General features: G+C 39.5%; 4 protein-coding genes across 10 annotated transcripts; 2 read left to right on the top strand and 2 right to left on the bottom strand.

Annotated features, from left to right (window-relative positions):
• Positions 1 to 15,208: 15,208 nt before the first annotated feature.
• On the top strand, positions 15,209 to 17,659 carry LOC121793583. 4 transcript variants are annotated; one of them, XR_006049125.1, is made up of 4 exons: positions 15,209 to 15,347; positions 15,464 to 15,541; positions 15,722 to 17,195; positions 17,383 to 17,659. XR_006049125.1 is itself a non-coding variant. In XM_042191615.1 (4 exons), the coding sequence occupies exons 1-3, from the start codon at positions 15,294 to 15,296 to the stop codon at positions 16,571 to 16,573; spliced, it is 984 nt and encodes a 327-aa protein (XP_042047549.1). In that variant the 5' UTR covers positions 15,209 to 15,293; the 3' UTR covers positions 16,574 to 16,580; positions 17,383 to 17,659. The 4 variants fall into 4 exon arrangements, 3 of the variants coding, with proteins under 3 accessions (XP_042047549.1, XP_042047548.1, XP_042047550.1); XM_042191615.1 differs by having other exon boundaries at positions 15,722 to 16,580; XM_042191614.1 differs by having other exon boundaries at positions 15,722 to 17,659.
• A 1,078-nt stretch (positions 17,660 to 18,737) lies between these two features.
• Positions 18,738 to 19,881, bottom strand: LOC121793563 (probable methyltransferase At1g27930). Its single transcript, XM_042191592.1, has 2 exons — positions 19,280 to 19,881; positions 18,738 to 19,200 (listed from the first exon to the last, which is right to left on the bottom strand). Exons 1-2 carry the CDS (start codon positions 19,861 to 19,863, stop codon positions 18,894 to 18,896), a joined length of 891 nt encoding a protein of 296 aa, XP_042047526.1. The 5' UTR covers positions 19,864 to 19,881; the 3' UTR covers positions 18,738 to 18,893.
• Positions 19,882 to 33,458: 13,577 nt separating this feature from the next.
• On the top strand, positions 33,459 to 35,314 carry LOC121793800 (non-specific lipid transfer protein GPI-anchored 1-like). The gene is made up of 2 exons (XM_042191833.1): positions 33,459 to 33,902; positions 34,943 to 35,314. Exons 1-2 carry the CDS (start codon positions 33,560 to 33,562, stop codon positions 35,146 to 35,148), a joined length of 549 nt encoding a protein of 182 aa, XP_042047767.1. The 5' UTR covers positions 33,459 to 33,559; the 3' UTR covers positions 35,149 to 35,314.
• A 7,249-nt stretch (positions 35,315 to 42,563) lies between these two features.
• LOC121794574 (squamosa promoter-binding-like protein 12) lies at positions 42,564 to 46,723 on the bottom strand. Of its 4 annotated transcripts, none has more exons than XM_042192793.1 (5): positions 46,600 to 46,723; positions 44,140 to 44,868; positions 43,909 to 44,039; positions 43,316 to 43,573; positions 42,564 to 43,116 (listed from the first exon to the last, which is right to left on the bottom strand). In XM_042192793.1, exons 2-5 carry the CDS (start codon positions 44,802 to 44,804, stop codon positions 42,797 to 42,799), a joined length of 1,374 nt encoding a protein of 457 aa, XP_042048727.1. In that variant the 5' UTR covers positions 44,805 to 44,868; positions 46,600 to 46,723; the 3' UTR covers positions 42,564 to 42,796. The 4 variants fall into 4 exon arrangements, with proteins under 4 accessions (XP_042048727.1, XP_042048728.1, XP_042048730.1 ...); XM_042192794.1 differs by lacking the exon at positions 46,600 to 46,723 and adding an exon at positions 45,027 to 46,570; XM_042192796.1 differs by lacking the exon at positions 46,600 to 46,723 and adding an exon at positions 45,312 to 46,570.
• Between the last annotated feature and the right edge of the window lie 25,366 nt (positions 46,724 to 72,089).

The following is a 72,089-nucleotide window of genomic DNA, read 5'->3' as shown; positions in this document are numbered from 1 at the left end:
CAAACCATATTTGCCATTACTTGGTGCATGGTCTATGAGATATTCTATTTATAGTAGTATAACATATTATAAAGATGAAAAATCTTTGATTCATTTTGTAGCTATGAAATACATGTAATATATATGATGCCAAACGTCTATTGCTCACTCTTCTATTCTTTCCTTTTATCCTTAGGCTTTCATGTTTCATTCCAGCATACTGTAACCTACAACTAAATAAATCTAGAATCTTACAAGTTAGTTTAAATTACCATGGAACTAGACCAACCTAAAAGCTATAGTTGCCTCATTATTCATATCCCAGCTAGACGTGCAAGAGATTATGGTCCTCTTGTTCAGTTAATTCAAACAAACAAAACATGAAAACTGGATTAAAATTCTGAAACTTTTAAGTACATTTTTTTATATGGAAAGCAAGAATCTAGAACTGTTCAATAAAAGAAATGGCCACGAGGGAGATATTCTGTATCTTCAATCTTGATTCATGTTTGATGCTTTTAAGATTAGTTTTCCTTGGTAAGATTAAAGCACCGTGAAGTTTATTAGTAACAAACACAGCTTTGTCTTATCTCCCTAAGAATGTTTGATCAATATGTTAAAATAAATCACTAAACTATTACAGATTAATATTGATGCACATTCTAGATTCTACTAGGTTGTTTTCACAACGTTATGTAGATATTGCAAAAGTTTCAATGTGCAAAATGAATGCAAGGGCTTGTGTACCTCTATCTCTACTTCACTAGGTTTCTCTAATTCACAGTTTTAGTATAGCATTGTGTTGGTTACCTAGTTTCCATTGGAGATGTCCCTATAAATTTGTTTCTTGCTATCTATTCTTAAAGACTATGCTTCAACTTTAGTGAAGTTTGGTTACTGAAGACAGTAGGACCTGAGTTCGAAAGGGAAATATCCTTAAGTAAAAAAGAAAAAAAAATGTTATGCTGGAAGGAAACATCCAAATTTGGCGTGGCACTCAAGCTTGCACGCCTTAAGAGTTCTTGCTTGATAGGGAAGGAGAATATTTTTTAAATGCTCATCTTGAATATGTTAGCGAAGTCAAATAGTACTACTTTGTTGATGATTATAAAGATTCACATAGTTACCTGTAATAAGATGCTTGAAGTTACATGACAGCTTCACACAGTTCTACGTAATAGGACAACTAAGCGAATATCAATTAAGTTCAATCATAAACATAAACATCAACTAGGTGAATGTCTCTCTCAAGTCTCAAAGCGAAGAGACAAAATAAGCTAATTGAAGTGACCAAGTAAACAACCCGGACAAGCCTCAGCCACGCACTTTTTAGTGCCTCTAATTGTAAATGGTAGCCATAAGATGCAAGTATTAATCTTTCTCTAGATCTTAGCTCTCGTGGTAAATTGTTTACCATCAATGATTAACCAGAAACTCAGATTATCTGATCCAAAAATATCTCTGATTCTGATACTTTCCAATACGAACCACCACTCTGAATTTTTAAAGGCTCAAGTTCACTGTACTCTACAGTTTTCATGAAGTCATGGTTCACGCCACACAGCTTAACAATTTGGGGGGCGAGCTGCGCATGATTCATTTTAGTAATAAATTATACACCATTTGTCAAATACAACAGAATTCCAGCATTATACCGTGAATTCAGTAATTACTTAAGAAGCTTTAGAAACCATCTAATCTCAGATAAATACAGGCATTTCAGAGCTCTCATCAACAAATTTATATCATGCATAGCCAATTAGTAATAAGTTACTAAGTTCTAATAATTCAGCAAAAAGATGAAAGAGGAAAAGTACCTAACAATAAAAGCTTCAACAACTCGAGAAAGATGAAATAAGATTAAAGATTTGAGGCAAGAAAAGATCCAGATAGCATTATGGCAAACAGAAAGTAAGCCAGAGAGTCCCAGCCATTAAAAAGCAACATATCGTGCATTTTTCCTAGCTTTTAGATCAAAGAAAACATATAAAAGAAAAAAAAATTAGACAAAGATGCACAACACCTCAACTTTCAATGGTTAAAAGCTTCAACAAGACACCAAATTAAACTACATAATACAACTGAGAGATGAATTCACCACGTATAGAAGTATCTAATGTCACACAAACTTCAACCAGAAGAGCTCACATCATATCCAGAAAAGCAGATATCTTGAAAAAGGCGAGCATTAACAGTAAACTATATGAATTTCATAAATTTTGTAATTTTAGTTACATCCTAAAGAGCAATTCCAGCAGTCATCTGTATGTGACTCTGTCTGTCTCCAAGAATTATGGATACATAAAGATTACATTTTACATAGAGCAACAAACCCGAATGGTGTTCAAGAAGGCGGGGGGCGAACCGTAATCTGAACCGGAAGAGGGCGGCCCGTACCGGTGCCACCGCAGCTATTGCAGGCCATCCGGCCCGAGCCGGCGCAAGTCCGGCAGCCGAAATCGCCGTCGTTCCAGCGGGTGCACATGCAGGTGACCCGGCCCGTTCCGTTGCAGCTGGGGCATCTGGGCGTCCGGCCCGAACCCATCATGGGGTTGTGATCCATCACCTGTTTGACGAGAACTGCCCCTGCCAATACGCTGAGGCCGGTGGCCAATTGGGTTAACACGATCGGCGCCATATATAATTGAGTAGAATCAGCGGAAATGTGGGAAGGGGAAAGGAAGGATTTTGGGAGTGGATTTGAATTTAGATTTGGATTTTGGAAGGGATTGTGTGTAGGTCGGAGTTAATGGGGGGAAGTGGTGGTGGAAGAAGAGTACACGTAAGTCGGATTGGAGTGGTTTGGGCTTTTCTTTCTATTTTGTTTACTCCATATTTCATTTGTCGTTTCTTTAGATTTTCGGTGTCGTGTATTCCTAAATTTACATAAACCTAAATTCTATTTATAATAGGCGATGTGTTACTACTAGTATTCAGATTCTCAATTATTTAAAGGATATAGTAAATCATAATAATATTAATTTCCATTGATTCAACCTGGTTTTGAGAATGAAATGCAGGATTCAACATTTACACTTTTTTATAGGAGTATTTCACTACTAAATTGGTTGTCATGGTCGTCAAGTCAATATATATGCATATGTTTCTAGGGATTTTGGGAATGGGGATTCTATCTCTATGAGATGATTTGTTTTTCTTAGTTTAATTCGTATTACAAGGCATTTATGAAGGGATTTGCTGAGGTTATATGTTTTGGAATTTTCAGAAGGAAGGGTGCTAATACAGGTAGATGAGAAGGTAGAATTAATTACATAGCTCCCCACCTGCATTAAGTAAGGCAAGAAATATAGGGCCAGCTCGTAAATGCATAATATTTGTCCTTGGTTGATGCAGTGATCCCTAAATATATACTCCACTATTAGCGGGTTCACAGCAATTGGAATTGGAGGTAACGAATTGGTGCAAGTCATGGTTATTGATGTTGAATCAGTTGTTCAGAAGCCAATCCCACAGGTAAGCATGGAGTTTGTAAATTGTATCTATTATGTTGGCATTTAAAGTTGATGTGTCTTATTCGGCACCATCATAATGTTTATATTCTTTTCTCGATATTATTAGCAGATAAAGTTCAAAATGCCATTTCTTCTTTTCAAGTTTAACTCATGAGCTATCTGATGGAGTACGTACTAAACAAGCCCAACAGCAGTAAAGCCCAAGAAAGAGTATCAGTTCGGCATGGCTAAAGAGTATCAGTCCGGCATGACTCAAGAGTTCAGTTCGGCACAACCACAGAGTTCGGCCCCAGCCTACAGCTCGGTAAAAGCCAACCAATCAAACTCTGCTCTGGTCGGCATCAAGCTCTACTCTCAGATCGGCAAAAGCTGCTCGGCAATAATTCAGCAGTCCGGTCTCAGTATTCGACCGAACTAGGAAATAGTGGACTCATGCAAGATTTCCACCTCCGCTACACCGACGATCTATTTAGTGGTGTCAAGCAGTCATTAACTCATGCAGGATAGTGGACCCATGCAAGGTCGCCACGACCTCCACGACATCCACTACCTAATAAATGCTGCATGCCACGATCTAGGTTCAATGTATAAATAGAACCTAGGTCAGATAGATACTTCTTCTGAAAAACTTCTGTTAAGCTCTCTAAAGAGAAAATAGCAAATAGCAAGTCTGTATTGTTAGCTGTAGAAAACAGATCAAGCAATACAACTCTGCCCTCTTTTCCTCCCGTGGATGTAGATTTACCTCAGTAAATCGAACCACGTAAATCTCTGTGTTGATCTTCATTTATTTTTACAAGCATTCATCACCATCAAAAATTCGCCGATTCATCACTGGCGCCGTCTGTGGGAAACAGAGAACCAAATTTGTGATAAAGCGAATTTTTGATCCTTTTTCCACCCCAAAAAAAAAAAAAAAATGCATACCAGATCACATAACACCCATAATACCGTTCGTGATAACCGTGAGGAAGCTAGTCCAGCTCGCAGGTCTGAAAAACGGCCTCGGGAGACATCTACCTCCGGTTCTCACGAAGGAGGAACAAGCCACTCCAGGAGTCATCGCGCTGAGTCTTTCCAGCAGCCCGATTTAAATGAAGCTGTCAAGCTGTTCTTGGCCGAGAAGCAGGAGGAGTTCTTAACCTTCCTGCAGAAGAGCCAACAGCCGGAGAAGACAACGACGGATTCTCCCTCCTCATCCAGACATGAAAGTCACTACCGCAGTAGTGACGTGTCTTCCAGGAGAAAGAATCCTCAACCCCGACATGTTCCTGTTCCTCCTCGGTACCGGAACCACAGGAGAACTCCATCTCCTCCGTACCGAAGAGATGTCGGGTTCGCCATGTACGGAGCATTAAAGACTCCGTTCTCGGACGACATCACCCGAACTCCTTTGCCGCGGAACTACCGGACACCGTCAATGACTTATGACGGGCTAGAGGATCCTCATGATTTCTTGGGACGCTATCAATATAATATGGCGAACCAGGGTCTCAATGAGGTCCACATGTGCAAGCTGTTTCCCGAGCTGCTCGTCGGGAACGCCAGAAGATGGTTCGACAGCCTTCCTCAAGGCAGCATTAGATCCTACCGAGATCTAATGGATGCTTTCCACAGGAGGTTCTTTCAGAAAGCGGAAGCCCGGATCACTTCGGCTCAGCTGCTTTCCATTCGTCAAGGTCGCGACGAAAAAATCAGCGACTTCATGACAAGATTCCACAAGGAATGCCTGCAAGTAGACGATCTCAACGATCTGCTTGTCATCTCGGCATTCCAAAATGGAATCCTGCCCGGAGCTCTCTACAGGAAGCTCGTTGAGTGCGGTCCGCAGACAGCTCAGGAAATGTGGGACATTGCGGACCAGTACTCCCGGGCCGATGAGGCAGACCGTCTCAAACGGTCGTTAGACAGCTCATCGTCCCGAGAAGACAGAAGGAAGCCCGATCATAGCGATCGGGGGCATCCTCGCCGGACTCCATTTGAAAGAATTCAAAGGGCTCCGGTGCAAGACAGATTGGGACCCCGTCTCAATCCCGAGAAGCCGCCCGCTCAGTTCGTACCACTGAACAAGTCAAGAGCGGAAATTTTCGAACTACATTCCGATATGTTCGAAAGACCAAAGCGGATGACGAAATCAGCCGCGCGGCGACCTCAGGATCAATATTGCTCCTTCCATCACACCCACGGTCACGATACCGAGGAGTGCCGAGATTTGGCTGCAGGTATTGATGTTCTTGTGAAAACAGGAACGTTAAAAAAATACCAAAGCAAGCAGCCGAAAAAGAACAAAAAGCAGAGAGGTGCGAACTGCAATCCTCAGGATCCGAAAAGGCATGAGGATCCCGAAGACGACGACGAGCCGCAATATGATGGAGTAATCCTGACTATTGATGCTCTCCCTGCCGGGAAGACCAAGTCGTCCCTAAAAGCAGAACGCAGAGGTTCCAATCAAGAGGAGCCAACACATAAAAGGCTGAAGAAAGACGAAATGATTACATTTTCAGACGCCGATCCCGTCCCAGCCATCTCTCCTCACCAAGACGCTATTGTCATTCAAGCCGGAGTGGCAAACAAACTGATCCACAGAGTATTTGTGGATACAGGAGCGTCAGTCAGCATTCTTTTTAAAGAATGTTTCGATAAAATGGAAGTGGATCCAGCTCGGCTCAATCCGGCTCCACTTCCTCTGAAAAGTTTCGCCCAGGAGGACACCCGCCCAGAAGGTATTATCAGCCTTCCGATCACGGTGGGAAAAGCGCCTACAAGCTCCAATACGATGATCGAGTTCTTTGTGGTGAAAGCTCGGTCCCCGTACAACATCATCCTGGGGAGAGACTGGCTCAACACAGTTCGGGCCGTTTGCTCTACTTATCACCTCACCATCAAGATCCCCACTAAAGGTGGGATAGCGGTCATCCGAGGTGATCAAAAGAGAGCAAAAGAATGTCTGCAGATTGCGCTTAAAAGTGCCGAGCAATCAGTTCGGCACCATCAAGCATAGCAATCACAGCAACCGGAGTCAGAGGCAAGCGAGATGACCGAAGTCACTTCAGAGCCGAACTCAATGACCGTTCAGTTATACGAAGATGATCCATCCAGAACGGTCAAGGTCGGCTTCGCAGGAACGCCTCTACTCTGGGAAAAGACCATTCAGCTCCTCAAGGAGTACAAAGATGTCTTTGCATGGTCTCCGTTGGACATGACCGGAGTGCCCCCCGAGGTAATCACTCATCGGTTAAATATTGATCCTTCAATCCGGCCAGTAAAACAGAAGCAAAGACTCTTTGCGGCAGAAAGAAGCCAAGTCATCCATGACGAAGTCCGCCAATTACTAAAAGCGGATGTACTATTCGAGGTGAAATATCCTTCTTGGGTGGCCAATCCTGTGATGATCAAGAAAAAAGGAGGAGGATGGCGGATGTGCATAGATTTTACCGATCTAAACAAGCACTGTCCAAAAGATTGCTATCCCCTTCCGAATATAGATAAAAAAGTAGAAGCTTTGATCGGCTTCGAAATTTTCTGTTTTCTTGATTTATACAAAGGATATCACCAAGTGTTGATGGATGAGAGTGACGCTCCGAAAACAGCTTTCATTACCGATTTCGGCATTTTCGCTTATAAAAAGATGCCATTCGGTTTAAAGAATGCCGGAGCCACTTATCAAAGGATGGTAGACAAGCTTTTTCGGCACCTGATTGGAAAGGAGGTCGAAGTGTATGTTGACGATATAGTCGTCAAAAGCAAAAGCACTTCGGAGTACGAGCACAACCTCAAGTCCACTCTCAACGTGCTCAAGAAAGCCAACCTCAAACTTAATCCCCAAAAGTGTACCTTTTTGGTAGATTCGGGAAAGTTTCTGGGTTGTTGGGTTTCGAAGGACGGACTCAAGGCAAACCCCTCAAAAGTTCAAGTCGTTCAGAACATGGCAATGCCGAAGTCCATACATGACGTGCAAAGGCTAACCGGATGTCTAGCCGCACTGAATCGATTCCTTTCCCAAGCAGCCGAAAAGCAACTGCCGTTCTTCAAGGTGTTGAAAAAGGCACCAAAGTTCGAGTGGGGAGCCGAGCAGAAAAAGGCCTTTGACGAGCTCAAAAGTTATCTAGCCGAGCTTCCTATTCTCTCTGTTCCAACCGAAGCCGAAGTAATATTCTTATACTTAGCGGCATCAGATCAAACCATCAGCGTGGTGCTTGTACGAGAAGAAGGCCTAAAGCAGTTTCCCATCTACTTTACAAGCCGAGCATTAAGAGGTCCAGAAACAAGGTATCAACCTCTGGAAAAAATTGCTCTGGCGTTAGTAAATGCAGCAAGGAGACTGCGGCCATACTTCTATGCTCACAAGGTATGTGTCTTAACCGATCTGCCTCTTCGGCAAGTTTTGACCAAGCCAGAAGCATCAGGCAGAATCGCCAAATGGGCCATAGAGCTGGGAGAACACTCAATCGAGTACCTACCTCGGAAAGCTATCAAGGGACAAGCCTTGGCAGATTTTCTTACAGAGGCCAAGTTCGATCAAGCAATCCCTGTTATTGCCGAACAAAAAAATTCTGCCCATGCCGAACTAGCACAGCCCTTGGAATCCGAAGTAGAGCCGCCAGACTGCTGGAGCGGATTCGTAGATGGAGCTTCAAACAAGATGGGAAGTGGAGCTGGTATTTTACTCGTCGCTCCCGATGGACACGAGGTAACCTACTCACTTCGGTTCCTATTCCCCACTACTAATAATGAAGCCGAGTACGAAGCCCTCCTTGCCGGACTCCAGTTAGCGCAAAGTCTGCTCGTCAAATCTCTCAAAGTCCATTGTGATTCACAAGTCATAGTAAATCACATGTTGGGTACAAATGAAGCTCGTGACGAGAGAATGAAGAAGTATTTGGACAAAGCGCAAAGCATCAGCCGAAGTTTCTCCTATTTTCGGATAATCCGCGTTCCCAGAGCGGAAAATAGCCGAGCAGATACCTTAAGTAAGTTGGCCTCAGATCCGAGCTCAAAGGCGGAAGAATTAATGCATCGAAGCATTGATGAAGCCGAGGTACATTCAATATCCAGCTCGCCGAACTGGATGACGCCGATCTTGCAGTATCTGGATCAGGGACAATTGCCCGAGGATAAGAGAGAAGCTCGGAAAATCACGTACCGAGCACTTCGGTATGAACTTCATGAAGGAGTCCTCTTTAGAAAGTCTTACCTCCAGCCGTTATTGCGGTGCGTAGGACCAGAAGAGACGGACTACATCCTCAGAGAAGTTCATGAAGGATCGTGCGGCAGCCACATCGGAGCTAGAGCTTTAGCTAAAAAAGTTCTAAGATGGGGATATTATTGGCCAACCTTGGTACAAGAAGCAGTGCAGCTCGTCAAGACATGCCCGAAGTGCCAAATCCATGCAAATATCCCAAGGATGCCGCAGACCGATCTATCCACTATGCAAAGCCCTTGGCCTTTCATGCAATGGGGCATAGACATAGTGGGACCACTTCCTCAAGCTCCTCGGCAAATGAAATTCCTAATCGTTGCCGTGGACTACTTTACGAAGTGGGTGGAAGCTGAACCATTAGCTACGATAACGAGCTCGAAGGCATTGGATTTCGTCTGGAAGAACATAGTGTGCCGATTTGGCATACCCCACATCCTCATCTCGGATAACGGGACTCAGTTCACCGACAAGACGTTCAAAAATTGGTGCCAAGAGCTGAATATTCAACAGCGGTTTACTTCGGTCTCTCATCCACAAGCAAACGGACAAACGGAGGTAACAAATCGTATCCTGGTGAAAGGGTTAAAAGCTCGGTTAGAACAAGCCAAAGGACAATGGGTAGAAAATCTCCCTCAAGTCCTATGGTCCTACCGAACTACACCCACAACCTCCAACGGTGAAACTCCGTACAGTCTGGTATACGGCACTGAAGCCGTGATTCCGGTGGAGATCGGCGTACCCAGTCCCCGAACTCTAAATTTCTCCTCAGAAATGAATGACGACGGACTGAGAGCCGAGCTAGATCTTGCCGAAGAAAGAAGAGAATTGGCATGCATAAAAGCAGCCAAGTACAAGGAACAAGTAGCCCGGTATTACAACCAAAGGGTGAAGAAGCTGCAATTCCAAGTGGGAGATCTCGTCCTGAGAAACAACGAAGTAAGCCGAGCAGAAAAGCTGGGCAAGCTCGAACCCACATGGGAAGGTCCGTATCGGGTGTCAGAAGTCCTCGGCAAAGGGTCTTACAAATTGGCTCACATGTCAGGAGAACAGGTACCCCGAACATGGCACATTTCCAACCTCAAAAAGTTCCATTTGTAAGAGACAGTCCGGTCAGTCAGTCTTGAGTCCTGTTTGCTCAATGTGCTTTATTTGGTTTGCTTAGTCTTTATTTGTCTCTGTGCGTTTTGTCTGTGTGTTTTGTCTGTCTCTGTACGTGTCGTCTCTTACAAATGTTACTGAGGTAGCTTGTTCTTCGAAGGCTGATCCCCTTCTTAGAACATATACAAGCACACGATTGTGAGTCAAAGCTTCTACAGAAGATACAAGACCACAATTCAGCTTAAACAAGCAGTTCGTCTGAAACGAGCTGCAACAAGCCAACGATTGTGACTCAAAGCTTCTACAGAAGATACAAGACCACAATTCAGCTTAAACAAGCAGTTCGTCTGAAACGAGCTGCAACAAGCCAACGATTGTGACTCAAAGCTTCTACAGAAGATACAAGACCACAATTCAGCTTAAGAATCAAGCACTTCGTCTGAAACGAACTGCAACAAAAGTCTGATTCTCGCGATAAAACTTGCCTGAATTACGACTAGGGAAAGTCCGATCCACGCGATAAAACTCGCCGAATTAGGACAAGGGAAAGTCCGATCCCCAAATTAGGACAACGGAAAGTTCGATCCGAGCGATAAAACTCGCCAAATTAGGACACAAACCAAGTCCGGTCAAAGAAGAGTTCACTTCATCAGACCGAAGACAAACATCAACTTACCCCGTACCTTTATCCAGAATGCCGAAGTGATTCACTTCACTCTTCGGGGGGGGGGTAGTGATGGAGTACGTACTAAACAAGCCCAACAGCAGTAAAGCCCAAGAAAGAGTATCAGTTCGGCATGGCTAAAGAGTATCAGTCCGGCATGACTCAAGAGTTCAGTTCGGCACAACCACAGAGTTCGGCCCCAGCCTACAGCTCGGTAAAAGCCAACCAATCAAACTCTGCTCTGGTCGGCATCAAGCTCTACTCTCAGATCGGCAAAAGCTGCTCGGCAATAATTCAGCAGTCCGGTCTCAGTATTCGACCGAACTAGGAAATAGTGGACTCATGCAAGATTTCCACCTCCGCTACACCGACGATCTATTTAGTGGTGTCAAGCAGTCATTAACTCATGCAGGATAGTGGACCCATGCAAGGTCGCCACGACCTCCACGACATCCACTACCTAATAAATGCTGCATGCCACGATCTAGGTTCAATGTATAAATAGAACCTAGGTCAGATAGATACTTCTTCTGAAAAACTTCTGTTAAGCTCTCTAAAGAGAAAATAGCAAATAGCAAGTCTGTATTGTTAGCTGTAGAAAACAGATCAAGCAATACAACTCTGCCCTCTTTTCCTCCCGTGGATGTAGATTTACCTCAGTAAATCGAACCACGTAAATCTCTGTGTTGATCTTCATTTATTTTTACAAGCATTCATCACCATCAAAAATTCGCCGATTCATCACTATCCAAAGATGCACATAGTATGCTACTCCATTATAATACTCTATTAATGTATAATCTTATGACACGGAATTTCGGTTGAAGTCATTTAGCCGGACAATGAAGCTGGTTGCAGGATTATATATATCTATATATATAATGGTTTCCAAAAGTGCAAGAAAGGATAGTTTTCTGGATTCTGTTTTAAGTATAATCTTTTCATTGATAAGGATATCTACCTCTAAACATTAGTCCATTCTCATACTTGGAAGTTCGATAGTATTAGTAAGGAAGTTAGGAATGTGGTTGCTACAAACAAACAAGGCAGATGTTTTCCCAAGCACATAGACCATAGTATTTCTGCTCTGACTGGATTTATATGTCTTGAATTATTAAGAATGAATAAATTGAGAACATATATATAGGTGATGCGATTGACTAACGTGTATCAGACTATCAGGGCAGGGCGTTCTTTCCTTCTCAAGTCTCTGACTGGAAATAAGCATGTGATAGGTGCTACAGATGGCAGTTGAAACCTAAATTTGTGTAGAAGATCTCACTTATATAAGTGCATCAGGCCCTACTTGATATGATGAAATGGAATGACATTCCTACTTTCATTCCATTTCTTTGCTTCATAAATTTTTCTTAGGAATCACCATTCCATTCCACATAGGAATAGTCATTCCATCCATTTAGCTGAGGAATGTCATTCCATTTCATATTCATTTCTTCTTATTTAAAATTTTAACAAAATTATATAAATATTATTTTATATTATATTTAAATTTAATATCATCATAATTTTATAATAAAATTAAAATTTTAAAATTTTTACTAATTGAAAAATCCACACACACTTCACACACTACACACATTTAACACACTTCATACATTTCACGCACTACGCACACTACACACACTACACGCACTTCACACACTTCACACACTGTACACACAAAATACACACATTGCACACAAAATAACCACACTACATACACTATACACAAAATATACACATTGTACACACATTACACACACTTACAAATTTTACACGAAATACACACACCACACACACTTCACACAAACTAAAATTTCAAATTTAGTTCAGTTTTTCAGTTTGATTTAGTTTAAACTTTTGAAAATTTTCAGTTTTTCAATTCGGTTCGGTTTGGATCGAAAAAAAATTCTAAAAGCTGAAAAAAATTCAAAAATAGGATGTTTGAAATGTGTGAAATGTGGGTAGTGTTTGTAGTGTGTGAAGTGTGTAGTGTGTGAAATGTGTATAGTGTGTGAAATGTGTGTAGTGTGTGAAGTGTGTATAGTGTGTGTTGTGGATATAATTATTCATATTCCAATTCCAAGCCCTCAATTCCATGGTACCGAACACAACTTTTAATATATTTTTTTCGTAGAATCAACATATTTTATTATTCATATTTCATTTCAATTTCATTTCTATATTAATTTGTAGTTATTAAACATAGGAATAGAATCAATCAAGGAATAACAATTTCATTCATTTTGCATTCCTTGTGCTTACCAAGCACAAGAATGGAATTTCCTCCTCATTCCATTTCCTCCTCATTCCATTCCATTCCATTGTACCAAGAAGCCCTAAGATGGTAATTTCACTTGAGACATTTAGTGGTATAGTGAGATAGATGCACTTGATTTGAGGATTTAAAAGATATACAAACACTTTGGAATATGTTTCTGTCTAGAGTTTATTGTTGTCTCATAGATTCTGAGAGAAAAAATGAAAAATCAACATTCTGAGTACATATGTTGAACAAGCTGTGTACCTTAGGGGATATCTTTGGAGGGTAAATGTCCCAATTAGTTCCAAGTTTAAGTAGCTGTTTCTGTCAATTGCTTTAACACAAAGGGAAGCCACTTATGTAGCAAATTTTCAAGCTAATGAAGAACCAACACGCCCATCCCTATGTATATGTATGAGTAAACATTGGACCCGTGCAAGTTGTTTCCAGTGAGCAGGTGCCTGCTATCTCTCTCTCTTGAGGGGAGGGGGAGGGGGAGCATGGTGCTGTTCTCTTAAGTTTATGCACATCAAACAAAAGATACTTGAATAAATAAACCAGAAAAATACTAGTAGTAATTGAGATACAAGATCCATTCTAGAAAATATGATCTGGTAATGTCTCAGTTCATTCACTATCATAATTCATACGACGAGTACAACTATAAGACTAGTTTATTATTGAAAAATGCTAGTGATATGAATATTATGTTATTCATGGGAACATATGGTAATGATGTATATTATGTGATGGAGTTGCATTCTTCCAGGCACAAGATGAAGTATAATTTGTAAAACTAGTTCCAGTTTGGTCACCAAACTTGCAGGGGTAACTCATATTTTCTTTGACTTTTCTACTACATATTCGTTTATCCCCACAAGCTGATTGATAGTTGTTACCTTGTATCTGGAAACAAAATGGATCCTCGTTAAAATATATGGAGTACTAGTTTGTCGATACTCTGTATATAATAATTTTGGTGCTGACTGATCCCGTGGAGCCTGCTGATAGAGGCGTAGAAGTAGAACGTCTCTGTTTTCACATTAATATAAGTTAATTCATTGGCATTTGAGAGCTCAGTCGACTGTGTTTTCTTATGCATTCAAACTGAACTAGCTAGTATTCGTCAAAGTTGTTGCATTTATGTAGACTTTTATGACTTTCACCACCATTTACTTTAAAAGCTTAAGCTGGATTGTTTTTTTCCTTTATAGTAACATAATGTTGTAAATATTTTCATACCCCAATTGTTTTTTATGTTTGGAAAAAGCTGATAAGGAACAAGTGAGTGCTGTGTGCTCATCCATGGTGATGGCAGTTGTTGGGAGATGCCCCCTCCAGCAAAATTCCAAGGATGTCTATGACCTAATTGTGTTGACTGTCTTTACTATCCAATTATATTTGGTGAAAGGCACTAAACATTAACTATTGACTTCCATCCACGACTCTTTTAATCCATGAGATCGGGAGTACATGCGAAATTACGTTATTGCTTGTAAAATTATTATTATTATTGTTTCAATAAAAATGCTCAACTTTTGCTATTAAGACAGGAGGTATGCTTCATAACTGCCATTCAAAACAATTAGAATATGATACCCCATAAAATAAGTAGGCTGTATAAGGAATCATCAATTTAAACGGGAGTGATCTTTAAATATTATACTCAAGAAAACATCAATTCGACCAATTGTTTTTTTGCACACTGCCTTTCAAAATAAAAGATGCTTTGGTATATACGTAATATTCCCATAGACCTTATTTTTAATAAAACAATAATTAGTTAGGTTAGGGACGGAATCAGTATTTATCCGGTACTAAATTATGGAGTAACATTAAAGATGATTTTTTCCTAAACCTATTCAACATATATACACCACACCGTATATCTGTGGGGCCGACCTCTAGTTGTGAAACGGTTCTCCCTTCCTCAAATTGTCACTTTCAAAATAAAGATCAACTTTTGAAATACTTAAAACTAGTACTAGTGTATTAGTTTTTTTTTAAAAGGAAAGTGAACATGACGCTATTAATTCTTCCCCATGGCCATACTTGTTTCAGTCAATGAACTAACAATACAGCAGGTTCAAGAATTTGGGAGACTTTTTTTTTGCTCTTCTTATAATTGAATTTGATACTATTCTAGTACTATTCTATTTGGTTATCTATCTCACCAGCTAAGGTTTCTAAGTCACACCCGAATTAAGAATATCTCATTTGTCTCAAAATTGAAAAGTAAATAGCATTCTGAACTCCATATATATAAAAGCAAGGAAAGAAACAACTGAAATTTTGTGATGCTGATTACATCAAATTGTGAATTATTAGCATTTTGTGATGTAAGCTAAAAAGGTTAGTGGTCAAGCACGCATGAATTTTATTTTTCTAGGGAGATTATCATAATTAATAAATCACAGGTTAATGATTCTATATTGTGGGCCATTTGACGACGTCGATGTCGGCGTTTCGCTATTTGTCTTACAATGTTTTCTAAATATCACCATTATTTATTATATAAGCATGTAGTAATTGTGCATCCACCAATAAATATTTATTTTATGCTGATCATCTATTCTTCTCCAATCTCATTTCTACTTCCTTCTAACCTAAGCTATCATGTTACCAGAAATAGGCATTCAGCAACAGGCTACTACAGATAGAAACTCCAAGGTACTACTCATATTTCATGATTTTGTCATCATTAAATTCTACTACTACTGTTTTTTATTTACACACATATACATATTTTAAACTTTTTGGTGTATGTTATTGATATTAATTATTAGAAGGAAGTGGATTGTGAAGAAGGAGAAGAATCATTGCAATCATCCTCACCAAGCAGGCCAACCAGCATGGTCTTTAAGGCAAATTCCTCCTCCTTATATTCATCCCTTCTTCTGTCATATCTATATATTTGCTTCAGTCAAGTTTGACAGGTCATGATCAGAACCCGACCCAAACAAATAAACGGGTTCTGGTCATGACCTATTAGGCAACCTCACATAAGTTTTTTTAATAATCTATTATATTTATAAAAAAAACAGAAGGAGAACAGAGTGATCCCCGCACACCTAGTGGCGGAGGCCATCTCGACACTGAAGGGGCTCGACCTGAGGTGGTCGGCCCCCATCACCCCGGCCGAAATGCAGTACGTGGAGCAGTACGTCCTGGCCAAGTACCCGGAGTACTGCAACGGCCTCTGCCTCCCTGACCGATCCGATCACGAATCTTCCACCTCTGACATGATCACTAGGATCCAGCTGTCGCCCTCCAGGCTGGTCGACACCCTCACCAAAAAGACCTCCTTTCAGGGCAACTTCATGTCCATCCCCGAGATCCAGGCCCGCAACCGCGCCCTCGACAGCTGCGGCCTCACTGCAGAGGACTACCTCGTCGTGTTCACCGCCACAGTCAGGGAGGCCCTGACCATGGTGGGGGACTCCTACCCCTTCTTCAGGGGGAACTACTACATGACCGTCCTACCTGAAGACGAGGACGTCATCAGGGAGGTGGCAGCGTCCAAGGACGCCAAGGTGGTGGGGGCGCCCGCGGCTTGGCTGGACCTCAGGATAAAGGGGTCCCAGCTGAGCCAGTATTTCAGGAGGAAGTGCAAGTGCAGCCCCAAGGGGCTGTTTGCGTACCCTGCTGCCTGCTCGAACGGAGAAGGGGGTTTTCTCCGTTCTAGCATGCACTGGATATCGGAGGCGCATAGGAACTCGTGGCACGTGCTGCTTGACGCTGCTGGGTTGGAGGCCGGGAAGGAGTGCCTATCGCTGGCGCTGCACCGCCCTGATTTTGTCACGTGCACGGTTGATGTGGCGCATGCGCACCCGTCTAAGGTTACCTGCCTGTTGGTGAGGAGGAAGTCGTTTGAGACGGACGCCCCTTCTGCTTAACATATATGTACGCCTTCTACATTTTGGCCTTTTTATGATGATTTATAGTACATAACATATTTGGTTTGAGCAAGGTCTTGATTTTGCAATAATGGTGTTGTGTTGGATAAATATAATAAGTACTAAGTACTAACCATGGTTCCTTGTTTCTTATTGGCCTCTTTTGTATGTAAGAATCTATAAAATTTTGCTCGTATAATCACTTAATCAGTCATTTGGTATGAGGGAAATATTACTGTATTTGCTGATTTGCTATTGAAATGGTTTTGTTCAAATGCAAGCTGATCTACCCTGTATCACTGTTTTCAAAATGCAGTTCCACAATTTATATATTTAAACCAGTAATGAATCAAATCGTTTTGAATCAAAAAACAGAACCGGTTCCAAGCAATTTTTAACATTTACAAAACTAGAAATCAGAATTGAGAAAATGGAGGATCTGGTGTGGATAATCCTATGAATAGAGAAAAAGCAAAAATTACGTCCTTTCAATAATAAATTACTACTACTACTACTATACTTTCTCACATACTCTCTCCACATATTTCTGCTGTTAATTCTATAATCAATAAGAATGGATAATGCTAGCTACCAAGCCGGACAAACCAAGGGTCAAGCTCAGGTACATTTTTACACATAAAATAACTTATACTACTATTCAAATTTCTAAATAAAAGGCTAGCCAGTTGATGGACAAAGCTGGCAATGCTGCACAATCAGTTCAAAATTTTATTATATAATTAATTTATTATCTCCTCTTTTAAATATCTAACTTAACTAAAATCAATATGAAATGTTGATTTGATCAGGTGTTTGTTCTTCCATGGATATAGGCTGGACAGCAGGCGCAGGCTACTGTCAAGAATGCCTGTAACTCAAACAAGTGAAAGCTAAGAGATTCTTCATCTCATCTCATCTCATCTCATGATGTCCAAGCATGCTTCTATCTAATCTTTTTCTTCTGTTGTTGAAATCATCAGTTTCAGATTTCAAGTTTTGGTGGTTCACATGTTTCCTTGTCATGTAGAGAGAGAAGCAAGAGTTTCTCATCAAATGAAGTAAATAAAATTTTATTTTAATAGTGTATGAAGGATTTGCGACATGGATTTTTACAGTTTACTATACAAACTATTCACATTTTCAACAGAATAGTATTCACACACTATTATCATATGGCCCTATTTTTAACAAGGGTTAGTATCCAATTAAATTAGTTTGGCAAGTTCTGGACTTAATAATTAAACATCAATGTGTAAGGAAGGAAATAATCACTTCAAGCTGTAATGACTTCAATTTAATTAGATGACATAATCAATGTATGATCCTCTAAACTCCCTCTTAAGTCGAGGATATCTGGATATGAAAATGTAATAGGAATACAGTTTAAGAAGTCTAAGACTAACCAAATTTATATAGTTGAAGATCAATAAGTGAAACAGGTCGTCACTAAATGAAACGTGGCACTTCAATTCGGTATTCCGTACCAATATTTATGTGTCGATTTGTGCTTTGCTGGTAGATTTATCTATTTTAGTACTACTAATATTTATCAAAACATTTATGAAGACTTTAGACTTTGGGGTTTTTTTGCTTGTATTAATAAAATGCCACTTTTTGCTCAATCATTACCTGCCTAATTCAAAAGTCCTCATTAGTAGTATATCAATCAATATATACCTGCCTAATTACTATATTGCCACTCTTCCAATTCTGCCCCTGCAGGCAATACTATAACGCCACTTGTTTTACTCAATGTTCACGATACCTATTTTCAATATGCTATCAAATTCGTCGGTTGATTAATTGACATTTTGTAAAGGGCCTACGTACTAAAATTGAAGTCCAACAAATTATGATCCTTGATTGAAGAAAGACTGCAGTAAACATGATTTTATTTTCCTGTTTGTGGTGTATGTATGAGTTGCGTGTTAATGAATAACAGCGAAATTCATTGAACAAAATCTATGATTTATCATTGTTAGTAGTAACATATTGATTTTTGGTACTAAAAGAAGATATTTATAACAATCTATCTTGTCAAGGTGGAGCCACCTAAATTTGACAACACCACACAAGTTTATTTAAAACTAGTTTCTATAATTGAAATAAAATTTCTATTAGTGAAAGAGGAAACATATCATAATATAAAGATTCTCCTATCATATAGTGACAAGCAACTTAAAGCTTTTTTCATATATTCTCTCTCCATTAAAAAAGTAATGTATTTATTTATACTACTAAGCTACCCATGATTAGACATCATAGTAAAAATAAAAGGAGACAATAGTAAAAATGAAATAAAAATGTGGGTTGGCGCAACCTAGCAAAAGTCGGAGTTGATGTTAGCGGCGGGCGGTATCTCGAAATGCCACAGCCTCCCCTCCGCCTTGACCCGATTCTTCTTACATAGGAACGCCTCCGCATACATCTTCTCCACCCTCCGATCCACGTCGTGTAGGAAGACGTGCGTCACTCCCGCTTTCTTCCGGTTCCTCGCCATCACCGCCGCGGAGTATATCGCCGCCATCCTCCCCGGCGCCTCAGGGAAGTAGCCCCGCGGCGCGTCGATCATTATTAGGTCCCACTCCGTGTCGTACACCTCGTTTGCGAGCATGTTCAGCGCTAATCTAAATCATAAATAAATTCACCGGAATTTAGAGAAAAGAAAATCAATTAGAGTATGAATAGCAATGGGGAGGGGAATACCTGCATTTATGGTTGCCACGTAAGAAAGATTTATTCGGGGAGCAATGAGGCTCGGAACGGAAATGGTGCATCAAGTCGTCGGCTTGGGAGAGTTGGTTGCGGTAACGGACGGTGTGGGCCCGGAGGGCAGGGGCGTCTTTTAGGACGGTTTGGACCCACTTGGGATCCTCCTCCAGGAATAGCGTCCTGCCACGTGGATTGAGGGAGGCCCACATGAGTGAATCGCGCCCTAGTCCGAAGACGAGGAAGTCGGCGGGCCCCGACGACCGGAGGACGTCGAATGTCACGGAAATCTCACCACGAGACTGCTGCGGCACCACCGTCGACGTCGCGTAGTGGAGGATCGCCTCTAACTGGAGGCTGGTGGCCGGACCAGAGAAGCGTGACCCCCACGCGCCGCACAGGAACGGGGCCGACGAGTTCTTACCTAGGAGAAGGAACACCAGCGATGCGCCACCGATCAGCCCCATCACCACCAGGCTCAGTGGCCATCGGCTCTCCGCCACCTGGCTTTGGTTGTTGTTTTTCTGCATTATTTTCTCTTGTTTTTGACTGGGAGCAAAGGAGATTTCGCCCTCTCCCATTTTAAACTACATTTAGTAGTAGTATTTATTTTATTATTAATTATTTTGTTTATTTATTTTTGGTTTAAGGGGTTAAGGCTTTGACTAATTGAGTTTCTATATTTGCCATTTTTACTATTCCCTCTTAATAATTTATCTCAATTAAAATATTCTATTTTTATATACAATTCACTTTTTATTAAAATATTTAATTACATTTTCTATATAGCTCCACTTCTATTTCTATATAGCTCCACTTCTACGTAAAATCTTTGTGTTATTCAAAAAAAATTTATACTCTTTTCGTTCTATAGTAGAAGAAGCATTTCTTTACAGTACACGATTTAAGAAAAATTATATTAAGTAAGTAAATAGTGTCCACTATGGTGTGGACATGGCCGGTGGACAAGCCACAAAAGGTTGTCCACAACCACAAAAACAGTTGTCCAGCCCTATAGTCGACTTGTCCACCGCCACAAATCACAATATTTTATCAATTGTTGGTATATTTTTTTCAATTCGAATAAAAATTATTGGACGATTATAATTAGAAAAAAAATATATAATTGAACATAAAAAAAATTCAAAGTTTGTAGATGTGTGTGGATGGGAATGAAATGAGAGTGAAATAAGGAGAACTCCCTTCGTCCCTCTGTAGTATAGACATTTCATTTTGAGCACTCATTTTTTTAAAATGATAATAAATAGTTAAAGTGGAGAGAAAAAATAAAGTAAGAGAGAATAATATAAAGAAGAGTCTTCTCCATATTATTCTCTCACTTATTTGACTTTTTCTCTACTTTAATTATTTATTATCATTTTTTTAAAACAAGTGCCGAAAATGAAACGTCTCTACTGCAGAGAGAAGGAGATAGTATTTATTAAAAAATTTGTAAAAAATGAAATATTTTTTTTTTAAAAAAAGTTGTCCACGACCGCTGCTCTTCGGGCCCTGCTATAGGGAGCCGCGGTCAGAGCCGCGTCCTCCACCCCATCGCCCCGTCCCTGCCAGGTAGCTGGCACGCCCGCGTCTTCCACCCCCCGCCTCGTCCGCCCTCGTCCTCCACTATAGAGAGGCGCGACCGACGTATCCTCTCATAGTGGACACTCTAAGTAAAGGAATAATAAAATAGGAAATGAAAAAGGTAGAGAGATGAAGAGAGGATGAAGTAAGAGGGAATACATTAAATGAGAAAAAATGTGTACTTTACTAAAAAGGGAAATAATTCCATTATTATGGAACGTACTAAAATGACAAAATAACTCCACTATTATGGAATTGAGGAAGTACTAAATGGGACGGGTGAAAATTTAACATTGTACAACTTTCATCATTGCAGTTACAACTTACAATATTTTTATTACTATAAAATATGCCTTTTAATCGATAAAATGTCACCATTTTAGGTTATACCTACCTCAGACAATGTGCATCTTTTGTTTGAAAACACTACATCGTTTCTACTAGCCAAATATTATTATTTTATTAGCACCGACTGGTAGATAATTCTACTAATAAGATAATGGTGGAGATTCATGATTTTCTGCTATCCTAAAAGGGACAAATATAGGGGAATTAGTTGGACTACTTTGTTTCTTTACAAGAACCAGAACAGAATTAAAAGGTGTGATCTCCTTATCAGTTGCAAACCACTGATGGTTCCGCGAATTATTGATGTTAGTAAATGCTGGTAGAGAATTATGACACAATGAATTTACGTGGTTCGATTTACTGAGGTAAATCTACGTCCACGGGGAGAAATGAGGGCAGGTTTGTATTGCTTGATCTGCGAAAATACAGCTTACAACACAGACTTGCTATATGCTATTTTATCTCTAGAGAGCTTAACCCTTTTCTATCTGATCTAAGTTCTATTTATACATTGAACTAAGGTCGTGGTTTGCAGCCCCACTAACAAGATCGTGGGTGAGCAATAACTGCTCAATAACTGCTTCATACCACTAAATAGATCGTGGGTATAGTGGAGGTCGTGGAGGCCTTTCATGAGTCCACTAACTCCTAGTTCGGTCGAATGCTGAGACCGAACTGCTGGACTTTACCGATCAACTCTTGCCGATCTGAGAGGAGAGCTTGACTGGTCGGCTTTTACCGAGCTGTAGGCTGAGTCCGAACTCTTTGGTCGTGCCGAACTCTTTGGTCGTGCCGAACAGATACTCTTTCTTGGGCTCTGGGCTGATGGGCCGTCACTGTTATTGGGCTTGCCATTAGGGTTTAGTTCGTACCCCATCACTACCCCCCCCGAAAAGCGAAGTGGATCACTTCGGCGAGGTGAGTCACTTCGGCATTCTGGATAACGGTAAGGGGGAGGCTGACGTCAGGGGACGTGCCTAGCGCATGCCTGCATTAAATGCGACAGTAAAATCCGGCCGTTGATTCCTGAAAAGGTGGGATTCGAAACGGCGCAACGATTTCGAAATCTTTCCCGTATCTGATAAATACGCTCTTTCTTCATCATTGAAGCACTTTTGCTGTTGCGTCTTCTATACTCTCTTTCTTGCGAAAATTCTCTCTCCGCTTTCAAGAATTTTTTCAGACTATCTTCACCTTCAAAAAGTAAGAAAAATGTCTTCTTCTTCTTCTTCGGAGTCGGGTAGCGTTAGGAAAGGGGGTAAGGGGTCTTCTAGCCGGAAAGAATCCGGGGAGAAGACCGTAGAGTATTTTCACAGTATCTTGAGTAAGGATACTGTGATATCCCTTTACGAAAAATACTCTTTTCCTGGGGGGAAGGCGGTGGTACCTGACGGTGATCACAGGGCTGACTCCCCGCCGGAGGGTTACGTCACCGTGTACGAGGCCTGCTTAGAATGCGGGCTTCGTTTCCCCCTCCCTTCTGCCTTTATAGATTTACTAGATTTTTTTCAGCTTCCTTTAGGCCAGGTGACTCCGAACTCTTGGAGGCACTTGTCGGCCTTCGCTGCCGAACTCCGTAGGTTAGGAAGGGATTTGTCTTTGAAGGCGATCCTTAAATTCTTTCAATTTAAGAGGAAGGGGTCTTGGTTTTACTTGATCCCTTTACAGCCCTTTAGGGCCTTTTGTAAAACGAAGTGGCCGAAGTGGCAAAATCGCTTCTTCTACTATGATAGGACCGCGGCTCCTAGTTTTCCCTGGAGAGGGCCGGAGTCCGTTATCCGTCACCCTCGGCCTGAACCGTTGGACGAGCTCGATGGCGAGCTCAACAAGATTCCCATAGTTAGGAAACAATACACGGAGTCTGAGCTCGTCAAGGGCGACGTCGTGTTCGACATCTCGTCTTCGGACGAAGAGGCCGAGGGTGAGGATTTCTCTTTATCTTTATGCTCTACTGCTTTAACGAAGAAAATCTGACTTTGCTTTCTTGCTTTTTGGCAGTGTTCATGTTGAATAAGGCTATCAGAAAGTCCTCCGAGCTTGTGGAGCCGGAGAGAGAGAAGGCTACCAGCTCGGCGCCTGATGCCGAGAAGAATCCGAAGAGGCAAAAGACCTCTTCGGGTCCAAAGAAGCCGGAGTCGACTTCGGCAAGTAGGAAGGGGAAGACCCAGAAGCCCCCGAGAGCGCCAGAGAAAGACATGGTCTTGGCGCCTCCTTCGGAGCATATCTGTGAGCCATTTCTATGGCCCACGGACTTCGCCGAGGTGAATTGTCTTCTTGATTCCTTGGCTTGGCTTCTGTCCTGTATTTTTGGTGCCCTCTGTTAACTTTTTTCCTTATCCATTTTCAGAGGAATGATATGCTCTCCAAGCTCGTCGCCGTCGAACTCTCCAAAGCGTCCAACGACTATGCCGAGATGCAGAGGAAATTGGCGGCTGCTTGTCACCGGGCCGAGCAGGCTGAGGCAAACTTTGAGAAAGCCAGGGCTGCTAGGATTTCGGCCCAGGATGAAGCTCAGTTTGCCAAAAACCAGCTCGTCATCCAGCGAGAGCAGACGAAGCGGAGCGATGCTGCTGCCGTGGTTGCCCAAGGGGAGGCTCTCCGTGTTTACACGGAGAAACTCTTTTTGAGCAGCCAGTTCTCGGCCTTTGTCGGTAGCCTGGTAAGGCTAATTGCCGATAAGGGCGAGCAGGGGGCCGACGTCGTGCTGCCTCTGTACAGCCGAGAGATAGCAGCTCGGCTTCAGAATCTGCCGCTCCTTGAGGAGCTCACTTCATCTTCGGTCCTGCTTTCTGCAGACCGAGTCCGGAGTTGCCGAGCTGATCGGGACGAGAACCTGGAGGCTATCTTTGCCTCCGTGGGACCCGTTTCACCCGCTTCGACTTACAACGGAGAGGGTGAGGCCGAGCCGCTGGAGCTGGAGGCCGAAGTCGAGCGGGCCGGGCATCCGGAGAAGGAGGCCGATCAGGAGGCGGAGGCGAGGCCGGCAGGAGACGAGGCCGGGGCTGAGGTAGTTCAGGAGAAAGAAGCTGAACCAGACCAAGGAGCCGGAGACGAAGCTGGCGAAGTATGATTTCGTCTCCCTTCTCTTAGTCTAGTTTCTTCCTTGTAAAATGGCCTTGAAGCCCTCCTAGTGTAAAAAATTTTCCTTGTGAATGAAAAATTCTCTACACTTGTCTTCGTATAGCTTTTCGTACTCGCCTTTATTCCTGTAGTATTTTACTATCTGCTCGGTACATCTGCCGAACTAATATAGCTGCTTTGTACTCAAGGAGATGGAGATACTTCACTGGAAACGGCTGTACTCTTCGGCTTTAGACGAAGCTGAGAAAAGAGCTATAGCCGATCAGACGAAGAATGACGAGCTTCTGGCTCGTTTAGTGAAGCTGGAGGCCGATAATAAGGACTTAGAGTCCGATAAGAAGGATCTGGAGGCCGAGCTGAACACGACCATTGCTGAGAGGACTGCGTACGAGGATTACATCCGTGTGCGCGGGGGCTTGACCATATCAGATGTTCAGAGTCGAGTTGACGAACTGTGGGAGGAATATCATGTACTCCGGAGGAACAATGCGCTGGAGAGCTCGGCTTGCCAACAAGTTGTGAAATCATTACGGCGCTGGGCTTCTCGGTACGACATTGTTCTTTCTCGGCGCCCCTCCATAGAAAGATTCCTTCGGCATGTCGTGCCAACAGATGCTCGCACTCCAGATCAAGCCTCTGGTTCCCTTGTTCAAAATCCTACTTCCAGTCATCAACGAACTCCGGAACAGCCGGAAACGTCAAGACGAGAACGGGCTCAGGAGCAACCGGAATCGTCAAGACAGGGACGGACTGACATTCGCCGAGGAGTTGTGACTATGAGCGAGCAAGATCAGCAGATGATTATTGCAGAGACTCTTCATCGCCGAGGTGTTAGGACTTCTCGGGCTCGGGGAAGAGGCGTTGGGTCGAGGATAGCATCTCGTCGACCTGCTTATTCTTCATCTGCTCGGAACAACCGAACTCGGCTTCCAGAGGATTTTGCAGATAGGTGGCTTAACTTCAGCAATCCTGGACAGTAGAATAGTCCTTTGTAATAGCGTAACGCCATTTTGTAGGGTAGCTGAGTTGTATGCCGAACAAGATTTGAAAAATGAAATTTTGTTTTCGCCTCTAACACTGTATTTACAGCTTAGCGAAAAAATTTCATCGTACTTGTCCTCGGTCTTATGAAGTAAACTTCTTTGACCGGACTCGTCTTTGGTCTGATGAAATAAACATCTTTGACCGGACTCGTCTTCGGTCTGATGAAATAAACATCTTTGACCGGACTCGTCTTTGGTCTGATGAAATAAACATCTTTGACCGGACTCGTCTTTGGTCTGATGAAATAAACATCTTTGACCGGACTCGTCTTTGGTCTGATGAAATAAACATCTTTGACCGGACTCGTCTTTGGTCTGATGAAATAAACATCTTTGACCAGACTTGGTTTGTGTTCTAATTTGGCGATTTTTGTCGCCGGGATCGAACTTTCCCTTGTCCTAATTCGGCGAGTTTTATCGCGTGGATCGGACTTTCCCAGTTAACCGAAGTGGTCTTATGCAGTGAACCTCTTTGACCAGACATGGTCGTCCCCGGTCTTAGGAGGTAAACTTCTTTGACCGAACTTGGTCGTCCTAATTCGGCGAGGTTTATCGCGTGGATCGGACTTTCCCTTATTGCAGTTCGTTTCAGACGAAGTGCTTATTAAGCTGAATTGCGGTCTTGTATCCTCCTTGGAAGCTTGGACACACAATCGTTGGCTTATTGCAGTTCGTTTCAGACGGACTGCTTGTTAAGCTGAATTGTGGTCTTATATCCTCCTTAGAAGCTTGGACTCACAATAGTCTTTAATAATCGATCTAAAAAGGGGATCAGTCTTTAAAGAACGATATACCTTGGTACCATTTGTAAGAGACGACAAGCACATAGAGACAAAACACAGAGAAAAAATGAAAAAGACGAAAGAAAAAACTTTAAACTTTTTATAAAACGACAAGTAAAAAGTACAAGTAAAAACAAACAAATAAAAACATGTACCCCTATGACCGAACTAGACACAAGACAGACTGACCGGACTTTGTCTCTTACAAGTGGAACTTCTTGAGGTTGGAGACGTGCCATGTTCGGGGTACTTGTTCTCCTGACATGTGAGTCAATTTATAAGACCCTTTGCCGAGGACTTCTGACACCCGATACGGACCCTCCCATGTGGGTTCGAGTTTGCCCAGCTTTTCTGCTCGGCTTACTTCGTTGTTTCTCAAGACGAGATCTCCCACTTGAAATTGAAGCTTTTTCACCCTTTGGTTATAATACCGGGCTACTTGCTCCTTATACTTGGCTGCTTTTATGCACGCCAATTCTCTTCTTTCTTCGGCGAGATCTAGTTCGGCTCTCAGTCCGTCGTCATTCATTTCTGAGGAGAAATTTAGAGTTCGGGGACTGGGTACGCCGATCTCCACCGGAATTACGGCTTCAGTGCCGTACACCAGACTATACGGGGTTTCACCGTTGGAGGTTTTGGGTGTAGTTCGGTAGGACCACAGGACTTGAGGGAGATTTTCTACCCATTGTCCTTTGGCTTGTTCTAACCGAGCTTTTAACCCTTTTACCAGAATCCGGTTCGTTACTTCCGTTTGTCCGTTTGCTTGGGGATGGGAGACCGAAGTGAACCGCTGTTGAATGTTCAGCTCTTGGCACCAATTCTTGAACGTCTTGTCGGTGAACTGAGTCCCATTATCCGAGATGAGGATGTGGGGTATGCCAAATCGGCACACTATGTTCTTCCAGACGAAGTCCAATGCCTTTGAGCTCGTTATCGTAGCTAATGGTTCCGCCTCCACCCACTTCGTGAAGTAGTCCACGGCAACGATAAGGAATTTCATTTGCCGAGGAGCTTGAGGAAGTGGTCCCACTATGTCTATGCCCCATTGCATGAAAGGCCAAGGGCTTTGCATAGTGTATAGATCGGTCTGCGGCATCCTTGGGACATTTGCATGAATTTGGCACTTCGTACACTTCTTGACGAGCTGCACTGCCTCTTGTACCATGGTTGGCCAATAATATCCCCATCTCAGAACTTTTTTAGCTAAAGCTCTGGCTCCGATGTGGCTACCGCACGATCCTTCATGAACTTCTCTGAGGATGTAGTCCGTCTCTTCTGGTCCTACGCACCGCAATAACGGCTGGAGGTAAGACTTTCTAAAGAGGACTCCTTCATGAAGTTCGTACCGAAGTGCTCGGCACGTAATCTTCCGAGCTTCTCTCTTATCCTCAGGCAATTGTCCTTGATCCAGATACTGCAAGATCGGCGTCATCCAGTTCGGCGAGCTGGATACTGAATGTACCTCGGCTTCATCAATGCTTCGATGCATTAATTCTTCCGCCTTTGAGCTCGGATCTGAGGCCAACTTACTTAAGATATCTGCTCGGCTATTTTCCGCTCTGGGAATACGGATTATCCGAAAATAGGAGAAACTTCGGCTGATGCTTTGCGCTTTGTCCAAATACTTCTTCATTCTCTCGTCACGGGCTTCACTTGTACCCAACATGTGATTTACTATGACTTGTGAATCACAATGGACTTTGAGAGATTTGACGAGCAGACTTTGCGCTAACTGGAGTCCGGCCAGGAGGGCTTCGTACTCGGCTTCATTATTAGTAGTGGGGATTAGGAACCGAAGTGAGTAGGTTACCTCGTGTCCGTCGGGAGCGACAAGTAAAATACCAGCTCCACTTCCCATCTTGTTTGAAGCTCCATCTACGAATCCGCTCCAGCAGTCCGGTGGCTCTATTTCGGATTCCAAGGGCTGTGCTAGTTCGGCATTGGCAGAATTCTTCTGTTCGGCAATAACAGGAATTGCTTGATCGAACTTTGCTTCTGCAAGAAAATCTGCCAAGGCTTGTCCCTTGATGGCTTTCCGAGGTAGGTATTCAATTGTGTGCTCTCCCAACTCTATAGCCCACTTGGCGATTCTGCCTGATGCTTCTGGTTTGGTCAACACTTGCCGAAGTGGCAGATCAGTTAAGACGCATACCTTGTGAGCATAGAAGTATGGCCGCAGTCTCCTTGCTGCATTTACTAATGCCAGAGCAATTTTTTCCAGGGGTTGATACCTTGTTTCTGGACCTCTTAATGCTCGGCTTGTAAAGTAGATGGGAAGCTGCTTTAGGCCTTCTTCTCGTACAAGCACCGCGCTGATGGTTTGATCCGATGCCGCTAAGTATAAGAATATTACTTCGGCTTCGGTTGGAGCAGAGAGAATAGGAAGCTCGGCTAGATAACTTTTGAGCTCGTCAAAGGCCTTTTTCTGCTCGGCTCCCCACTCGAATTTTGGTGCCTTTTTCAACACCTTGAAGAACGGCAGTTGCTTTTCGGCTGCTTGGGAAAGGAATCGATTCAGTGCGGCTAGACATCCGGTTAGCCTTTGCACGTCATGTATGGACTTCGGCATTGCCATGTTCTGAACGATTTGAACTTTTGAGGGGTTTGCCTTGAGTCCGTCCTTTGAAACCCAACAACCCAGAAACTTTCCCGAATCTACCAAAAAGGTACACTTTTGGGGATTAAGTTTGAGGTTGGCTTTCTTGAGCACGTTGAGAGTGGACTTGAGGTTGTGCTCGTACTCCGAAGTGCTTTTGCTTTTGACGACTATATCGTCAACATACACTTCGACCTCCTTTCCAATCAGGTGCCGAAAAAGCTTGTCTACCATCCTTTGATAAGTGGCTCCGGCATTCTTTAAACCGAATGGCATCTTTTTATAAGCGAAAATGCCGAAATCAGTAATGAAGGCCGTTTTTGAAGCGTCAATCTCATCCATTAAAACTTGATGGTATCCTTTGTACAGATCAAGAAAACAAAAAATTTCAAAGCCTATCAAAGCTTCTACTTTTTTATCTATGTTCGGAAGGGGATAGCAATCTTTGGGACAGTGCTTATTTAGATCGGTGAAATCTATGCACATCCGCCATCCTCCTTCCTTTTTCTTGATCATGACAGGATTGGCCACCCACGAAGGATACTTCACTTCGAATAACACATCCGCCTTCAATAATTGACGGACTTCGTCATGGATGACTTGACTTCGTTCTGCCGCAAAGAGTCTTTGCTTCTGTTTTATCGGCCGGACTGAAGGATCAATATTTAACCGATGAGTGATTACCTCGGGGGGCACTCCGGTCATGTCCAACGGAGACCATGCAAAGACGTCTTTATACTCCTTGAGGAGCTGGATGGTTTTTTCCCGAAGTAGGGGCGTTCCCGCGAAGCCGATTTTAACCGTTCTGGATGGATCGTCTTCGTACAGCTGAACTGTCATCGAGTTCGGCTCCGGTATGACTTCGGTCATCGCCTCTGACTCCGGCTGCTGTGATTGCTATGCTTGGTGGTGCCGATCTGACTGCTCGGCACTTCTAAGCGCAATTTGCAGACATTCCTTTGCTCTCTTTTGGTCACCTCGGATGACCGCTATCCCTCCTTTAGTAGGGATCTTGATGGTGAGGTGATAAGTGGAGCAAATGGCCCGAACTGTGTTGAGCCAGTCTCTTCCCAGGATGATGTTGTACGGGGACCGAGCTTTCACCACGAAAAACTCAATCAACGTACTGGAGCTAGTAGGCGCTTTCCCCACCGTGATCGGAAGGCTGATAATACCTTCAGGGCGGGTGTCCTCCTGGGCGAAGCTCTTCAGGGGAAGCGGAGCCGGACTGAGCCGAGCTGGGTCCACTTCTAGTTTGTCGAAGCACTCTTTAAAAAGAATGCTAACCGACGCTCCTGTATCCACAAACACCCTGTGGATCAGTTTGTTTGCCACTCCGGCTTGGATGACAATGGCGTCTTGGTGAGGAGAGATGGCTGGGACGGGATCAGCAGCCGAGAACGTAATCACTTCGTCCTGCTTCAGCCTTTTATGCGTTGGCTCCTCTCGATTGGAGCCTCTGCGTTCTGACTTTAGGGACGACTTGGTCTTCCCGGCAGGGAGCGCGTCAATAGTCTGGATTACTCCATCATATTGCGGCTCGTCATCGTCTTCGGGATCCGGCTGCCTTTTCGGATCCTGAGGAGCGCAGTTCGCACCACTCTGCTTTTTATTCTTCTTTGGCTGCTTGCTTCGGTATTTTTTCAATGTCCCTGCCTTCACAAGAACATCGATACCTGCAGCCAAGTTTCTGCACTCCTCGGTATCGTGACCGTGGTCTTGATGGTAGGAGCAGTAGTTATCCTGGGGTCGGCGCGCGGCTGATTTCGTCATCCGCTTTGGCTTTTCGAACAGGTCAGAGTGCAGTTCGAAAATTTCCGCTCTCGGCTTGTTCAGCGGTACGAACTGAGCGGGCGGCTTCTCGGGATTGAGACGGGGTCCCAATCTGTCTTGCACCGGAGCCCTTTGAATTCTTTCAAATGGAGTCCGGCGAGGATGCCCCTGATCGCTGTGATCGGGCTTCCTTCTGTCTCCTCGGGACGATGAGCTGTCTAACGACCGTTTGCGACGGTCTGCCTCATCGGCCCGGGAGTACTGGTCCGCAATGTCCCACATTTCCTGAGCTGTCTGCGGACCGCACTCAACGAGCTTCCTGTAGAGAGCTCCGGGCAAGATTCCATTTTGGAATGCCGAGATGACAAGCAGATCGTTGAGATCGTCTACTTGCAGGCATTCCTTGTGGAATCTTGTCATAAAGTCGCTGATTTTTTCGTCGCGACCTTGACGAATGGAAAGCAGCTGAGCCGAAGTGATTCGGGCTTCCGCTTTCTGAAAAAACCTCCTGTGGAAGGCATCCATTAGATCTCGGTAAGATCTGATGCTACCCTGGGGGAGGCTATCGAACCACCTTCTCGCGTTCCCGATGAGCAGCTCGGGAAACAGCTTGCACATGTGGACCTCGTTGAGACCCTGGTTCGCCATGTTATATTGATAGCGCCCCAAGAAATCGTGAGGATCCACGAGCCCGTCGTAAGTCATCGACGGAGTTCGGTAGTTCTGTGGTAGGGGAGTTCGGGTGATGTCGTCCGAGAACGGAGTCTTCAGTGCTCCGTACACGGCGAATCCGATATCTCGTCGGTATGGAGGAGATTGAGTTCTCCTGTGATTCCGGTACCGAGGAGGAGCAGGAATATGTCGGGGTTGAGGATTCTTTCTCCTGGGAGATGCGACACTACTGCGGTAGTGACTTTCTTGTGCGGAGGGAGAAGGAGAATCCGTCGTTTTCGTCTCCGGCTGCTTTTGGCTTTTTCGCAGGAAGGTTAAGAATTCCTCCTGCTTTTCAGCCAAAAACTGCTTGACAGCCTCATTCAAATCGGGCTGCTGGGAAGACTCAGTGGGACGATTTTTGGAGCGGCTTGTTCCTTCGCCATGAGAACTGGTGGTGGATTTATCCCTAGGCTGTTTTCCCGACCTATGAGATGGATTGGCTTCCTCCTGGTTCTCACGGGCAGGAATACGGGTATTCTGCGATCTGGTATGCATTTTTTGGGTGGAAAAAATGGATCAAAAATTCGCTTTATCACAAATTTTGTTCTCTGCTTCCCACAGACGGCGCCAGTGATGGTTCCGCGAATTATTGATGTTAGTAAATGCTGGTAGAGAATTATGACACAATGAATTTACGTGGTTCGATTTACTGAGGTAAATCTACGTCCACGGGGAGAAATGAGGGCAGGTTTGTATTGCTTGATCTGCGAAAATACAGCTTACAACACAGACTTGCTATATGCTATTTTATCTCTAGAGAGCTTAACCCTTTTCTATCTGATCTAAGTTCTATTTATACATTGAACTAAGGTCGTGGTTTGCAGCCCCACTAACAAGATCGTGGGTGAGCAATAACTGCTCAATAACTGCTTCATACCACTAAATAGATCGTGGGTATAGTGGAGGTCGTGGAGGCCTTTCATGAGTCCACTAACTCCTAGTTCGGTCGAATGCTGAGACCGAACTGCTGGACTTTACCGATCAACTCTTGCCGATCTGAGAGGAGAGCTTGACTGGTCGGCTTTTACCGAGCTGTAGGCTGAGTCCGAACTCTTTGGTCGTGCCGAACTCTTTGGTCGTGCCGAACAGATACTCTTTCTTGGGCTCTGGGCTGATGGGCCGTCACTGTTATTGGGCTTGCCATTAGGGTTTAGTTCGTACCCCATCAACCACATTTGTCGTGTGATTTTGTTTTTGACTTATTTTCGGGCAATGATAAAAATTTTGCGATAACAAATCGAAAGAACCTTCAATATAGCTTATTCCGAAAATATGGTGAGAGTAAACTTCTCTGTTCGTCTAAATATCACAAATAAAATATGTGCAATTTTTATAGAATAAAATACTAATACTACAGGTAAAACAAAAGAGGGAGAGGTGAGTGTGGTGAGTGGGAACGCATGTCCATTTCATTACCACTTCTCATAAATCAATACCCGCTACAATTACTACACCTCATCTTATTCGTCAATTAAAAAGCATCAATATTTAATTATCGTCGAATGTAGGCTTCTAGCTTTTATATTTCAACCAAACGCTACACGTACTCTTCTGGGCTAGAATATCCAAATATTTTTCTTTTTGTCTAGCCTTTTATTTCAATTCAAAATCTGTGATCCCAATCTTATTTCCAATTATCTAACACTCCAACACTAAATTTATAAAAGAAAAAATTGTATGTATGGAGAGTCAAAATCCCAAACACAAGAAATTACCTAAATTTTCAACCCAGAATTGTTTGCCTCAAGGAAAAGAGTGACAACTTGCACATGCGGAAAAGAGTACTTTTATTTAGTTATATTTATTCCATATATTTGACACGTCACTATTATACAGAATATTAAGAAATCGAAATTGATTTTCATGTAAGTTAGTATAAATTTAGTACTCCATGAGTACCAAATTTTAAAGTATTTTTAAATACATGAAATTAAAAAATACTCCATATAAATATTGAATAGAGGAGGACACAATTCACAAATATTATTAAGATCAGTGTGTAGCATAAAAATGATTTTACAATGATTATATTTGTTCATTTCATATAAATAGATACTGTAATTTTTATTGAAAACCAATCCAAAGCGATATAATGTTGGGTTTATTGGGCCTCCTCCATACTCAAAATCTGAACAGAAAAGTATTTATTGAGCTAGAAAGTAGAAATAATAATTGTACATTTAGAGTCCATACTTGAATGAAGGCATGACGCCGCGTGGTCAAGTAAACAATGAAGTGAAGCAAGAGTCCATACTCATTAATGCGTATGCCGGAGACATAACTTCACCATCTACCACTATTAATTCAATTTCCTCCATTCCTCTCTCTCACATCTAAACAAAATACTAGAAATTAAATGGCGATGAAAAGGAGCGCTAAGTTGGCCGCCGCCATCCTCTGCTTGGCAGTGGTGGCGGCCGGAGGAGCGGAAACGCTAGCTGAGAAGTGCGCAGCGGAGTTCCAGAAGGTGACGCAGTGCCTGCCGTTCGTGACGGCGAAGGCGAAGGCGCCGAGTAAGGACTGCTGCAACTCGGTGACGGAGCTGAAGGACACAGATCCGGCGTGCCTGTGCTACATCATAGAGCAGGTGCACAACGGATCCAACCCCGCCATCAAGAGCATGGGCGTGCAGGAGTCGCTCTTGCTGCAGCTCCCCTCCGCTTGTAAGCTCGCTAATGCCAGCATCACTGAATGCCCTAGTAAGCTGCCTTTTCTCTCTCTCACTTCTTCTAATTAATTAATCTTATTACCCAGCAGGGTTTACTCTTCAAATTAGTTTGACCTGCAGATACTTATATTTTCATTTCAAACTAGATTAACCTATCTATTTATATTTCCTCTAAAATCAAATACTACTACAACTACTAAAATCTTGAGCACAACTAAATAATTTTGAATTCCGTTATTGTGTAATAATATGCAAAAAAAAGTGTTCTTGATAAAATCTTGTACTACTCCCTATTAAGTATCCGCAAAAGACAGACTCGAATTTGATATTGACAAGTAGGTAGGTTGGATATTGATGCTGGGACCAAAAAATAGTACTACTACTAAATGAATTTCTTATCGAGTATCCGCAAAAGTGCTACATGAACCTTTAATGCATAAGATTTGAGAAAATTAGTAGGTAAATAAACAAAGGGTACAAAACATGCAACTATTTAGTATAGAGTAAAGAACAAAACTGGTCCCGAACGTATGTTCATTTTACGATTTTGGTCTTATACTTTATCTTTTGAATTTTTGCATCCTGGACATTTCAACTCAAATCACAATTGGTCCTACACTAACAATTCTGTCAATTTATAAACGGTTTTAACCCGATTTTGATGGTTTTAACAGTCTCATTCGGGTTAAAACTATTGAAAAATCAGTCAAAATCGGTTTAAAACTGTTTAAAAATTGACGAAATTGTTAGTGTAGGACCAATTGTGATCCGAGTTGAAATGTTTAGGATGTAAAAATTCAAAAGATAAAGTATATGATCAAAATCATAAAATGGACATATATTTAGGACCAATTTTAGCCTTTACTCTTTATTATATATATATATAGTGGACAAGGAGTACTTTGTTGATAAACATGTTACCACATGACATGATGTATTAATTTCCATTTGGTAGGAAATTAAGGAGAGAGATGTGACATGATCCATTCTCTCTATTGAAAAAGCTTAATTAGTTATATAAACAATATATGATGATAATTTTTAAATTTGACGCATTGTTGCAATGGACAGAGCTTCTAAACCTGCCTCCAAACTCCCCTGACGCCGCCATCTTCACCAACGCCTCCACGAGCGCGACTGCGACACCGGTGGCAACACCAGGAACGTCCTCGCCAACGACAACGACACCCAATAAGGGGGATTGGCAGAAACCTCAAGTGGCAGGATGCGTGACAGTGGCGACGGCGATGATCATCTTGTGGATGAGGCCATTTTAAGCGGAGATCGGTTTGAAAGTAGTTTATGTTTGAAGTTTAAGATGATTGAATTTTATTTAGCTTCCATGCTTGTTGTTGAGCAACGCCTAGCCTACTTTTAGCTTCGACTATTATCAACTTTTGCGTTCCATTTTAGCTAATTAACTGCGTATTATAGGATTTACTACTTCACTCGCGCAAAGATTTCGTAAACCTCATATTTATATGTTGTGCTATAGTCTATTGTTCAAGATTTAGTTTAAATTAAATTATACAACTATAAAACTCGTACTACTATTAGTATTTTTTTTCAGATAGATTGATCTATTGATATTTTTAATTTTTATAATTTTGAGTTTCGCTTGCATGATTTATAAAGATTTTAAAGTATACAACATATAGCTCACGAGTAACTACTCTCCTAAGTGATACAACGAATCTACTCCCTCGTCTCACATAGGAGTCACTCTTATTGTGGGTACGTGTTTTAAGAAATGTAAAAAATAGTGAGTTGAAAAAGTTAGAAGAATATGAAACCTACTTTTTATATCGGTTTTATAATAAAATATGATTGAAGTGAGTTAGTGGAATGTGGAACCTACTTACCATTTATGGTAAAAATGAAGTGTGACTATTATTGTGTTCGGACTAAAATTGCAAAGTGTAACTCTTATTGTGGGACGGGGGGAGTATCTAATAACGTGCAGTAAGATTCTCAAAATTTATAACTACTCAACTGAACACACAATATTCATGTCACGGGGTAAATGGCCAAAAAATCATGAAGTTCGGATAAATTCTGGTCTATCCGTCAACTTTAAAGAATGACCAATTATATATCATAATTTTGATATTTTTCATAATTGTCTCATAGTTTATGATCTGGGAGAAGTTATGTATATGCTTTTGTCATCAAAAGAACAAAACTTTCGACTATTTAAACGACGTCATTAATTTAGTCAATTATGTTTTTAATTTTTACACATGTAGAGTTACGTGGATAAATTCAGAAAAGAGCCAGGATGAAAATTTTTGCTATGGGACAATTGAGAAAATTGTCAAGCTATGATATAATTGGTTGCTTTTTAAAGTTGCGGGTTGATCAAAATTCGATCAAACTTCATGATTTTTTTGGCCATTTACCCTTTCTTATACAATGTCTCTATGTCATCACTGACATCACGATCACGCCTTATGTTTCCTATAGTTATGTTTTGACTAATACTCCCTCCGTGTCATTTTAAGTAGAGAGATAATAAAGTAAGAGATATAAAAAATAGAGATAAAGAGTGATGTTTCTATCTTAAAAAAACCGTGTCATTTAGAGTGCGATATCCCAAAAAGAAAAATGTGTCACTTAGAATAGGACGAAGTGAGTATACCTTAATTCTATTTCGGTAAAGATAGATCAAATTATAAAAATCAAATCAAAATTGAATATTTTTATCTAAAAAGATAAATATCTATCCAACGTTCACATATTCGTACACAAGGATGTAATCAAATTATTATCTAATGACTTTAAATAATGTTACGTGAAATTTAATGCAGAAGATATCGACTCCTTTGCTATTAAACTTAAATGCAAATGATTCGTATGTGTAAGTTGGTCAAGCGGTTGAGAGGTTAATGTCTGAGACTAAAGATCTCATATTCGAATCCTTCATGAGGCGAATCCTTCATGAGGCGACCTTTAAATTTAGATTCATTTACCCATAAAAAATGCAAATGCTTTTATCAATAGGTAAAGGCCAATCCTAACAAGTAGTAATTCGTTGTATTCAATTTGAATGCCAATATGACATTCATTCAATCGGCATTTTTCTGTAGGGATATTTCTTGCCTTCTGGTCATTACATGTGACATCCCTGTCCCGATACATGAATTATTTACGTATTTTATTGGCATTATAGATATATGTTAAATTACTATTATAAAAGCTAAAAATTAGTATTACGATTAACTCAATATAATAGAATATTATTTTAATTATTGAAAGTTTTGAAAATAAGTATAATATTAAGCAGTCCATCGAAGTGTGTGCATGTGTAATAATGCGTATGTGCATGGAATTATTTTGTGCATGATATATATATACACAATAGTAGGATCCTAAATTAAGATTATAAAAATAAAAGTATAGTTTTGAGTATAACATTGTTGCATGCACGTGTTCACTATTTGTAGAGTCACCAATCTCATGCGACAAGTGTCGATTAAACAAACTAAGTAGCATGCATATTTAAATAATTTTATAATATATAGTGTGCAATAGCTTTAACTCTAAAATGTATAACAGCCTCAAATTTATATATACTGAGTTGTGGCTCATATAAACCACTAAATTTTTTAGGAATAAGATAGCAGTAAAGTTTTGACTGACGTGGGTCATAGGAACTCCACGTGTTATTAGGTTCAGTGGCTGACGCATATTGACAACCTTCTCTTCCTCATCATTTTGCATGTAGATAAATGTATAGTATATAGAGTGATGAGAGAGTTCCACTACTTTGCAGGATGTTTTGAAATATGTATCGGATAAGTGTTGGTTTGAACTTATATAATATGTGTGTTCTATGAATTAGACACGTGTATTGATTGCTTATATGATAAGGGATTTATTTATTAAAAGAGTATACATCAGAGGGGTTGAGGTGTGACATTAAATGTTCAAGGCTATGATAAAAAAATGTTCCGAGTCTTTCCTGCTCTAGTATGATGTTAAATACTCCATTTGTTTTGTATTCTTATTCAACTCAATGAAATCAGTAAAGGATTGCATGTCTTTAATAGGTACTCCATGATTTACTTTGTACGAATTTGTGAAATTAAATCTCGGAAGGCTCCATCACTCCTCTTATCTCTTGGCACAAACCGTATAAGTTCTTGTGCTTAAAATTAAAATTGCCTTTTCATTCGCGCGTGACATATGTCTAATTTACTCAAAATCGGAAAAATTGGGTTCGAATCCCATTTTAATTTGAATTTAAATTTAAATATGGATACTTGTCTTACGGGAAACTATCACTATTTAGTAATGTCAGTGATCGATTTGATATGTGTGTTATATATACCAATTAGGAATGATATACTACATTACATATGAGCTCCTTATATTAGCACCACTCTCATTTGACGCATGTTTAGCGTTGTTCGTTTCCATTTATATATTTAGTTTGATTCTAATACATTAAAAAATGTTATTTAAATTTTTAATTCATAATTTTTATAAAAATCAAAGCTCGATTCACTCGTTTTCTCTATAATTTTAAATAAATTAATAAAATAACAAATCAAGCTTTGATTTTTATGAATTTTGTGAAATTAAACATTTCAATAACATTTTATTAATGTATTAGAAGCAAACTAAATATATAAATCAAAACGAACCATGCCCAACATTCATTAAACAATAATGATGCTCATATAAGGCATGTAGCATATATATCTAAAAATGTCTCATACGTATATAAGGCATGTAGCATATCATTCCTCATATATCAATATCATATATATTATGGTAGTGTGACCAGACACGAGACGATACATCTAAAAATGTCTCATACGTATATAACTTGATCCCAACTAAATCCAATTCAAATCCTTACCCATTACAACTACCACTAAGCAAAATATTACTATAAATGACATATTTGTAATGTGATGTTATCACCGACGTAAGGTTCGAGGATTTTACGCATCATCATATTCAAATTCTTCATAAATACATTTAATTAGAATTTGACAAAGACAACAATTAAGATTAGGAAATAAACGGAAAAAAAGTGTTAATTTACGAAACGTTTTGTATGTATCCAGAAACAAGTCACCATTTTAGTGGATCACACGAAATATTAATGCTATTGATTCTAAAAAATGGGGTATAAAAAGGTGTTTGCTAATCAATCTCCACTCCACAAATTAACGAAAAATATACGTAGTGTGAGTGTGAGATTTATTTGAAGGAGCATAAAATGAAGGAAGCCAGATTCTTCTTTCTCTTTCTAGTCTCATTTTTCGCTCTGTTATCCGGTAATATTATTATCCTCATATACTTAAAATTAGATGAAAAGCACTCCTATATTATGATTTGAGGTGGTGAATAAATTGGATGCAGGCGAAATAAGAGCATCCACAGTGGGACGGGAGGTCCGCCAGATGCATCGGGCGGACTATCATCCGCCACTGTAGCCATGCGGACAATGCATCGTCCACGCCCTATATATTTTTTTTGAAATTTTTATCTATTTAAACCCCTATTTCTCTTCCATTTCCCACACCAATAATTCTCTCTCATCTCTCACTTTCCCACACACCAATATTTCACTCTAAATCTTTCTCACTAAAAAAAATGAGACCCTAAGACGACCGGAGTACCTCGGAGGGCATTACACGGGCCTGAACTCGCGCATTATTCGATTGCGTTCATGAGGTTGCGGCGGAATGCTTGGCCGAAATGGAGCGCGAAGCGGTGGAGCAGGCCCAGGTGGCGGAGCAGGTCCAGGCGGTGCAGATCCGGCGTCCGATTCGACGTCGGACGTTTGTCCGCCGCGAGCACAACGTAGCTCACCAACGTCTATTCGCTGACTATTCTGACGAGCAACCACGGTGGGGCCCGACGGTTTTTCACCACCGTTTTAGAATGCGGCGAGATCTTTTTCTCAGCATTGTCCAACTGTTTGAGGCACGTGATGAATACTTCCAGTATCGGGAAGATGGCATCGACAGACCCAGACTTACGCCGTTGCAGAAGTGCACGGTTGCTCTCCGACAGTTAGCCTACGGCACCACGGCGGACATGTTCGACGAGTATCTTCACGTCAGCGAGACAACTGGCCGCGAGTGCCTAAAGAATTTTTGTAGGGGAGTTGTGGAGGCTTATAGCAACACATTCCGACTGCTGGGGATTGTCAAGCCCTAATGAAGATGCATGAGACGGCGCACGGCTTTTCTGGAATGCTAGAGAGCATCGATTGTATGCACTGGGAGTGGAAGAATTGTCCGACGGCGTGGAGAGGCCAATTTACCAGTGGATACAAGGGCAGCCACCCGACGATGATCCTTGAAGCCGTCGCTGACCATCGGCTCTAGATCTTGCATGCTTACTTCGGTGTAGCGGGGTCGAACAACGACATCAACGTCCTCAACTCATCCAACCTCTTCACCGAGCAATGCAATGGCAACGGCCCGGCCATCGACTTCACTGCCAACGGACGCCAATATCATATGGGGTACTACTTGGCCAATGGCATATACCCGAGGTGGCCTGTTTTTTTGAAGACGATCAGCTGCCCAATGGGTAGAAGAGAGTTTTGTTCGCGCAAAAGCAGGAGGCTGCGCAGAAGGATGTGGAGCGGGCATTTGGTGTGCTCCAAGCGCGGTGGGCAATAGTGAAGGGTCCGGCGCGGTTCTGGTACAAGGACGTCATCGCCGATGTCATGTATGCGTGCATCATTGATGTGTATTTTTCGAGTTTTTATATCAATGAACTAATAACACACAAGTAAATCAAATAGCTCTAAAATTACAACCTTTCTGCAAGAGTACAGATGTAGTTGTAGTAAAAGAGTGTCGAACCACAAGGAGGCGTATGATTATTTAACAAGGTTTGACAAGATTCATAAACAATTTAAAAACTAAAGTACGAAAATACAGATACTCAAGAGATAAAGAACAATTGCTCCTAACAACATTTGGATGAATCACTATTGTATTGATTCTATATTCAAGTTCATAAGGTATTGAGAACGAAGTATCAATTTTACACTCTAAAAGTACTGAATATACTTAAAGAATTATAGTACTAGTTCTAGCTGAACACATAGCCAAAAGTACGTACTCATTAGACTATTATTCCTGCGGAAGCGCAGTAAATACTAGACTAACTTCTCAAAGTCAACAAAAATTATGGTTAGCTGAACACTTAACACATAACATCTTCTCATCAAACTAAACTCCCACGGAAGCGTAGTAAGTATTAATTCAACTTTGAAGACTTTTTTACACCAATATTCACTTATGCATTTTCCTCTGAACAAGGTAAAATTCATAAGTTTTTCATCTATGTTATCATCCAATTTCCAAGTTAAAGAGACATTAGAAAGATGCGAAAAATATATTACATTAGATGCATCAAAACATAGCATATATAAAATCCGAACCATAGACGAAAACAAAGCGAATGATTAAATATAGAATCTCTACAATCAATTCATCCTACTAGTGTTAGGAGCAATGAAGAAAAACTAGCCACACATGCTAAAGAAGAAAAACCGTAGAATTAACAGCGTTCTCCAATGGCCGGCGATAGTCCCTCTCCGAGATGATGAAGATTGAATGTCGGATCCTCCTCCCTTCTCCTTCTTTCCTCAAACTCTCGCCGACTCTCTCACTAAAAAACCGTCACACTCTCTCCAAACTCACCCCCAACTGTTGTCCCGTTTTCATTCGTTCCCCTCTCTTTTCTTCTTCAAACAAAAACTGCTCCAGTAACTGCCAATTTGCAGTTAGATGCGAATTTCACCCGACCGGGCGTTTTGAAACATAAAATCGCCCGACCGGGCGAAGCTTCTGGACTCCGCATGCTTTACAAATTTCACCCGACCGGGTGTTGAATTGAGCGAAATCACCCGACCGGGTGTTAGTTCTGGAATCCTCACAGAGCATTGAGCATGCACTTCCGGCGAACTTCCAGCTTTTTACATCATAAACTTCGATGAAAACACGATTTGATGAGTCGTAATTTACATACAAATGTATAGGAAATATGCTTCGCATCAATCATCTTGCATAACATGATAGTCGAACACGAAGGTGGAAGAGTCACCGATTGGGGCGATGATGAAGGTGGATCTAGCTCCAGCACGACGGCCCCGCCCCACGTTCGAGGATTACCGATGGGCTTCAATGAGGTTCTATCGAGACAGGTCTCAATGCGCAACCAACAAGACCATGCTCAGCTCATGAACGGCATGATTGAAGAAGTTTGGGACCGTAACCGCCGTTGAGAATTTGTAGTTTTTTTATTTAGTACTGTAATGTTTGAATTTTTAATGAAATGAAGTTTTTTTTCCTATTTTTGTAATGCTTTAAATATTCAAATAAATAAAATGCTTAGGGCCTATAGGTGGGAGGATGAAATGCTGATGTGGCAGAGCATAGAGCGGACTATAGGGCGCCCCATTGTGGATGCCCTAAAGAAAGTGGGAGTAGAAGCTGAAGCACCACTGCCACTGCCATTGCCATGTTGCAGAGTCGACCGAGATTGCTTTCCGATATGTTCCAAGTGTGGCTTCTGTGCATGCTTCGGAAATATATGCGTTCGCGGCTGTCCGGCCCCTCCCGCCTTTCCCAACCCCAACCATATTCACCATTAGTTTTGTTATTCACTTTGCAATGATACCCACGTTATCAAAATAATTAAATAAGACTTTGAATTAATTCATATCTGTTACCTGTAATTTAATTTTTGATAAAGCAAAAAATGTTTCCAAACAAACAAGGTTGATTATCCAAAGAACACACAAATTTGCAACCTTAGCTCCACACTAACAGAATATGCTGTGGAAGGCAAGAACCTTATAAATTTATCAACTAACAAGAAGGACTCTTGTGCAGCTAGCGTTCAAAATACAAAATACTACTACAAGATTGTGCTTTTGAATGGTAGTCAGTTCATTATGTTGGAATATAAGTCTGTCTCCTCATATGGTGTTATGAATAGCTGGATTTCCGGGAAGTTAGTGTTGTCTGGCAATGGAGTATGAGCAGAAGGCGGCTGATGCAGCCACAATTCTGAAGAAGAGAGGGGCACCCCTTCTGGGATTCCGTGCATCGTAGGTAAAGGCTGACTTACGCAGGTTTCATTTTCTTGAATTTGATTCAAAGCCATGGATTCTGATCCACATGGAGCCCACGAATTACTTGACAGAAGAGAGAGAGCACGACCATACTCGGGTGCTGCATCTAAGTGGGGAGAATACTTCGAACCTACATATTTGCATAAACAAACATAATCAACTTCACTTTCAAGTCCAATGGCACGTCTCACATTTTTCAATTGTGTCAGCAACCATTGTCTTAATATATGCACGTCGAGTTGCCAATCTTTGTAACTAACAAAAACCTTCTAAGCAATAACCAATTTCTAGTAATGCTACTGCTGATGGGGATTTGAGTTGAAACACACCTGGATTTGAAACATCAGCCACAGAGCTCTTTGAAGTGGGAAATACTTTGGCTGCACAGCTTTGCATGTTGGTGAAATGTGTAAGTTTAGCTCCTGGTATATGCATCTGCTCGCTGCTAACTCCATCTCCACTAGACTTCAAAGGATGATACCCTTTGGTAAGGGTGAACTTGGTGCTATCCCATGCTGTATCACCCATAGCTCTAGAGTGTACAAGTGAAGAATTGCTCATCATAAAACTCATTTGCTGCCTTCCTCCTGCGCACGACAAACCAAATTAGGCTAATTACTACCAAAACTTGCACTATTTTTTAGCACACGAAGCCAACATTTCTTAACTCTCCCCTAGGAATTTAGTCCCCTCCCTTTTCAGCTTAGGGCTTATCGGAACATGCAAATTTTACTCATGATAAAAGTTGACACACTTATTTAAATACTAAAGACTTCTAACACAAATGAGCCAGATATGATCATATTAATGTCAGTGTCCATATGAACTTTACCAGCAATCTTTTACGATTTAGAAAGCACACATCTTGTATTTATGCTATTTCATACTGAAAACTGTAAAGGACTGAAATGGATAAATATACCATGGAATGGTGATGAGAGCCTTGAATTATACTGTATTTCCTGCTGTGGCTTCCTGCGTCGAGCATTATGATCAGAAAGTCTTCTTCTACAACTGCGTTTCTTTTCGTCAAATTCAGAAATGTTATGGAACCTTCAAACAGAGAGAGTGGCATTAAAACAATGAAAACTTATAGCCATTAAAAGAAAAAGTCATATAAAAAGTTATGAGACAATTTGTCTTCTGTGTCTACCTGCTACACTGCTGGCAAAACCGGCGTTCAAGGCCACCAACAACAACTTTTGGGGCTTTGGAATGGCTATCACAAACCCTATGCTTCCGGTGATACTCTTTACCTGTTGAAAGGTCAGAATTGCAGCCCTCAACTACACAGCGAGGCATCGGGAGATTATCACCCTGCAATTTAGTTTTCTTCAATGAAGAGGTGGATGCAGTAGGCCCAGTGGAAGATGCACCCTTAACATGACCTCCAGCACCACTATTCTCAAAGTATGTTCTCTTTCCAAGCTTGAGGCCAATCAGTGGTTCTACAGAGCCAATGGAAGCTTCCAGAGGTGGAGAAGTTCCAGAAATCTTAGTTCCTTCACGTTCTGTAATCTTAAAATTTCCAGAAAAATCTTCATATGCCATTAGCCTGACGTCTGGGGGGGTTTGCCCATTTTTTGTGGAAGAATCAGAAGCTGATATTGAGCTTTTTGCTGAAGAAACATGGCCACCATCAGAGCCAGAGGCTCCTGCTGAGAGATTGAAGGATCCAGCATCAATTTCCCTATCATCAATAATAGTCCAATCCACTAGTTGCAGCTTCTTAGGATTTTCTGTTGTTTTTGGACCAAATGCATCATAGCTTTCCCAATCCCACTTAGTATTCCAATCCATCTCCAAATAGTGGCTCATTAGGTAGAGTTTCTCAATCAATCTAGAACATATAATGCATCATAAACTAGGGCATAGGCTGAAACTGCAAGATATAAAACTAAACTCTTCAGATTCGAGGAAGAAACTCTCATAACAAGCAAAATAATAGGTGAAACTCCTTCAGAAGGATCAAACAACAAATAGGTTATCCACAACCAAAATTTTATCAGAATTACTATGAAGACATCACAAAGTAATCACCTCATGGAGAAGTTATAGCTTCATGTTTCATGGATAAGGAAATCACATATGTAAAATCAATACGCTTGACAACCAACAAGCATCACCAATATCACCACATGTACTCAGCCCCCAAATCCAAAATTCAGAGGGGAAAACACGAGCAAACACAAAAAAAAAAAACAATCAAACATACTGATATGATAAATAAGTTCAATAAGAAACCCAATCTTGAACCAGAAGGCCAAGCGTACACATCAAGAAACATTTTGGCAGCACAGAATCTCAGATAATTAGCAAAAATACCATCTTTTTCCAATTATCCCACCACGAAACAAAGCAGATTAGCTGCTCTCCTACAACAGATGAATAGAAGTCGGTAGCTAAAAGAAGAAGTGGTAGGTGATATACTTTGTTTTTTAGCCCATTCACTTGAGCAATCAAATGAGTGGAAAAAAGAGATTTTTACTGTTAACTGCCTGCAATCACCATCCTTTTTTATAGCAATAAAGACTCTGCTTTGTACCTTTCCCTTTTCACTTCTCTTTTATCCTCAACCTGGTGTTTAATTACCTTCTCAGTTCTTTTCTGGCAATACGCACTACCAAGATTGACTAAGATGCCTCTTAAACATAACCACTAAACGAAAAGATAATGGTCTCATCATTTTCTTCAAACAAAAAAAAGGACCAAGATATGTTTGCTTTTGGCCTCTTCACCACCAAACTAAACTCCAACATAAAGAATTATAAGTAAGAGTTAAAGTTGCACTAATCCAAGTAGATATAAAAATATGAATATAGTCAAGCCCTCCTCCCTCCCTTCCAAATTTTATGCAAAAAAGCTTATACTTACCTGCTGCAGATTTTTATACTCCTATAGTTTAATCAAGTTTTAAAAACTAGAGAAAATAGGGGTAGTTGATGGGTCGTTATGGTCCCCCATCCCCTATTCAGAACTTTTTTCAAGAATAAACGACCAAAAACTAGAAGAAACTCCCTCACAGCAAACGTTTTCCCTTTCTCCAACGTCGCTTGCCCATCCTCAATGACGTGGAAACACCTCAGATACCACAGCCCCAAAAATTAGTACTCCTCCAAAAGGGGCGGAAAAAAAGAGAGAAAAACAAAAACCATCAAGGAAGAGATAGAGATAGAGATAGAGATAGAGATAGAGATAGAGATAGAGATAGAGATAGAGATAAAGAGAGAGAGAGAGGTGGGGGCTTCTATAACTTCCAAACTTCTTTGCACATATTAGGAAAGTCTTGGCCTAATAATCCCCCCGCTGCAGACAATTCCCTCAATTGTTTCTCCAAAAACAGAAAGCACAACCAAAAAAATACAAAAAATGGAGCAGTTACGATTTCCTCATATCTCACTGATATACTCCATCCATCAATTACTCCTTCACTCCCCCCCAACGTTGAATCATTACAGCTCGGTCGCAAGCAATCATTCCAGCAGCAGAGGAGTTAGTTAATCAGCTCCCCGCAGCATAATTAAATAACATAACACACAGATACAACAAGAAGGACATGAAAGCAACATAATTTTCCTGATAAGAAAGGAATTGAGAGAAAACTGTAGCTTACCCAGTCGAGAGAGAGAGAGAGTTTGGGAAGTGGGAGGGAAAGGGGGTGGAATTTATCTTACCAAAAGGAGAAAGTGAGACTGAGAGAGTCGAAATTTTTTAGATATAAATAATTGAGAGAAAAAGAAAAAAGTAATTTGAGGTGTGGGGGCAAATCGGCAATAACAATGGTGTGAGTATTTTACACAGTGGGAGTGGGACCCATACTGTGATCCGCTGTGTGTCTATCTCAACGAATACCGGTGGGGGCGAGGAAGATCGGACGGTTGGGGGCTCTCCACCTTACATGGATTTACATTACCTTTGACCAATGGAAAATTCTGCCTGGAGTTGTATTTCTTTGTTAAATTGGTATACTTCTATGTATGTAATGTTTTTTTTTTGTTTTTTTTGCTTTTGCGGTTATGCCACTCTTTATGTATGATCTTGCCGCTTTATACTGTGATCTAAGCATTCACACGGTTCGAAAATCACCGGTTCCGAACTTATACTGTGATCTAAGCATGCACACGGTTCGAAAACCGCCGATTCCGAAAAACATGTTTTTTTTTGCTTTTGCGGTTATGCCACTCATTATGTATGATCTTGCCGCTTTATACTGTGATCTAAGCATGTACACGGTTCGAAAATCGTCGGTTCCGAACTTATACTGTGATCTAAGCATGCACACGGTTCGAAAACCGCCGGTTCCGATTCGGAACCGACGGTTCACGGTTCAAGATTTCCTTGAACCTGAACCTGCCCGCCAAGGTCCCTGGCAGTTCCGGTTCCGGTTCGGATTCAAAAAACTTGCAGTTCTGGCGGCAGTTCAAAACCGCCGGTTCCGGGCCGGTTCGGTGGTTCGTAATTTTTTTTCATTTTTTTTATTTATCTATGAAATGCGCGTAAATAAAAATAAAAAAATCACGATGAAAATTGCAATTTTATTGAGATTACAAGTTACAACAATTACAAATCACAAAAAACTTGAAGTCTTGAAGTCTTAAACAAAAAATTTAAATACAACGATACTACTAGTCTACAATGAAACTAATTACAAAAAAGACTTGAAGTTTTGAACAATAAATTTATAAGTATATATTCTTAGTCAGCGAAGGAGATGTTTCTACATAACTAAATTGAGGACACCTTTAGCAATTCAACCTTAAATGTTGAATTTAGTCTAACAATCAACAATTATAGTAGAATTGTCAAAAGTTTCCCGGAATTTAGCCTTATAGAGAAATTTATTTCACCGACTAGAGTATATACAAATACAATTCTTTAATTGTATTTGCATATTTTTAAAGTAGAAACAAATGGGAAAAAAGAAATAAAGAAAAAATGACTTGAGCTCAACTTAAATTTAAAATTTAAGTTGAGATGCCTACGTATCCCCAATGCTCATTTGCATTAGGGAATCAAAGCCCACGTAGTTCTCTTACCTTACTTATTTGGGTTGGCCGGCGGTTGACGGTTGGCCTACGATTCATCCCCGGTGAATTCTTCTTGTGATTCCTCCTGACGATCATCCCAATCATTTTCTTATTCTCTGACGTCAGCTTTGGCCCACTCATCAAGTAACATCACGACTTCCATATTTTTCGCGGAGAGCTTACTTCTTGATTCATCCAACACACGTGATCCAACACTGAAAGGGACTCGATAGCGACAGTGAAAGCCGGAACTGAAAAAATCTCCTTAGCCATTGACGCAAGTAAGGGAAAATCTTTCTCGTGTGTTTCCCACCAATCGAGGACATCGATTTGGGCAGGAGGAGTAGGACCTTCATCACCAAAGTAAAAGAGTGAATCGAAATATAAATCTAACTCACTTACCATACCTGAGGACGACCTTCCGCCGGTGCTGTAGCTGTATAGGTCGGCTAATTGGGATTGCGCGTCGGGGTCATCATAATCGGATTGAAATGCGAAGCCAAAGTTATGTTGTTGAGGAGGGGTAGGTCTTCTGACTTGGTGGGTACTGTTATACTTGGTTTCATATTCGGTGTAGATAGCACGCAAGTTAAACTCGAAGGTTTGTTGGATAATTGACCGGTCCGGGAGGTTTATTTGAAATGTTTCGGTTAGGTTTACTCCCCATTGGTCATTGGTATCCGCTTGCAATGCTTGAAGTAGAACAAAATCAATAGAACTCAAATTGTTATAATAAAAATCTAAAATCCAGGAGGTACCGGCTAATTTCCATTTTGGATCCAAGACCTTTGCAATCAAAAACACCGTTGGAATCTCACTGAAATACTTAAGCCATTTTTCAATCATATAATATAAAACACACATCAATTCAGGAGAAGAGGAAGCATTTTTCATCGCAATTTTAAAACCAAGTAATATATACATGCAATGCTCTAAAACACGAACAACAGTGCAATAATAAACACCAGATAATTCAACAGTCGCATTTTTGAAATATTTGAACAATTTAAATAAAGTCACGCTATGATCCCAACAACTATGCGACATATATAAATCAGAAAAGGGATAGGTTCCAAAAAAATCACACAAAGAATCTTTATGCATCAAAGTAGAATTCAGACAATCATATGTCGAATTCCATCTACGAGACACATCCATGGTAAAATTCGTATATCTTACCTTCTTTTGATGGAAAAACTTCTTCCAAGCGTTGCCAATAGGCGGCTTTTGATGGATTAATCTAACTGCAGTTCTAATAGGACTAACATGCTTTTGCCATAATTCAAACGCATCTTGTACACATAAATTCAAAATATGACATATGCATCTTTGATGAAAATACTTACCACCAATAACCGGAGCACAAACCGCAATCAAGTCATTAATACTTGCAGTGTTAGCAGTTGCATTATCAAAACCAACAGAAAATATCTTATTGCATAATTGAAATTCATTCAAAACTTGAATAATTAAAGAAGCAATTTCGGGTGCAGTGTGTGGTGTCTCAAATTCTCTAAAACCAATCAAACGTTTGTTCAAAGTCCAACTATTGTCCACAAAGTAAACCGTAATGCACATGTATGAATGTCTATTAAAACAATCAATCAATACATCTGAGCAAATGTTCACTTTGTGTCCCAAGTTGAGTAAATAACGAGATAATTAAACTTTTTTCTCCAAACATTGTCGAACGAAATATCGTTGAACGGTCATTCGACCTATTCTTTTGACAGCTACGTTCAAACCACTTTGCATAGTAACCTCAAATTTTTTGTCATCACAAACATTAAAAGGAAAATGCTTCATTGCAGCCCATCTAGTCATAACGTCAGCAAAATTTTTAGGATTAAAAAGAAGCGTACCTGACGAACCTGAGCCACCGGGTTGGAAGTTTAGTTGGGTTTGGGTAGAGGCAGGGCCACATTCTACCGAATGCTTTGTCACCAAATGACGATGGAGGGTGCCATATCTCCCACCTCTCACAAATTTGTAGACTTTATCACAATAGTTACAATATGCATGAAACGCTGATGTCTCTTCTTGAGAGAGCGGATCATTAGGACTTGGAATTACTACCGGGACCTTCTTGTAGTGTTTAACAAAAATATCATATTTCAATGCTTTTTTAGTGGGTGGAGGGGGAGGCATGTCCTTATTTCCGCTGGTACTAGACGGAATATGAGAATGGGATCTATCATCATTGTTGTCCGAGTCCGACGATATAGACACGTCGTACTCGTCATCTTGTTGTTGGGAACTACCACAGCCCCTCCACCCACCTTAATGCATTTCAGCGAGTAGCATGGTCATCCTACGATCTTCTTCTATCTATAAATATTATATAAGTTGAAGTTTTAATTAGGAACACAAAAAAAAATTAAAAAACTCAATCTTATGAAATTATGAATTGTAAAAATAATTTTATTTTTTAAAACTTACTTGCATGTGTTCAGCCGCCACTCGGGAAACCTCTTCCATAACTTCTCGACGACTAGGTCGCTTTGATCTTTGGGGACGACTACTTTGATCTTGGGCAATTCCTTTGCCCCGATCACCACGTCCTGGTCCACCACGAGAAGAAGACATAATGCAAAATGAAAGTAGTGTGGAATATGGAGTATTGAATAAATGGTAAATTATGAACACAACAACAAATATAGTAGTAAACAACTTGAGCAATTAGAGAGAATGAGGATAGAAAATACAGACATTGAGATTGAGAAGGAAATCCTTATTAACACAAGAATGTGGCGAGTAAAAATGATGGGGGAGTGGGGTATTTATAGGAGTAAAATTGGAAGAAATAAAGAAAATTTCAAATTTCAAATTTCGTTCGTTTTACCGCCTGAACCGGCGGTTCAGTCCACAGTTTCTGGCCGAAAACCGACGGTTTCTGACCGGTTTTCAGGCCTATACACTGCCACCTATACGTTTCCACCTGAAAAAGGTGCTGAACCGTCGGAAACCGGCGGTTTACGTCAGAAACCGGCGCGGTTTCTGACGTAAACCGCCGGTTTTTCTGCACACCTAGCCTGAAAACCTACGCTCTAGCCGGAATCCTACCGTTGGAACCGTTGAACCGCCGGTTCAAACCGGCGAACTGGCGGTTTTGAACCGCCGGTTACGGTTCACGCTTTTTTTTAACCTGAACTGGCCCGTTTGAACCGCCGGCGCCGGTTCCGGTTTGTGAACCGGCGGTCCGGTTCGGTTTGTGCATGTCTACCGTGATCTGATGTACTAGTATTTAAATACTACTAACTTGTCTTTTCATTGCTAAGGGTCACGGGCCGTGTGTCGCGCACGCTGTATGTGGCCATGGCATGCAATGGCGTGTTACCTTATTTTAGACCACGATATTTCAATATCAAATGAACATAACAAACTTAATTATTGTCTATAATTATCCTTCTGCTGCAAGATTACAACGTCAAAGTAATATTTTGGGATCCAAATTGTGCTCAGCATATTCTCGAATTCTAGAATCATATTCATAGCTAGTTGAACACTTAGCAAATACCTCTAATTAATGATCTTACGGAATGTACATTCACACTTCCCACTCTAAATAAGTATCCTAAATTCCTGAACTAAGTTCTGCTTCTAGCTAAGTATGCAGATAAATATGTTATCGAAGACAATAGCTTTAAAAAATGTGCATTAAAGACGGGAAGTGAAGACAAACACTTACTTACTACATTGTGTTCAAGGCAATTGAGAGAAATATCCAAACACTTCAGTACAAATTAATTAAATAAATAACGAAAATTGTATGAGTCATGTTTTAACAATTCTCGGGTGTTGTCCGTCTTCGAGATGATAAGAGTTCATATGGTTTATCTTCTTCTCCGACTAATTTTCTTTATCTCACTGCACAATGACGGACATCTCAATGACATCCTGACTGACATCCCACAATAATAAAAATTCACAAATTCACCAAATTAAACAATTTACGGAATTAAAATTTCAACACGAATGCGGAGAAAATGCAACTATTTTATTTAAAACAAAAAATATACATAATTATTAAAAAAAAATACATATTTAAAAAAAACAACCTTCAAGCTTCGACAAATGCGGCCCCCGCCTCACTCCTCGTCGTCCCCTCCGCCAGTCCCGTCAAAACAATTGGGCAGGGGTGGCATCCCCAAATCGCGCCGCATACTGTTGATGACATACTTCAGCATCAACTTGTATAAAGGGTCAGTAGCTGCAAGCCACTTCTCCATGGTGATTAAAAGTGAATCATGTTGTTGTATGCAAGCCACACCAAGGGGGGTACATATTGTAGTACCCGGCATCATCCCCACCATTTGGGGTTGGGGCATCATCGGCGCCATTCTGGGCATCATCCCGGACATCAATTCACTTCTGCCGGCATTTCCCCCAACTCTAACGGAAAATTCGGTGTTTGTGACTCGCTCGTGGCGGGGGAATCACTATCGAAGTGCTCCATTTATCTTCAAAAGAAATGAAAGTAGAGAGAGAAACTCGTTAAAACAAGTAGTGTGAATGAAATGAAGTTCAACGAGCCGTATATATAGAGTTTTTTTTTTTAAATGAAAAATCGGGACTGGAGTCGTATCACCGCAATGGCGGACGTCCCGATGAACGTCGCGACGGACGTCCCCGGAATGCCGCGGAATTCCGGTGTCCGCAATGCACGTCCGCCTCCCTGCTGCCTAATAGGCGTGCCGGACGTCGGCGCGGAACGGCCGCCATTGTGGATGCTCTAAAATGCATGAAATATAGTACAAGGAAAAAAGAATATTTGATTCACTTCATATGTGCTGAATTGAAATATGATATCAACATTTATAAATACTCTTCATTTCATCTTATTCGTCTGATTCTTCTTCATTTTCTCCAACTTCTCTTCATAATCAATTATCTTTTCTTTCAAATTCATCCCGTTTATATAAATCTACAAGTGCCAAAAAATTCTCCGCGAAGATAATTCGTCCAATGACATCATTTATGTTTGCATTATGGAGTATTGCACAGCATGATCAATAAGTGGGAAGGCATGTACATAGTTTGCACCTCAACTTCTTGCAAGCTCTCATTTATGGTGTGCTGTGCCTCCGACATTTAGGAAATACCAAAAGTGTTATTGTTTGTGAGTCCATACGTGATCGTCAAGCCAATGCCTTACGCATTTGGTACACTTTGATAATATTTATTGATGAACTGATTTTTTTTATCATTTATGTAATTTTATTTTAAGTATGTAACTGTTAAATTTTAATACAATTTTTAAATTTTAACTATAGTTATTTAATTAAGATATATAAATAAATATTTACAATTGTAAACTATATAAATTAAAAAATAAGATATGTACTCATAAAAATGTTAATGAAATAACATATAATGGCATATCAATATGAGTGGTAATGAATAAAAAAAATAAGTGCAAGGGGCATGAAAGTAAGGAAAGATACTCTAATAAGGAAGGAAACAATAAAGTTAATTATATATTTTTTTAAAATGGTAATTCCAGTGGGTCCACTGGAATTGGTATGGTGTGTGAGCGTCCACTAGTTAGCGATATGGTGAGGGAGAACTGACGAACGGGGTCCATCCTCTACACGTGGACGGTCAAGATGGGAATTTTTCTGGCAATTCGCACATGACACACGCATCCAAACCGAGTCGACTCGCTGTCGTTTTCCACTTAAAAGCGCTTTCTTCTTGTCCTTTCTGCCTTTTTTTATTTTGTTTTTTGCGATAACGTTTCATACTACAATACATAATACTCCTGGCCACAAAAGTTTGTCTCATTTTACCATTTTCATTGATCCCATAAAATTTATCTTACTTAGAATCTTATCAATAATAGACATTAAATACACCCTCAATCTCCTCATTGTAGAACCTTTTATTCCACGACACACCTCCATTTAATAAAAAGTCAAATAATTTTTAAAAATTCACACCAAATCAAATTGGGATAAACTTTGGGAGACGGAAGGAGTACTACATCTCATTTTTGTACAATTTTTTTATTGTAAAATAAGGTAGAGCTATGAAAAAAGTCGTGCTACTACGATAGTTTATCCAGTTTAATTATATGCAATTCTTAACTAATAGCTCAATAACAAGTTTTGTATTTTAAGTAGTAGCTCATCATGCAAATATAATCTGACAATCACTTTGTCAAATAACCTGCAACTGAATTAGTTTCAAGATATATACGTGTCTCAGCAGCGAATCCAAAATTTTTAGTTTAGAGATACGATAAATAATCATAGGATTTCAAGTTTCGAAATTCAAAGAATCTTTTACTCCCTCCGTCCCACTTTAGGAGTCTCATTTGAGTTCGGCACGGGTTTTAAGAAATGTAAAGAAAAGTTGGTGAAAAAATATAGTGGAACGTGGGTTATATTTTTATAGTATAATAGTTTTATAATAAAATGTGAGTGGAAAAATGTTAGTGGAATGTGGGGTCTATCACCATATATGGAATATTTCAACCGTATCTCCTAAAGTGGGACACCCAAAAATGATAAACCGAGACTCTTAAAGTGGGACGGGGGAGTATTTTCTTTCTAATGGATTTTTTTCAATCATAATCTATATATCATTTTTTGTTAAAAAATTTATTCTACATAAAAGTGAGTTACATGTTGGTATTAATATCTTCCACCGTTTAAAATAGATGTTCTTATATAAACTTATATGTATTAGGAAAGCACTTTCTATTTTTCTAAAAAATCTAAGGAGATTAAAATTTTAAAAGCTAGTAACTAAAAGATAACAAATTAAATGTATTAGACGATAATTAAAATAATTCACATAAGGAATTGAGAATCGAAAAAATTAATTGTATTAGAAGAAAATTAAAAAATGGTTTACAAGTAAAGAATGAAATATTAGACGTTGAAGAGTTAAAAATAGATGTACTCAAGAAATGGAAAAAGATTTAGAATACTAATTAGAATTGAGATAATTGATTTAGAAATGAAAAAATATTTAGAATCCATAAATTCTCTAAATCTAGAACAAAAAAATTAAGAAAGGTAAATGTTTAAATGATATTCTCTCCGTCCACAAAAAATAGTCTCATTTATGGATGATGTGAATTTTAATAAGAAATTGGTAAGTAAGAAAGAAGGAGAAAAAATAGATAAAGTAAGATAAATATGCTTTAAAAAGTAGGTAAACTATGAGAGAGGAGAAAAGGTGGATAAAATATGAGATATAAACTTTTTATTTTTAGAAATGAGACTTTTTTGTGGATATCTCAAAATGGCAATATGAGACTATTTTTCGTGAATGGAAGGAGTACAAAATTATTGACTAGGAAAGATTCGAACCCACGTCTATATCATCAATAGAGAGCTTCCTACCATTGCGCCACTTGCTAGAATTTGTTTTGGGGGTATGTATCCCTTTGTACTCACGTGGATCCGCCACTATGTCTCATTACCATAGACTAATTTATGCCACGCATATCCGAGTTGATCATAAAACACCATAACTTGGTTGTCACTTTCAATTTCAATAGTCCATATGTTGTTGTCTCAAGCAAGTTACAAACCATCATATATGACCCACAACTCAATCACAAGAACGACATCACGCCCCCATCCCATGTGGCCCGTCGTGGGCTGGACGTGACAGCCCACTCCCCACTCTCCCCCAGTGGGCGTCTTTGATATCTGTTTGTTTTTTTAATCAGAAAAAATTTATAAAAAATTGAACTTTTTTTAGGATTTTAATTTTGTAATTTTAAATTTTTAGGATTTAAATTGTGTAATTTTAATTTTTTTAGGAGTTCGTAATGTCATTTTCGGGTTATTTTATTGATGTTTTATTGTTAATGAAAGATTTTTATTAATTATAGTTTTTTAAATTGAATAATAGAATAAATGAGACCTATGAATAGTGATGGAAGGAATAAATTGTTGTAGGTGTTGTGTCTTAGTTAAGAGCATGAAATAAAATATGGATAAAAGTTGGGATGAGATCCATGAATAGTGCGAGCAAGTTCTTGGGGACGAGCATTATTGCTCATGCTCTAAATCTCATTTACCTTTTTTCATTCTAAATAAGCGGACTCTACCATTCAACTAAATCATTACACTTACATTCTATTATAAAATCAATGTATAAAAGTGAGGTTTATATTCCATTAACTCATTTCACTATTTTTCTTCACACCGTCAACAATTTCGTAACACCTATGCCAAGTCAAAATGGAACTACAAATGGGGGATGAAGGGAGTATAATATTAAAGACGCTAATTTATACTTCTAACTATACAACCAACACTTTAAAAAGTGTTCCACTCTTGGTGTTCCAACTAAAATTAGGGAACGCATATGAAACTGTCCTAAAAAAATAAAAGATCAAGATAATTTGTTTACGATTTAACAACGCTCTCTTTTTCATCCTAAATTGTGGTTAGTTTTCAAATTTTTCTAAACAAGTAACTGCGTCTCTATTTTTGTGTTCTTAAAAGATAATTTTTTGTGGTTATAAGACATAATGTGTCATGCGATAAAGATCGCGATTGTTTTTTACTATTCGGCCCAGATTTTTTGCTTACTTAATTAAATCAACGTCCCACATTAACAAAATTTAATTTGAAGCAAATATAACTCCCTCCATTTGGCATTAGGAGCCCCCGATCGAATTCGACACAAGTTTTAAGAAATAGAAAAAAAAAATGGGTGGAAAATAATGGAATGTGGACCCATTTTTATGTACGTTTTATAATAAAATTTGAGTGTATTGAATTAGTGAACATAAGGCGTGTTTACTATTTATAATAAGAGTGAATCAAAACTCCTAATCATGAACGGACTAAATTAAAATGGCAAACTGGAACTCTTAATAACGAAAAAGGAAATAGTTTTTAAGCTCAATTAGTTAAGTTTATAGTTTAATTAAGCGTTTTATGTGTGATATGGAGATAAAACAATTATATAACAGATACCAGATAAATTGTGAAATTGATTTGAGATAATTGGAAATCAATTAAATCCAAAAATTAAAATTTATGACGGTAACGATCTTTTTATAGAAAATAACACGTGTTTTATTTGTTTAATTGATGGATTATCATTATATCATCTAAAAATATTTGTTGCTATTTGAATTTTAATTCGCACGCCACACCACATTTCTTATACTATGAAATTTGTATGATCAACGATACGACAATAGTCCTGTACATTTATTTTAGTTCATTGCTAGAACCATCCCAACATTATTGATATTAAATTAATTAATCATTTAAAATTCATAAATTTGTCACTACACTACCTAATTCTACTTAAGTGGGACAGAGAGCAGTGAGATAAGGATTTAAGAGTTCATTATATAATATAACTTCCAAAATTGGACTCTTCTTCTGATAAGCCTCTATTGATTAAAATATCATATTATTAGAAGAATAAACAAAATAATTTGATGACGGGACTCACAAATCGAAATAATTCGTGAAGTTAAGTCTGGAAATGCAGAAGAAAAAGAGCAAAAGAAATTGAAAATGACCCAATCTACCAATTTTATTAAATTTATACTAGTATTTGACATAACATTTTCAATTTTGATTGTGATTTTATTCCAAAACAAAAATTCCAAGACCAGATGTGTGATGTGTTATCCTAAGCTCCAGTATGACTTTCCAACAAGAAGACTTTAACAACGTGGATTTTGTCGTTGAGTGGGGGTGTACGGGTATACTTTGTCGAAAATATCATATTGTATACTTTATCAAAAATATTGTTAAGAGTGAATATCATACATTTATTTTATTAATTTTTTCGATATATACACACTAATTTTTAATATTGTTACGGTCCTGATTTTTCGGCATGTTATATCAAAATCCAGTACATCATAAATTTATGAATTTTGACAGGTAAATAGGGTGTACATAAAATAAAATAAAAAAGAAAAAACAAATAGAGAAATATGAACCGACATAAATAAATCACATGTTTGTAAACAAAAAACATTCATATCATGTGTGTAAATAAAATATGTGTATCAACCTATCGATCACACGATTCATACGGCAATGTCGTATAATGCAAGTGTACAATAGTGGTATTGTCAAATTTAGTACAGTAAATAATAATGTAACAAAAAAATTCTATCGTTAATGAACCTATCTAACATAATGACGCCGGACGGTGTTAAATGAATTTAAAAAATACTAGTCATCATTAATTTGTAATAATTCAACTATTTCTATATACAGTTTAAAGTTTAAACTATTAACCTTTTACTTTATATTAAACATATTTCTTGTTTCCTTTATCTAACTATTGATATTTTTTTAGTTAACATTCATACACGCAACTCGAATCGTTTAGTTATTGAGGAAAAAAACGTCAAACTAATTATGCTTCTTACTATTGGCACTTACTAAGTTACAACATACACCATCCGTCTCAGAATAGGAGTCCTATTTAGTTATGACATGGATTTTAAGAAATGTAATGAATAAATTAGTGGAATATGAATCTCGTTTATATATAATATAATGTGCGTGGAATAAGTTGGTGAATGTGTGACCTACTTACTATTTATGGTAAAAGTGAAATATGACTCTTATTATGAGACAGACAGAAATGAGAAAACAAGACTTTTATTATGGGACGGAGGAGTAATGCGTAAAACACAAATTAATTTATTACTAACTACTAAAACAGATGTTATCACTTACTAAGTTACTATAGTATGTGCAAAACATTGATTAATTTTCTTCCTAAATACTAAAACAAACATATAGTAGCATCGAAGTTGGGTCATTAGCATGTTCTATTAATGCCATAGTGAGCAAAATTATTAGTAATAATAACGAATTCACTTTTATGTTCGAAGTTTTCATTTTGTTTTTTTTATCTATTTCGATCTGGTTGCAATTTTTTTTGGATTTTAAATAATTCAATTTGAATTCATTCTTTAAATACAAATTTAACCAACTTAAATTTAGCCAAAGTCCAGACATAAAAATGTCTCCATCTTAGACAACACTCATATGAATTGGCTAAATCTTCTTAGCTTTTAAATTATCTAGTTTAGAGACTAGTTTATGTTTGGGTAGGCGGTGTCCAATTCTTATAGTTCACTTTACTATATCTGGGTTGACGACACTCAAATTAGGACAATGATTTAATTTTTATTTTCCTTCACGAGTTCTCTTTTTCTTGTTACTTATGATCATCATATATACATGCTTGGAGAATCTGTAATGTTGGTTACATGGGTGTCACTTGGATTTGTAATGCTATTCAAGTTTGAAGGCTCTACGAGCCTTAAATTGTTCTGCGTATTTTATGTTTGTTGTTTGCTAGTTGTTTTTTTTTTGTCATTGTCAGCTTATTTATTATTCTTTTAAAATATTTTTAATATTGTAATTTTGCTTATTATTTATATAATTGTCTTTCCTAGAAATTTCTTTCCATGCATTAAAAAAGACTTTAGCCGAACTCCAAAAGCAAATCTAAATGGTGAAGGAAAAAGACAGCGACGCCTTACTTAGCCAACTAAATAAGTAAACATTAGGGACCACAATTCAAGGCGCTGAGCTTTAATCCAATTAATTAACGTTAAAATGCTAATTAAGAACCTTGCGATTTTCAACTCTTTCTTTATACAATGCTTCTTAAATAGCGTGGACAATTAATTACTACTACATTTACTTGTATAGCGGCGATGTTTGGTACACAATATAAGGTAAAGCGTAATATACTACTATTACTAATATATGTAAATTAATGGGTGAAAAATCATGTACTAACACAGTAACACATTAGATTTTATCTTATTTTATTTGATTGGTGGAGAACCCATAAATGGGTAGGTAAGACCACCAAAACATTAATCTAAAGTACCCAGCAATTTAAGTTTCTAATGTTAATTAGTTGGACCACTCGACTGTGTAATGTGAAATAAGATCCAACTGATGTTATTAAGATAATTAATGTTTCTTAACAAACTTTCCGACTGGGCAACTTGCAAGGAGGGAATATCTGATCCTCTCTAATAAACCAAATAAAATAAAGGAATAACATATAAGTAGTGTATAAATTAGTACTCCCTCCGTCCCATGCTACTCGCACTTTTCATTTTAGGCCGTAAATTTGGGATTGATTTTTTTGTGTAATTAAAAAAGAATTTTAGGTGTAATGAGACATCACTTAATAAAAGAGCTCTTAACTTAAACTAACATATTAATTAAATGCATTAATTCTAACTTAAATTATAAATAGTGTAAGGACTTTGTGACGAGCCGAAAAGCAAACGTGCGAGTAGCACGGGACGGAGGGAGTATTACGTTTACAAATTACACGCACGAGATCTATGAAAAAAAAATTATATTTATAGTAATCTTTAACCTACAAAATAAAAATTACTTATCTCTTTTCCAATTTTAATATTTTGGCATTGGATTAATGCCACAATTCGATTTTTTTATTATTATAAATTTATCCAATAAATATGACATTCACCCTTCACTTTTCACACCTTTCAGCTTTTTCTTTATGTATATTTTTTCACTTTTGTCGTGTTTTGTCAGCCAATTATGAATCTCAACTTTGGTGCCGACCATAGTAGTTCACACAACAAGGGAGATCTCTTTATTATTATAGGGGTATTAACGTCTAATATCACAAAAAAATTTAAAAATACTTTTTCTTTACAAAATTTTGAATTTGGCATATAATATCACAACTAAAATTTTATGACTTAACATTTTGTTTGGAAATCTTATATGGCTTATTGCGATTTTAATGGCTGCGTACTTATTTTTATTTATTTTTAAATAATACGCTCGTATACTAAGTTTGGAAATTACTCAAATATTTTATCAATAAATTAGAGGGAAGATCTAAAGAAACTAGCCATCCTCATGTTCATGTTTCATTTTTAATACTTTAAAAAGTAATGAAGCATTGTGAAATGTCTATAATTGTTAAAAACGTTAAACGTTTATATCCGGCCTTTATTTTATAACACAATCTGCAGTTAACAAAAGGCATGAGTGGTACTAATATTTATTGAGTTAAATGTAGTCGAACATTGTTAATCCGAAGGCAGACGATCACAGTCTCACATAGTTAATAAATGGGCACCACGTGAGCATATCTACGTCGTTGCACATGTTAATTCTTTCACTTTTCAATTCTCCATGAATAATTAAATATGATACAATATTAGTACTATTAAATTATAATGTCACCAAAAAAAAATTTACTCCCTCTCCATCCCTTAAATATTGTCACGGTTTGACCGGGCATAGATTTTAAGAAATGTAACGAGAAGTGAGTTGAAAAAGTTGGTAGAATATGAGTCCTACTTTTAAAGTACTCCCTCCGTCCCATTAAATATGCAACATTTGGTAATCAGCACGAGTTTTTATGTAGTGTTGTTAGTCTGACTTTCTTCTTCTATCTCTCTGTCGTGATGGATGATCCTTTAGCACGATTTGATTTTAGTTTTGTTCTGCCTTTGGTTAATTTGTTTAACTTGATGAGATAGGTTTATAGATGAGTGTCTTTAGTCTGGTTTGTTTTGCTTGTTTTTTAGACCTTGTAGTGCTTTATGCATCTCTATATTGCAAAGCTTGCCCTATTATAGCTGACAATTTTAATTTATGTAAAAAATTTACGAAAAGGTATTTTATCTTTAAACTTTAACCAGTGTTATGCCTTGTTACATAGACATTTATTGGGCTATATTTACTCAAATTTATAAAAAAAGTCATTAGGGCTGACCCGTTTATATAGCCCACTTTGTGGTCCATTGGGTTTACCTCTACCCAACTTAAGTGGGCCTAATTAAGTTGATAACAGAGAAGATAAATCTGGCTCGTTTTTTCTACTCCTACTACTTATTTAGAGGGTCATCAATTCAACAAGGGTTTATTACCGAATCTAATAAAAAATTTCACCTAATTTAATTATTACCTTATGAGTTTTAAAAGTGGCAATTACACCATAACCGATCAGCCTTTTATGACATTCTCATTTTTTTCCCAATTAGTAAAATTCATAGATCATTGTTTTATAACAATGTTTACTATTGCGCAATATGTTTCCTGTAAAAAAAACTATTATTGCACAACATGTGGGGGAAAATGAGGATTGCATACATTGGCTTCACAGCTGCTTTAGAAAATTGAGAATATCTATGCGTAGTGTAAATGCAATATATTGGCTTTTACCGACTGTGAATAATACAAAAGTCAAAAACATCATAGAAAAAAAATGATCAGTCGTTGGAAAACCATTTTTGCTTCCCTATATTTGAAAAACCAATTTAGTTGAAGTTTGTAATTATGAAAAGACTATCCACCTACTAGACAAGAAAAGCAAATCTATGGACTTCAAAAAACACATCAAGTCAAGACCAAAATATTGTAAAAAGTGGATAGTTGAATTCAATCAAAACAAACATTCAGATCAGCAAACTAATTGCACACGTAAAAGAATGATCACTACTTAATTAGCTTAAAAATCTAAGGAACAATATATTTATGTTGATGATTACCACAATAATTATGGGGTATATGATGCATTTTGATATAGGCCCCTATAAAGATGAGATAAAATTGTGGGAAATGATTACCCACCCACAATCTTTAGGATTTCTCTGCACACACAATCATTACATACACATATCACCGCTGGCCCCCCATCACATTTCGAAATACTATAAAGAACAAACTAGTAAAAACATTTTTGTAATTACTACTACATGCTATAATTAATGGACAATAATCTTTAATTGATTGTAATTTTGAAGTTCTATTTTCCCCTCACTACGTGGGGGGTGATTGATTTCTAAACAAACGCTGTTTAGAATCTGATTCAAAGTTAAATACTAGGTGTTTGTAGGATAAGTTTTAATGAGTTAAAATAATAGTGGAGTATTAAATTTTGAACTAAATTGTCTCCCTGAATTTGCTGGTGGCCAAGTAATTCAACCCCACGAAGGATATTTATCCGTGGAATAAGCTCATCCGAAGAGAGTGCTCGAGTAGGGGACGATCGGAAGCTGAAAATGGTACTCAAGGCCTCGTGGGAGGAGGGAACGGAAGCGACGCCCGTCAGGACATGTCTTTTGGAGTCATCCGCGCTTCAATGCGCGACGTTCGTATAATGGCCATAACTCTCTCATCCGGACTCCGATGGGGGCGTGCAAGATACTCACGCGAAGCCCTTTCGAAGACGAAGATAGTGATTTTGGAGGATTCCAGAGAAAACGCCTAACCGAGCGATTTGCAAGGGGAAAATGCCCAACCGGGCGTTCTGACAGTTTTTGGTAGGGATGTCAATCGGGCAGGCCCATCGGGCTTCGGGCTGGCCCTACTCGGGTTGCGGGCTAATCGGGTTGTGAATTCTTTCGGGTTGTAAAAGTTCAACCCTAACCCTAAAAGCTCGGGTTTCGGGTTAGCCCATCGGGTTAATCGGGTTGCTACCGATAAGATACACATGCGATCAATCCAATAAATAATGATGAAAATTAGTTATATTCATAAAATGTAAAATATTTAATTATGATAAATTTGAGATATATGGTCAAAATCAATCATAAACATGATCAAATACTAATATTTGAGATATTTCATGATATTTTAATGCATGTTTTAGAAATTTAAATATTTTTTTAAGTGAATTTGAATTTTTTAATTTATTTATCAATTATTATATTAATAAAAATTCAATATATAATTTATATATTTAATATAAAATTGAAAGTTTTTTTTAGTTATCTATATTATAAAATTAATCAATGAAGTGTCGAATTAGGAGTAAAAAATAGAATAGTAATTTTATCGGGTTTTCGGGCCTAGCCCTAACGGGTCGCGGGTTAATTGAGTGCGGGCTAATCGGGTTTTAATTTTATCGGGCTAGAAATTTCCAGCCCTAACCCTATAAATTTGGCGGGCTATTCGGGCCAGCCCACGGATTGCGGGCTACATTGATATCCCTAGTTTTTGGTCGCGAACTCCAGAGAGTTCACTCGACCGGGCTTTTTGCATAAGTAAAAATGCCCGACCGGGCTTTTTGTGCGACTTGCGTTTTTGGACTCTTTTTGTCTTTCTTTTTTAGCACTTTTTAGTCTCTTGTATAAATACCCATGTCTAGGGTTTTTGTGGGCAGACTTTTGAACATTATTGAAGAACAAATACTCCATTGTGAGCACCCATCTTCATCATTGAAGATTTATCCAAAATTCCTTATGGTTGCATTTAATCTATTGCCGGGTTTAGATTATTTGTTAAGGTATGCTTGCTAGTTCTTGTGTTGCTAGTTGGTGGAACCATTAGGTTTTTGTTTGTGAAATAGCCATTGGGTTTTCTTTCTTGAGCTTGAATCTAAATCATAACACTTATTATCATCTTCTTCTTTTCCATCTTTCTATTGTCATTTTTCTTGTTTGGGTTATTGGATATTATTGCAAGAACAAATCCGGGCAACATATGTCTCATTTTTTCTTTTTCGTCCGTCTCCTAATAAATGTCTCATTTCACTTTTATTATATTTAGTAAGTGGACCCTACATTCAACTAACTCATTTCACTCACATTTTATTATAAAATTAATACTCCCTCCGTAGCTGAGTCGTATTCCTTTTTGGGTCATCCCACTGTAGCTGAGTCATTTTCTTTTTTGACAAAAAGTACTTTACTCTATCTTACTTTACTCTCTCTTCATCTCTCTACCTTTTTCCTTTCTACTTTATTCTTCTTTTACTTAACTCATTTAAAATAATTTTTCTTAAATTTCATTCGAAAAGAAATACCTCCATTATAGAGAGATGGAAGAAGTATATAAAAATAGGTCTCACATCCCACTTACTAGTCTATCCACTTTACTACGTAAAAGTTAAATAATTTTTAAAATTCATGGATGGAGGTAGGCATGCACAACGGTTCGGAACCGCCGGTTCCGATTCATGAACCGTCGGTTCACGGTTCAAGATATGCATGAATCGGAACCGGCCCGCCAAGGGTCCCGGCTGTTCCGGTTCCGGTTCAAAAAACCGGCGGTTTACGCGGCGGTTCAAAACTGCCGGTTTTCGGCCTGAACCGCCGATTCTGGGCCGGTTCGTTCAATTTTTTTTTATTTGTTTATGTATGACATGTGCGTAACTAAAATTCAAAAAAATACGATGAAAGTTGCAATTTTATTGATATTACACGTTACAACAATTACAAATCGAAAAACCTTGAGGCCTTGAAGTCTTAAATAAAAATTTAAATACAAACGGGACTACTAGTCAACAACGAAGCTAATTACAAATGACAAAAACGGTGTAGAAGTTCTTATAAAAAAACTTATAAGTATATTATATATATACTCTTAATCGGCGAAGGAGATCTTTCTACATAACTAAATTAAGGACACCTTTAACAATTCAACTTTAAATGTTGAGTTTAGTCTAACAATCAACAATTATAGTAGAATTGTCAAAAGTTTCCCGGATTTAGTCATATAGAGAAATCTACTTCATCGACTAGAGTATATACAAATACAATTATGTAATTGTATTTACATATTTTTAAAGTAGGAACAAATGAGAAAAAAAAGAAATAAAGGAAAAAGGACTTGAGCTCAACTTAAATTTAAAATTTAAGTTGAGGTGCCTACGTATCCCCAATGCTCATTTGCAAAAGGGAATCAAAGCCCACGTAGTTCTCTTACCTTACTTACCTATTTGGCTTGACCGGCGGCGGTTGACGGTTGGCCTACGATTCATCCCCGGTGAATTCATCTTGTGATCCCTCCTGACGATCATCCCAATCATTTTCTTATTATTTGACGTCGGCTTTGGCCCAATCATCAAGTAACATCACGGCTTCCATATTTTTCGCCGAGAGCTTACTTCTTGATTCATCCAACACACGGGAGCAAACACTAAAAGCGGACTCGACGGCGACAGTGGAAGCCGGAACAGAAAAAATCTCCTTGGCCATTGACGCAAGGATGGGAAAATCTTTCTCGTGGGATCCCCACCAATCGAGGACGTCGATTTGGGCGGGAGGAGTAGGACCTTCATCACCAAAAGGAAAAGAGTGAATCGAAATATAAATCTAATTCACTTACCATACCTGAGGACCTTCCGCCGGTGCTGTAGCTATATAGGTCGGCTAGTTGGGATTGCGTGTCGAGGTCATCATAATCGGCTTGAAATGCAAAGCCATATTTATGTTGTTGAGGAGGGGGGGTCTTCTAACTTGGTGGGTATTGTTATACTTGGTTTCATATTCGGTGTAGAGAGCGCGCAAGTTAAACTCGAAGGTATGTTGGATAGTGGACCGGTTCGGGAAGGTTATTTGAAAGGATTCTGAGAGGTCTACTCCAAATTCGTCACTGGTATCGGATTGGATTGCTTGAAGGGGGCCAAGATCAATTGAACTAAAATTGTTATAATAAAAATCTAAAATCCTAGAGGTACCGGCTAATTTCCATTTTGGATCCAATACCTTTGCAATCAAAAACACTGTTGGAATCTCACTAGAATACTTAAGCCATTTTTCAATCATATAATATAAAACGCACATTAATTCAGGTGAAGAAGAAGCATTTTTCATTGCAGTTTTAAAACCAAGTGATATATACATGCAATGCTCTAAAATATGTACAGCGGTGCAATAATAAACACCCGATAATTCAACAGTAGCATTTTTGAAATATTTGAACAATTTAAATAAAGCGACGCTATGTTCCCAACAACTATGTGAAAGATATAAATCATGTACGGGATATGTTCTAAAAAAATCACATAAAGAATCTTTATGCGTCAAAGTGAAATTCAAACAATCATATGTTGAATCCATCTATGAGACACATCCATAGTAAAATTCGTATATCTAACATTCTTTTGATGACAATATTTCTTCCATGCTTTGCCAAAAGCTGGCTTTTGATGGATTAATCTAACTGCAGTTCTGATAGGACTAACATGCTTTTGCCATAATTCAAGCGCATCTTATACACATAAATTTAAAATATGACATATGCATCTTTGATGAAAATACTTACCTCCAATTACCGGAGAACAAGCCGCTAATACTTGCGGTGATAGCAGTTGCATTATCAAAACCAATAGAAAATATCTTGTTACATAATTGAAACTTATTCAAAACTTGTATAATCAAAGAAGCAATTGTGGGTGCAGTGTGTGGAGTTTCAAATTCTCTAAAACCTATTAAACACTTGTTTAAAGTCCAACTATTGTCCACAAAGTGAACCGCAATGCCCATGTATGAATGACGGTTAAAACAATCAGTCCACACATCTGAGCAAATGTTCACTTTGTGGCCCAAGTTAACTAAATAACGTGCTAATTCAACCTTTTTATCTAAACATTGCCTAACGGTAGATCGTTGAACGGTCATTCTACCTATTCTTTTGATAGCTACGTTTAAACCACTTTGCATAGTAACCTCAATTTTTTTGTCATTATAAACGTTAAAAGGAAAATACTTCATTGCCGCCCATCTAGTCATAACATCAGAAAAAAAAATTTGATCATATTTAAAAAGAGGCGTACCTGACGAACCCGAGTCATCGGGTTGGAAGTTTAGTTGGGTTTGGGTAGAGGCAGTGCCGCATTCTACCGGATGCTTTGTCACCAAATGGCAACGGAGGGTGCCATATCCCCCACCACTCGAGAATTTGTACACTTTATCGCAATAGTTGCAATATGCATGAAACGCCGATATCTCTTCTTGAGAGTGCGGATCATGAGGACTTGGAATCACCACCGGGACCTTCTTGTAGTGTTTGACAAAAATATCAGATTTCAAAGCTTTTGCCGTGTTAGTTGGTGGAGGGGGAGACATCTCCTCATTTCCGCCGGTGCTAGACGGAATACGAGAATGAGATCTATCCTCATTATTGTCCGAGTCCGACGATATAGCCACGTCGTACTCGTCATCTTGTTGGGAACCACCTCCCCTACCCCCACCTTGTTGCATTTCAGCGAGTAGCAAGGCGGTCCTATGATATTCTTCTATCTATAAATATTATATAAGTTGAAGTTATAAGTATGAACACAAAAAAAAATTATAAACTCAATTTTATGAAATTATGAAATATGAATTGTAAAAATAATTTTTCATTACTTACTTGCATGCGTTCAGCCTGCACTCGAGAAATCTCTTCCATAATTTCTCGACGACTAGGTCGCCTTGATTTTGAGGGACGACTAGTACTTTGATCTTGGGCAATTCCCTTGCCCCGATCACCACTTCCCGGTCCACCACGAGAAGAAGACATAGTGATAAATGAAAGTAGTATGGATGGAATATGTATGGAGTATGGAATAAGTGGTAAATTACGAGCACAACAACAAATATAGTAGTAAGTAGAAACTAGTAAACAACTTGAGCAATTAGAGAGAATGAGGAGAGAATAGAGAAATGGAGATTGAGAGAAGGAAATCCTTGTTAACACAAGAATGGGATGAGTAGAAATGAGGGGGAAGTGGGGTGTTTATAAGAGTAAAATTGGAAGAAATAAATAATTTGAAATTTCAAATTCGGCAGAAACCGTCGGTTTACGCCCTGCACCCTACGACCTGCCACCTGAAAAGTTACCGGAACCGGTGGAAACCGGCGGTTTTCTGCAACCCTAGACTGCACACCTACGGACCCTAGCCGGAATACGCCGTTGGAACAGTTGAACCGCCGGTTCACGGTTCCATAATACCTCGACCCTTAACCGGCCCGTCTGAACCGGCAACTCGTCGGTTCCGGTTCATGAACCATCGGGTCCGAATCGGCGGTTAACCGCCGGGCCGATTCAGTTTGTGCATGTCTAGATGGAGGGAACGATAAACAAAAAAAATTAGTAAAACCTCGTAACTTATCATGGTAGAGAATAGGTGTGTCATCATGTCTACTAATAGGAACGTGTCATGGCTCATCATTTGATTGGGACATCTTTTTTGCTTCATATTGGCCATCCGCAACGCAGCCCTTAGCCGTCTCTTATCTTGTCCCGAAGAGACGAGACGGATAAGAGACGGCGTTGCAGCCTTCCGTCTCCATCTCGTCTCGGAGAGACGCCCGTCCCGGAGGGACAGCTCGTGAGACGTCTCACCACGCGCGTTGGCGACGTGGCGAGCTCTGGTTCGTCCGTGACGCCCACTCGCCGGCCCGCGAGTGGGCGTCGTTTTTATCCGAAAAAGTGTTTTTTTTGTTTTTTTTTAAATTCAGGAAAAATTCAAAAAATTTAAAAAAAGTTCCAAAAAATATACTAGCCGTTTGTAGGCATTTTTTGCAAAATTTTAATTTTTTTTAAGCCTCCAATCACTTCTATAAATATCAAATCATTCCCACAAATTAATCTACCATAAAAAATATGTTTTTTTATTTAAATTATGTATTTTTAATTTTTTTAGGATTTTATTAATGAGGTTTTTAAGTTTTTTAGAATTTAAGTCATAATTTTATTTTATTTAATGAAGTGTGTTTTTATTAATTGAGTTTGTTGGAAATAAAAATAAAAAAGGGAAATTGAATGAATAGTTAAGGGATGAGATGGTTAAGAGACGGATAAGAGATGGAGGGTTGTAGGTGTTGTCTCTTAGTTAAAAGATGGAATGAAAAGTACAGTGAGACTCATGAATAGTTAAGAGATGAGACGGTTAAGAGCCGGATAAGAGTCAGCGTTGCAGATGACCTAGAGTTTTATGTACACATAACTATCTCATGTATATATAGTAGTACTCCATTATTTATAACTGGCGGTACAACAATTTCTGGTTCTATTAGCAACGATTTGATTTTAACATGTTTAGGAATAAGTTTTGAAAATTTCCCCACCAACATACATACCATAATTTTAGGAGCGAAATAATGGAAGCCGTAAAAGAAGGGAATGCCAATTTCAACTAGTTTATATCATGAACTGTTGAGTGTGTGTGACGGATGTGTATAATAGATTAATATATACTCCCTCCGTCCCATGCTACTCGCACTTTTTATTTTAGGCCGTAAATTTGGGATTGATTTTTTTGTGTAATTAAAAAAGAATTTTAGGTGTAATGAGACATCACTTAATAAAATAGCTCTTAACTTAAACTAACATATTAATTAAATGCATTAATTCTAACTTAAATTATAAATAGTGTAAGGACTTTGTGACGAGCCGAAAAGCAAACGTGCGAGTAGCACGGGACGGAGAGAGTATCTTTCTAAAAACCCATAATACTTAGAGCATGCACAACAGTGGCGTCGGGCCCCGCGTCCGTCCCGCCGCTGGCAAGGACGAGGCTCGCCGCCGCTGCGCTCGTGCCGTGCCAGCGAGCAGGACACGTGGCAAACGGCGATTGGGAAACGGCATAGCCGTTGCCTTTTAATATTTTTTTATTAAAAATCGGTTTTTAATTAAAAAAAACCGATTTAAAAGTAAAAAAAAATTTCACTTCCCAAAAAAAATATATCCGTTTATTACCGTTTTTTACCACTTTTTAATTTTTTTTTATTTTTCTCCCCCCAAACATACACACTTTCATCTATAAATACCCCCACTTTCACACCAAAAAATTCACATCAAACTACACAATTCTCATATTCATTCTTCCATATCCATTCTCATCTTCATTCTCCCATATCCATTCTCAATCTTTCTTCCACCCTACAACATAACAATGTTCGGCCAAGGCGATGACCACCCGCCCTCTCACGGTTGGAACCCCGAATGGTTCGGTTCACAACCGTTTCCTAGTCCGGAAACGGAATATTCGGCCCCTCCTCAAATCCAAAGTTCGGGCGTTACGGGTGGCTACCGGCCATACCCAATCGACGATCAAGGTGCCTCCGAAGGGCGATACGGGTGGACACCGGAGCCTAGGCCGACCGCCCCCTCCCAAACTCCGACTCCTCCTACTCGGGGTGTCCGCACACCGTACACTCCGGCGGAGATGGATAAATTGTTCAAGGTGTACTTGGAAATCTCCGAAGATGCGGTGGTTGGCACGAACCAATCCGGCGAGCACTTTTGGTGGCGCGTCGCTCGCCGGTACAATGAAAACCGGCCGCCGGGAACGATCGAGCGCAACGCCATCGGCCGAGCAAACGATGAAATTGGCAAGTTCAATGGCTATTTCCTCCAGGAACATCAGAATGTCGGGAGCGGCCGGAGCGAGGTCGACATCATCACTGTCGCGCTGAGCACCTACCAATCCATGAACTGCAAGTCGTTCAAGTACCTCAACGTTTGGCAGGATACGCGGACGCACCCGAAGTATATGGGAGGTGTAACATCCTCCTCTAGCGGCTCCTCCAAACGGTCAAGGTCGGTATTCCTATCCGACGCCGGCTCCGAAGAAGTGGCTAGCCAACTCGCCGGAGCTAACTTGGGTAGCCCCGACGCCGGACCGAGCGGTTCCCAACGCCGACCGTAAGGAAGGAAGAAGGCGGCGGCCAACTGTCGTCGTGCCGAACCCGCTCCTGAAGCCGCTCCCTAAGCGCCACCTCCACCCCCGAACAACTCGCTGTGGATGCTCTTAGGCCAACTCAATATGGCCGATAGGTCAACTATGACCCCCACGCAACTTCAAACGCACGAGGCCATGATATTGGGTCTCCAAAAACAATTGGGGTTAGTGCCGCCGGATCAGTAGTCTTCCACGGTTAATATTAGCCAATAATTATGTATTTTTTAATTTTTAGGAGTTTAATTATGTAATTTTTAATTTTTAGGAGTTTAATTATGTAATTTTTAATTTTTAGTATTTTAATTATGTAATTTTTAATTTTTAGGATTTTAATTATGTCTTTTTTATTTTATTTGTAATTTGTAATATTTATTGTGATTTTTTAATGAATTTTAATAATATGGAAATGTTTTTGTTTAATTGATTTTTAAATTGAATTGTGCTCGACCTTGAGGAAGAGCACAGCTGTGGGTGTTGCGCTCTTGCTAGAGAGCAGGCAGGAATAGTGGCGCCGGACCCACAACCGTGCTCGCTGGCAAGAGCACGGTTGTGGATGCTCTTAGTACTCCCTCCGTCTCATGTTACTTACACTTTTCATTTTAGGCCGTAAATTTGAAATTGATTATGATAACATATTTAAAAGTTTTTCAAAAGT

This window comes from Salvia splendens, chromosome 3, assembly GCF_004379255.2.
Source record: "Salvia splendens isolate huo1 chromosome 3, SspV2, whole genome shotgun sequence".
Taxonomy (NCBI): Eukaryota; Viridiplantae; Streptophyta; class Magnoliopsida; order Lamiales; family Lamiaceae; genus Salvia; species Salvia splendens.
This window is presented reverse-complemented; position numbering and strand designations above follow the sequence as displayed.

Bases quoted from the DNA above. Each gene is read 5' to 3' on its own strand.
- LOC121793583 (XM_042191615.1), top strand. From the start codon at position 15,294: ATGTTACCAGAAATAGGCATTCAGCAACAGGCTACTACAGATAGAAAC. The intron at 15,348-15,463 runs GTACTACTCATA...ATTAATTATTAG, and splicing joins CTACAGATAGAAACTCCAAG to AAGGAAGTGGATTGTGAAGA. The intron at 15,542-15,721 runs GCAAATTCCTCC...TAAAAAAAACAG, and splicing joins CAACCAGCATGGTCTTTAAG to AAGGAGAACAGAGTGATCCC.
- LOC121793563 (XM_042191592.1), bottom strand. From the start codon at position 19,863: ATGGGAGAGGGCGAAATCTCCTTTGCTCCCAGTCAAAAACAAGAGAAA. The intron at 19,201-19,279 runs GTATTCCCCTCC...TTTATGATTTAG, and splicing joins CGTGGCAACCATAAATGCAG to ATTAGCGCTGAACATGCTCG.
- LOC121793800 (XM_042191833.1), top strand. From the start codon at position 33,560: ATGGCGATGAAAAGGAGCGCTAAGTTGGCCGCCGCCATCCTCTGCTTG. The intron at 33,903-34,942 runs GTAAGCTGCCTT...TGCAATGGACAG, and splicing joins CAGCATCACTGAATGCCCTA to AGCTTCTAAACCTGCCTCCA.
- LOC121794574 (XM_042192793.1), bottom strand. From the start codon at position 44,804: ATGAGCCACTATTTGGAGATGGATTGGAATACTAAGTGGGATTGGGAA. The intron at 44,040-44,139 runs GTAGACACAGAA...CTCTGTTTGAAG, and splicing joins TTTTGCCAGCAGTGTAGCAG to GTTCCATAACATTTCTGAAT. The intron at 43,117-43,315 runs GTGTGTTTCAAC...GCAAATATGTAG, and splicing joins GGCTGATGTTTCAAATCCAG to GTTCGAAGTATTCTCCCCAC.